The 68,760-nt window shown below is 59.1% G+C and overlaps 2 protein-coding genes across 4 annotated transcripts; one reads left to right on the top strand and one right to left on the bottom strand.

Annotated features, from left to right (window-relative positions):
- Window positions 1–44,559: 44,559 nt before the first annotated feature.
- On the bottom strand, window positions 44,560–62,715 carry COPZ1 (COPI coat complex subunit zeta 1). Of its 2 annotated transcripts, XM_038379351.2 has the most exons (9): window positions 62,562–62,711; window positions 52,753–52,821; window positions 51,906–51,987; window positions 51,042–51,133; window positions 50,191–50,246; window positions 47,608–47,685; window positions 46,756–46,807; window positions 46,108–46,146; window positions 44,560–44,707 (listed from the first exon to the last, which is right to left on the bottom strand). In XM_038379351.2, the coding sequence occupies exons 1-9, from the start codon at window positions 62,694–62,696 to the stop codon at window positions 44,660–44,662; spliced, it is 651 nt and encodes a 216-aa protein (XP_038235279.2). In that variant the 5' UTR covers window positions 62,697–62,711; the 3' UTR covers window positions 44,560–44,659. The 2 variants fall into 2 exon arrangements, with proteins under 2 accessions (XP_038235279.2, XP_043362689.1); XM_043506754.1 differs by lacking the exons at window positions 44,560–44,707; window positions 46,108–46,146 and adding an exon at window positions 46,344–46,664 and having other exon boundaries at window positions 46,717–46,807; window positions 62,562–62,715.
- A 1,672-nt stretch (window positions 62,716–64,387) lies between these two features.
- On the top strand, window positions 64,388–68,297 carry LOC119845890 (protein mono-ADP-ribosyltransferase TIPARP-like). 2 transcript variants are annotated; one of them, XM_038378830.2, is made up of 6 exons: window positions 64,388–64,675; window positions 65,414–65,769; window positions 66,010–66,181; window positions 66,822–67,009; window positions 67,100–67,360; window positions 67,789–68,297. In XM_038378830.2, exons 2-6 carry the CDS (start codon window positions 65,426–65,428, stop codon window positions 68,228–68,230), a joined length of 1,407 nt encoding a protein of 468 aa, XP_038234758.1. In that variant the 5' UTR covers window positions 64,388–64,675; window positions 65,414–65,425; the 3' UTR covers window positions 68,231–68,297. The 2 variants fall into 2 exon arrangements, with proteins under 2 accessions (XP_038234758.1, XP_038234757.1); XM_038378829.2 differs by having other exon boundaries at window positions 64,400–64,675; window positions 65,275–65,769.
- The last annotated feature ends 463 nt before the right edge of the window (window positions 68,298–68,760 follow it).

Here is a 68,760-nt window from a genome sequence, read left to right as displayed (position 1 = left end):
CACTAGGGGGCGCTGTGCTGCAGGGAGCAGCAGAGAGGGCTCAATAGAGGGTGCTCTCCCCCCATTCCCCCCACAGTCAGGGCTGACTCCCAGCCACGAAGAGTAGTTGGACTCGGATCCGATTCTGCAAACCACAAGATAGTGGGCCCGTCCGTGGGTCAGATCTGGGGCAGAGAGGAATGGGGTTAGGGAGGATATCAGGCTAGTTGGGCCCATGGATCTGATCTGGGGCAGATGAGAGTGGAAGGGTGATACTGGGCTGCATGGGCCCATGGGTCTGGTCTGGTACAGAGGGAAATGTTTGTAGGAAGTACTGGGCCACATTGGCCCATAGGTGTGATAGAGGGCAGAGGAAAGCGTGGGAGGGGGCTGTCACAGATCCTAGCAAGCTCCTCTTCCTGGCCACCTGCTAGGGCTCCTGTGAGGGGAACCCACCGCCCTCTGCTCCTGGAGCCCGAGCGGAGTCCAGCCGCTGCCCCAATCTTGGTGCCCCTGGGTGCACTGGCAGGGCACAGACTTTCCATCCAGCACCCGCCGCTGAGGCCTGGAACCCGCTGTCCCACAGCACTGGCCCCCCCATGCATAGACACACCCTTCTCGTACGCCTCCCACTGCTCCTGGTTACACCGGGACTTCGTCACCGGCAGGCAGGCAGCAGTGCCTGTGAAGTCGTCACCACCTCCTGCACACCCTGTTCAACCCACTAGCTTGGTGCCCTGCCCTCACCAGGCAGAGCCCAGATCACACCGGACAACGACCGTCCTGGATGCAACGTTCCTGGGGAATCGGCTATGCTCCCTGCTCCCCGCCTACCTGCCCCGGCAGCAGCCTCCCTCCTCTTACCCTCCAGAGCAAAATCCTGCTCCCCATCCCACTCTGATCCCTTTACATGCTCCTCCCGGGGTCACCTGCCTCTTTCATTCTGTCCTGGGGGATATCGGGCTGGATGGGGCAGAGGGGAGTGTGGGGAGGGGGTTCTGGACTAGATGGGCCCATGGGTCTGATCTGGGACAGTGGGAAATGGGAGGGGGGGTTCTGGGCTGGATGGACCCGTGGGTCTGATCTGGCATGAAGGGAGGAGGGTTCTGGGCTAGATGGGCCTGTGGTTTTGATCCAACCCCATAGTGGCTGGAGGGGCAGGGGGATTTTCCCTGCTGAATCTAGGGGGGACCCATGTCTCATCAGGGAAGAGGAGCAATATCTGGCCCTGGTGGTGTCCAGTCAGAGCTGCCCTCTGGTGACAGCGAGGGCACATGATTAGATCGATAGCCTTCCCCCTCACCCCATGCCCCCATCCAGTAGAGCCGGCTTGAGGGATGAAGCCTCCAGCCCCTTTCTCTGAAATCAGACCCTCTAGCAACGAAAGGCATAACAGGATCCAAGGGCTGGAAGCTAAAGTGAGACAAATTCCTCCCCCCCACACAAACACAAATGTCCTCAGATCACAGCCACGAGTATCCATCCCCCTCGCACCTTCCACCCCAAAGCATCATGCGGCTTCGCCCGTGATAGACCTGCAGCTGCCTCTGGGGTGGGACAGCACCACTGCACCACAGAGAGATGGGGAGGATCATGGGGGTCAGAGAGATGGGGAGGGGATCAGTGGTGGGGGCAGAGAAGGGGGGGTCAGATAAGGAGGAAAGAGGAGGGGGCCATAGGGAAAGGGAAGGTCAGAGATGGGGGCTGGAAGAGGCAGTGGTTTGGTAGGATTGTTATGGTGTTTGAACTCCAACACAGCAGTCCATTGTCCATTTGTCTGGCCGTGTTCTTCCACCCCCCACCCACGGGGACCCCAGCACCCCTGGCCAAGGCACCACCAGCACTTTGCCCCCCCAATCAGTGACCCCCATTATCTCTATTAACATAGAGGAAGAATGAGATTCTGGACTGCGGGGGAGCACAGAGGGAGAGGGGTAGGAGTGGGGGAGAGGGAGGGCATGTGTGGGAGGGGGATGCACGGGCTGGGGGCATTGAGCACGGAGCAGGCAGTGGGGAAGGAACCAGACCCACGGCAGAGTGTCCTCACAGCCTGCAAGTGCAGCGAATGCAAAGGGCTCCCTGTGTGCCCTCCCTAGGCTGTGATGATATCATCCTGTGTGACACCCCCCCCCAGCAGTGACGGCGCTCATGTGACACCCACCCCTGGCAGTGATGCTGTACCCAGGCTGGGCCCCCTCAGAGCCCATGCTCGCTGCAGACCCTTTGCCCGGGGGGGGGGGGGGGCAGAGGGGCTGTATGGGAGCAATGACATCCAGACACTGACGTCACCCCCCAGGGACAGGCCCAGGCCGGCGACAAGCTCCTGGCATCCCATTGGCTCTGACTCTCCATACAGCTGGGCCCCCCACCGCCTGGCTGGACCCTGCCGCGGCTTCCCTCCCTGCATGGTTCCCTGGGCGGCCTCTCCTCCTTCCCCAGCCACCCAGAGCTCGAGGAGTAGGACCCAGCAGCATGGCTCCCAGGGACGGTGTGGGCAGAGACCTCAACGCTGCCTTTATGGGGCCTGCGGGCCTGCATCACTCTCGAAGCCCATTGTGGGCAGGGCTGCAGGAGTGGCTGGGGCTGCATGTAAACAGGCTACGGCAGGGGGCCATCAAGGAATATTGGAGCCACTCCCCTCCCACGGCTTGAAAAAGGGCCCAGGAGTCCAGACTCCCAGCCCCTCCCGCCTACCCCTGCTCTAACCACTAGACCCCACTCCTCTCCCAGGACTGGGAAAAGAACCCAGGCGTCCTGATTCCCAGCTCCCCACCACTGCTCTAGACCCTTGTTATCTTCCTGACACAAACTTCACTCTTCCCCGAAGCCCTAACGAGTTTGCCAGTTCTCCACCATGCCCCCGCTTTGTTCCCCCCACAAAGTGTTAATTCTGTACCCCACAGGCAGAGAGTGATTTCCCATCACAATGGCTCTGGTGGGCACACAACCCCCGCACTGCCTGTCAGAGCAGGGCATGATGCCTATGTCTGCCAGCCTCCGCAACGGGATGGTTTAGTGCCAGCGCTGGGGCTTGTTTACTCCGGTGGCTGGTGAGAGCCTTATAAATAAGGCAGTTTATGGGGCTGCAGGAGAGCGCGGTGCCCCAGGACAGATTCTCCAATGGGCCATTTCCCACTGCCAGGCAGCCCCTTCACCAGTTTTATTACTTAATTAAAGGCTCCTCCATAAATCCTCCCCGCTGCCCCCCCAATCCAGCACCACTCTGAGAGCAAGTGTAGCCAGTCAGTGCCCTGTCTCTGCAGCCAAACCCCGGCTCCACACCCTGCGCCCAGCTTTAATTAAGGGCTTGATTCATTTTTGATGAGACCTTTTCTTCCCTGAAAAGCGTTTTCTTGTGGGGGCGGGATTTCTTTCTCTGTGGAAAAGGTCGAGCCCCAGCCGGGGTTCTCATTTGGCTTCTCTCTCTTTGTCGTTCCGGATCCTGGGATTTTTGATGGTGTTTCTTTATAAAGAAAAAGAACGAGAAAAAGAAAAAATGGGGGAGGTGGAATTTATCTCCCTTGGGAAGCAGAATGATCCCTGGGGGTTGTTAATTAACACACACACACACGCACGCATTATACATGAGTTTCATTCAGGCACATTCTTTTGCTGGCTCTGCAGGGATGGAGTGGGCCCCCCCAAACACTATCCCATCATGCCCCCCACCCCATCACACTCCACCCTGCCCACTGCTGCAATTCTGTTTGTTATCGGTTTGAAGTGGGGGGTTAAGTACCAGGATGGTGGCCCCTGGTCTCCCCAAAGGAGGTACAGTTGGGGCAAGAACTTCCCCACATGCACACACAGCTCCCCAAAAGCTAGCCTCACCCTGCCCTAGAGGGACAGGGCACATAGGTCTCTCTGGCCTGTCTGTGCTGCTGCTGTCCTGGTGACTTGGTTGTTGGGGGGGGGGCAGTTTTGTCCCACTAGAACAGAGACTCACCTAACTCGGCTCATGCCACCAGCAGGGGAGTCTGGTCACTGCCAAAGTGGGCCTAGCCAGGCGGGCAGAGCCAAAACGAACCTCTGAGTTTCGGTACCAAGGAGCCTGGGGCTGCTGGTCCTGGCCACCCCAGAGGGCCAAGATGATTGAGGAGCATAGTTTGCGCCGCAGGGAACCAGGTCACCAATAAACAGTCACACCAGAAGTGGCTGTGTCTCAAAGGTCGTCCCCCCGGTTGATTAGTGCCAGGTAATTCGCAGACAGAGAACAGGGCCTTTCCAGCTTAGGAACTATCTCACCCTATCTCAGTGCTGGGGGAGGGATCCCTGTATAAATAGCTACTGTGCCCCATCCCAGAGGCAGATGCATCTCAGTGCTGGGGAAGTGTGACAAAGTGGGAATTTTTTGTAATATTTTAGATGCCTATGCATGCCTCAGTTTCCCTTGGCATTTTGCATTGAAACCCGGGGAGGGGGGACCAAAGAGTTAACACTGGTTATGGAACACAGCAGGAGACAGCTTGGGGCGGGGGGGGGGGGCAGGGTGCCACCGGGCTGTCTGGGAGGAATGACCAGGATTGTTAAGGAACTGGTTGAAATTCACCCACATGGACAGCTGGTCCAGAGAGACACTAGGAAGCCCAGGGTCTCAAAATCAACAGCAGGAAACCCCGGCAGGCGAATACATGATCCGAGCTGGAGACCAGTGGGGAAAAGGGGATCAGGTGGCTGGAATAAGAGCTGCCCTTGGAGGGACGCCAGTTGGACGCTTACCTGGTGGAAAAAGAGACAGAGCAAGCGAGCTGGAGGTGGAGCCTGTCCCAGCCTGGCTGGCTCATGGCTGGCTTGGCCAGGATGGCCTACGGCTGAACTGCCTCTCTGCTAGCCAAGGACAGTCAGATTCAGTAGCCAGGGGACTATGGACTGTTACCTTGTCTGCCAGTGTCGCTGCCAATCCCCCCTGAAGGGGCCTGCGACAGCCTCCTGCAGGGGGCTGGCTGGGCTCAGCTGGGGTTGCTGCAGGGAGCCATGGGGAGATACAGGACAGGCTGGTCTCAAAGACCCAATCTGGGAGTCTTGGTGGCACTGCGTGAACCCGAGTCCAGCCCCAGATGGGGCTTTGGCCACGTGGCCCAGCTCTTCAGCATCAGCCAGGGGAGATCCAGATCCACCCCAGGATGGGGGGCAGTCTGAAGGCGGAAGCGACAGCATCTCCCACCTTCTCAGCCAGGGCAGCCCAGCGACTCACCTCCCCCTCTCTGGGGTTGGCGCGGCAGAGGCTCGGGCTGGGTGTGCAGGAGCAGAGGCAGGCGAGTGGGTTGCTGGGAGAGAGGGCAACGAGAGGTTCGCGAAAAGCAGGAATTGGACACGGAGCAGTGAGAGACGAGAGGGAGCAGGCAGCGGGGAGAGACCGCGAAGTGCCCACCCGCAGGGGGCAGAGATGCTAAATTGTTGGCCCCTTCCCAGGTGGGCAAGGTCTAGCTGCCTCCTTCACCACTTCCGAGGTTTGTGAGCTGAACCAAATCCCCCCTGCGGACTCGCTGCGTCTCACTCCCTTGCCGGGTCCCAGGGCTTTGAGGCCTAGGGCCAGGGGGGTGGGACTAAGCCTGGGAACTGGGAACCCTTCAAAAGAGCCTCGTTGCTCCAGCCTGGGCTGACGCCTGTGGCTGACAGGACAGGGTTTCGGGGTTTGCAACAGAACAAGAGCTGACGTCTGTTGAGGCTGACGCCCAGCCAGACGAGTGTCCCACGAGGTGGGGGGTAAAGGGGCCAGTGTCACTGTGACCTGATCGAGTGCCAGCAATTCTACGAGCCAGGTCCCCCGAGCCGGAACAGAGCTTAGCGGATCGAGAACCTCAGCAGCCACATAGCGCGGGCTGGCTGGCGGCTCAGTTTGTGGGTAGTGGGACCAGCTATGAAAAGCCACCCAAAGGTGACTGGCCTAAGCATGGGGCCTGGAAAGGGGAATTGGGAGAGGCCCCATAAATGGGGTGTGGGTAAACCCAAAGTAGGGGTGCTCAGCCTCCCAGGGTGAGTCATGTGACGGAGCTCCTGGCAGAAAGCTGGCACACGGCCAGTGCCTGGGGGGGCGCAGGGGGTGCTGGCAGATGGGCTTCCGTTCCAGGCTTCGGTGCACACGTCCAGCCGTATTCTCACGGGCTCAGATTCTTCTGTTGCCCAGTGGCAGCAGCAGGAGGTGGTCAATGGGGAGACATTCACGGGGTGGAGAGATTCTGGGACAGAGAAGGCCCTTGTCAAACCCTGTGTGGTGCAACCCCATCAAATGCTGAAAGGCTCCCTGTATAAACAGCCTCCCTGCCCCACCCCAGAGGTAGCCGCATCTCAGCATGGTGGGGAAGGAGTGATCCCTGTATAGCCATCCAATCAGAGGAAAAGGTCAATGCTGTGTGACTTTGGTATCCAGTCTCAGGATGCAGATAGTGCCCAGTGGATGCCCATCACCAGTGGTCTCTGGGCTGCAGCCTTGTTTCCTGTTGCTGCTCACAGGCCGAGCACACCAGGGCCTGACTCTCAGTAAGTGCTGCCCTGGGGTCCGACGGACTCCCTGACACTGGAAAATCCCTGCCCTGGTAGAGCCTGCTAGCTCTGATCTCAGCTGGAAGAGCAGGTGACGGGGGCTGTGGTCAAGGTGGCGGGTATGCAGGGCAGCCGGCCAGGAGCCAAGCAGGGATTTGGCTCCAGGAGCTGCTGGCCCTGTGCTCACCCCACTCTGCCCCATGGGCAGCCCCACGGCCACTCCACACCAGAGAACCGATCCCCACAGGGGAGAGATGCGTGGAGAGAATGGGGCAAGGGGCATGTGCACAAGTGGGCAGGGATGTCGAAGGGGACAAGAAGTATGAGCAGGCACCTTGAGATCTCAGTATGTAGAGTGACCACAGTCCTGAGCCACAGTCCTCTGCTAACCCTGCCTTGGGCTCTCCCCCTCCACCGGCTTTGCCCTGCCCTTCAGTCCTCACCCACAGTCCAAACCCATGCCGGTCCCGGTCCACCACAGGAGTGGGAGCTTCTATGGGCTCAGTCCAGAAATGCTGGCTCCAATGGAAAGTGTTTTTAGCCAACCACTCAGGCAGGGTTGGAGCAGGAGTTGGTAACCAGGAATCAGAGCCTGGGATCAGAGCTGCAGTCAGAGGCCAGATGCCGGAGCCAGAAATCAGAGCCCACGGACAGAGCCAAAGGTCCAATGCTTGAGCCAGGAATCAGAGCCAGAGGCCAGATGCTGGAGCCAGGAATTGGAGCTGAGGATCAGAGCTGGAGTTGGAGGGGCCAGATGCCGGAGCCAGGAATCAGGCCCGAGGGACAGAGCCAGAGGCCCGATGCCAGAGTCAGGAATCAGAGCCAGAGGCCAGATGCTGGAGGCAGGAATTTGAGCCCACGGGCAGAGCTGGAGTCAGAGGCCAGATGCCGGAGCCAGGAATCAGGGCCCAGGGACAGAGCCAGAGGCCTGATGCCAGAGTCAGGAATCAGAGCCAGAGGCCAGATGCCGAAGGCAGGAATTCAAGCCCGGGGCAGAGCTGGAGTCAGAGGCCAGATGCTGGAGCCAGTTTCCAGACCTGGGCCAGGTCACCTCAAGGGGGAGCTATCACAGGAGCAATCACAGCCGAGGGGAAATGCTTTTTGAGAAGCTACCAGTCAAGCTGTGGCTGGTGCAGGTGGGCTTATGGGCCGGTCTGTTGACTTGCCACCAGTCAGGCAGCCGCTCCAGGCCAGCTGTGCTCGGGAGTGCCCTGGAAATTGGCTCTGAGTCCGAACACCTGCTAGGAGAGGCAGCTGGGAGCTAAGCGGGACCTTGCTGCAGAGCCTGGCTGCTGGGAGGTCTGTGATTCACACAGTGGTAGGGTCTCAGGGGCGTTCCCTGCCCAGCTGTGGGCTGCGCTCGTCAGCTCAGTTCACCCCGCCAGGCTCTGCCCTCTCCAGCCAGGAAGTGCAGCCAACCCCATTGGACCTGGGGAATGGGAACAAGATGGCGCTGTTTGGGGCAGAGGCTGAACATTCCCAGTGCATGGGGGGCAGGGATGGGGAGGATAGGGAGGGAAAGAAATCTTTTAGCCTCATGCACCCTCCCTATAGGCTCTGGGGGGCAGAGAAGAGCCACAGTTCAGTGTGCCCCGATCTCCCCCTATGGGCCCCGGGGGGCAGAGCAGAGCTAGAGAAGATCCGCTCCCTACAGGCCCTGGGGAGCAAGTGGTGAAATGGGCTAGTTCTGTGCATTCCAATGGCAGAGCCCTGTGCAGTGAGGTGGCGCCTGGCTTGAGGCCCGGCTGATGAATGACCTGTGGGGAGGACTAGGGTGTGAGCGTATCATCACAGCCTGCCCAAGCGGGGCCAGGGAATCTGACATCCCCTGGTTTCAGTGCTTGGCACTGGAACCTTTGTGTTTATTTGCGGTTCCCACTCGGGGCACTGGCTGGCCCCGGGCATCGCCAACAAGCCACAGAACCTCTCGCCAGCTCATCAGGCGTTTAAATTGCTCCCCTCTGAACGGGCACTCAGTGGCTCTGATGCGAGATGGGTCCGGGGGGGTCTCAGCTCCGGCTTTCCCCTCACAAACTCACCCCACGCCCACGCTAAGGGGCCGACTCAGAAAGACCAAGGGCTGCCCGGGCCATGGAGCCCGAGGCGCCGCCAGGACCGTTAGGGGAGTTGCCCCATACTGGCAGGGCAGTGGTGGGGGGAAGCTGGCACAGGGCTCCAGAGCAGCCAGGGTAGCGCCCCCTAGTGCCTCTCACTAGCAGTGAATCTGCAGCTTCTTTTTAAAGTGAGGTTTGTGGGTTTGCAATGGTGCAACAGTTTGCCAGGGTGCAAATCAGCTCATTACAAATTTGCATAAAAGGTTACGCGAGAAGCTGCACGAACCTTGGCAGCTTTGTTACGGGCCAGAGACTGAGACTGGAGCCCCTGATGAGCTGGGTGCCGCACAGACTGAGAACAGGGCTCCATGGCCAGGTGCGGTGCAGACCCTGGTTGTCCAGGTAACGCATAGCCACGCAGTGCAAGACAGTCCCTGTCCCGAAGAGCTAGCACTCTGAACAGACAAGACAGGGAACACTAGGAGAAGGATTCGGCTAATTTTGTCCTACCTCCCTCAGTTGCCCTGCAGCCTAATGGCTACAGGCTTCTCCTTCATTTCCTGTCCTGACCTGCTGTATAGCTTTGCTGTGCACTGTTAAACAGCAGCTACACTCCACCCCAGAGGTGGCTGCATTACAGTGGGGATTTGTAGGGGAGCAAGTGGTCTCTTGCCCTTTTCTCCCTCCAGGAGGGCTCTGGGGTAGGATGACCAGATAGCAAGTGTAAAAAATCGGGACAGGGGTTGGGGGGTAATAGGTGCCATTATAAGAAAAAGCTCCATATATTGGAACTGTCCCTATAAAATCGGGGCATCTGGTCACCCTACTCTTGTGGGCTTATTTAATTCACTTTGGGGTCTGTGTCATGGGCAACAAAAATTGCACCAGTCTTTAAACTAAACATTTTCATGCTGAGTGCATGCATGTGCCAAGGCAGCATGGCCTAATGGACAGGGCACTGGGCTGGCACACAGGACACCTGGGTTCCATTGCTGGCTCTGCACTGCTTCACTTTGTGACCTTGGGTACTCTGTGCCTCAGTTTCCCCTCCCACCCTGTGCCTATTCCGACTGTAGTTCTCTGGGGCAGGGACTGTCCAGTGCAGCAGGGCCCAAGGAAAACAGGCAGACCGGCTCCCTGTAGAACCAAGGTCATGCTGGGCCCAGTCCGCCCTGCACCTGGCCTTCCCCCATAAATGGGGCCCTGGCGTCACCAACTGCCACTCCCCCTCCCCAAACCCTTCCAAACTGCCGGCACAGTGAGGCAGCAGGGAGCTGTTACTTTAGGCCTCCAGGGCCAGTCACACCAGTGGTGACCTCCCACGGAGCAGTGTCCAGGCAACGATGCGGTGACCACGGGACAGAGGCATGCATCTGCGGGGCCACGGATCTCGCAAGTGCCACGGGAACGTCAGCGATCGCACAACGACTGGCCTGGGGCCCCATCCCGCCAGGCCAAACCAGCGAGGGCGGCTGATTTATGGGAGACCTGGCGCAGTAATTTACTGGCAATGAACAACCATTGGGTAAGTGCCTGGCTGATGACCCAGATCACGTGGCCGGGTGGGTTGGCGTCACCCCACTTCCCGTTTCCCATCGGCTCAGAGGGCACAGCAGAGGGGTGGCACAAAGACAGGCCTGGTGCCTGGATGAGCCCCCAACACCCCACGCGCAGTCAGACCCAGTGTCACTGGCCCTTTAGGGATGGGGAGGGGCAGGCTCTACACCAGTCAGAAGCCACCGGGGCTCCCACCCCCAAGGGGACCCCGAAGCCCAGGCATTGCAGAGGGAGGAATCGAGGCACCAGGAGCCTACTCCATGGTGCGGGGATGGGGTTCGAGATGGATTTGGGGGGGCCGTGGAATACCCTGCAAGGAGACGTGGCACAGCCATGGGGGCCAGGGCGTGGGCTGCACCCCCAAAGCAGGTGGGTGCTAGTGCGCGGGGACGGGGGAGAGGAGCACAAAGGGGAGGGACTGAAAGTTTGGGAGAGTGGGGGCTGCTGGGGGGGCAGGCTGACTGTGTGGGTGGAGGGGCTGGCCGTGTGGGGGGCAGGCTGGTTGGCTGGCTATGGGGGGAAGCAGGCTGTGGGGGAGCAGGTTGGCTATGTGTCTGGGGGGGCAGGCTCTGTGTTATGAGGGCTGGCTGTGTGGGGGCAGGCTGGCTGTGTGTCAGGGGGAAGCAGGCTGAGGGGAAGCAAGTTGGCTGTGTGTCGGGGGGGCTGGCTGTGTGCTATGGGGGCTGGCTGTGTGTCGGGGGAAGCAGGCTGAGGGGAAGCAAGTTGGCTGTGGGGGGGCCAGCTGGCTGTGTCTGGGGGGGTCGTCAGGCCTCTTTCCCAGCTCCACCCACTCCCAGTGGCCCAGCCGGCTCTTGGTCTCCCAGGGCTGGTGGACAAATGGGGGGACCCTAAAGGTCAGTGAGGGGTGAGGACGCAGGAGACGAGGCAGAAGCAGAGTGCAACCAGGCCCACGTTCTGGGCCAGGGCTAGTTCCCCCCAGTGAAGCTGACTCTCCTGTGCGGCAGGCGTCCCAGCCTGGCCTCCCCATGCCCTGTGATGGGGCGATGGGCCGGGGCTGGGATAAGTTCGGGTCCTGGGTCCCCGTCTTCCCAGCCCCCAAGCAGGTGGGACCTCAGGCAGCCTCCCACATCAGCAGGGCGCTGCTGGGGAGACCCCGCACTGGGGGCCACAGGAGATGGGGTTGAGTTGCTCCTCCCCCTCCCGGCGGTAGGTGTCCAGCTGACGCCCCCCTGGCCCCGGCCCTGGGTGCCGCCACCCTGAGTCCTTGGGTGCTGCGACCCTGGGTTTGGCCTAATGGGGCAGCTGTGGGGGGAGGGGAGGCCCCAGCTCCTCCCCATGGTTCGGGGCAAGGGTCTTGGTCCTCCTTGGCCCAGCTCATCTCTCTCCCTGGATTCCCCTGAGCTCTGTCCCTCAGGCTCGCCTCCCCCCACCAACTCCCATCAAATCACCCAAACTCCCGCACCCATCAGCATGATGGGAAGGTATTGGGGGGAGGGGGCATTTTGGATCATGTGATACATGACTGGGGGAGGAGAATGCGGTCTAGGACGCCTGGGTTCTATCCCTCAACTCTAGGAGGGGAGTAGGGTCTAGTGGCTAGAGCATGGGGGGGTGGCTGAAAGCCAGGACTCCTGGGTTCTATCCCCAGCTCTGGTTGTGTAGTGGGGTCTAGTGGTTAGAGGATGGGGGGTTGGGAGTCAGGACTCCTGGGTTCTATTCCCATCTCAGGGTTTATTATTTTATTTATTTGTGCAAGGGTAGAAACTAGGCTCCCCGGATGCGCCCCCCAGTGCTGGGGCTGTAGAAACACAGACCCAAAAGGCAGCAGGCCCCATGAGAACAGGAAGGGCTGGGAGCCAGGATGCCTGGGTTCTGTTCCCAGCTGTGTCATTGACTTGCTGTATCCTGGAGCGAGCCCCTCCCTGCTCTGTGCCTCAGTTTCCTCTCTGTAAAGTAGAGCTCAGGGTGCTGCTGCCCCTTGGCTGGGGCTGTGCAGCTCATTGCATTCACCTGGGGAGCTCTTGGAGCATCTTGGTGGGTCTGAATGGGACAGTCAGGATCCCACCCCGGGGGAGCTGTGGTGGGCACGGAAGGGTGCTGGGGTTCCCCCCAGAGAGCATGGCCAGAACACCAGACCAGGCGGGGCAGCTCCCAGTGTCAGGGATGGGGGGTGCCGAGGGACCTGCTCCCAGCGTCTGTGGGGGAGGTGCGGAGGTCTGACCCAGGCATGCCACCCACAACCATCTCATTTAGCTGAGAGTCCCGTGAGCTGGTCCCCTGGCCGGGCATGACCCTGAGAGGCACCAAGTGCCCCCCCGCCCAGCCGTAAATCTGTCCTTGTTTATCAGCCTGGTCTGGGGTCAGAGTTCGCGCTGCAGAGCTGGGGGGGGGGCTGGCTCAAGTGGAGGGGCCCTGTCTGAGTGGCACAGACCCATCCCTTTGGGGTGCCCACACTAGGGTTGCCAATTTTGGGTGGGCGTATTCCTGGAGGTTTCATCACATGACATAATATTTAATTAATGATTACTCTTTTAATTCCTGGAGACTCCTGGACTATCTTGAAGGGCTGGCAACCCTAGCCCACCCCCAGCCCCCTACCCTGGTTGCAGTAGGGTCGCCCCTGGCTTCCCTGCGGCAGAACTCTTTGAAAGAGCCCTTGGATCTGGACTGAATGGCACCAGGTGCTGGAGGCTCTTCCCTGCCCCAGCTGGGTTTTTCCAGGGCTCCATTCCCCCGATCATGTCCCTGCCTCGCCTGCTGTCCAGAGGCCGTCCTGGATCATCATCATCATCATCAGAGGCCGTCCTCAGATCATCCCCCGCCAGCTCCCCAGACAGGCAGGGCCCCTAAGTTAACCCGCCCACCCCCACCCGCAGGGTCTGGGTGCAGCGGGCCACTGCCTGCCCCACTCCAGAGGTGGCTGCATTTCAGCACCCTCCCCGCTCAGGCCACAAGCAGGTTCGCCTGAAGGATCCTTCTGTCCTTGGAGTCTCTGGACCCAGCTGAAAAGGGGTGGGGGCCCCTGGAAAGAGGGGGGGCTAATGGGAGTGTTCAATGCCGGAGGAGACACTTCCTTCCCCCTGCCCCGAGGAGCCTCGCCCCAGCTCCGTTTGGGCCCAGGTGACAGAGGCCAGTTCGCCCCCACTTGGGCTGGGTTGGAGCTTGGCCGCTGCAGGGCTAAAAGCACCAGCTGGAGCTGGAGGAGGCACTCCCCTGGCAGGTAGCTATAGAAGGCTCTTACCCTGGGGTGAGAATGAGGCACATGGGGTGGCCAGGGCTCGTGCTGCACAGTGCGGGGCCCATGTGGATCTGGCGCTGTGGCTCCGCTCTCACTGGGGGAAGGATTCTGAGCAGTTTGGGTAACGGAACTGACCAGCCCCAAATGGACCCAGCCCTGAAGGTGGTCAAGCCCTTTGCCCCCCTCTCTCTGCATGCCCTGCTCCCAGCCCCATGGGGAAACTGGCACCCCAAACCCAATCCCTCCTCCCACAGCTTCCGGGGGGTCACATTCAGGTCAGGACCCTCAGCTCCTGCCCACCTTCACTGTTAGGTCTGAGCAGCCTGCCGTGGTGAGAGTGGAGCAGTAGGGGGGCTGGGAGTCAGGACTCCTGGGTTCTATCCTGGCTCTGGGAGGGGAGTGGGGGCTAGTGGTGAGAGCAGGGGAGGGGGACCAGGAGTCAGGATTCCTGGGTTCTATCCTGGCTCTGACCCGCTGTCTGCTCGGATTGGGTCTCCCTCAGGGGGGACCTGCACCCCTACTCCCCTCTAGCCCCAGGGTCCATTTCACTCCTACTCCATGCAGGGGGTGGGGCAACCACAGGGGGACGTGGTGCCGGAGGCCCCGATCCGGGTGAGGGCTCCTGCTGATCCACAGCAGAGGCAGCACCCCAGCCTGGCCTGGTCCAGGCGGCAGGTGGGGCCGTTGGGGGGGCTGATCACCGGGCAGGAGCTGGCAGGGCCGTAACAATGATGGATTCCCCGCGGCACTGCCCTCTGAGCTGAGCTGGCTCCGTTCCCCAAGACAGGCACTTAGCCGCACTGCCCATTAGCATCACTCCTCATCAGGGCAGCTCGTTAATCTTCTTACATCAGCACCTTCCTGGGGCAAGGGGGTCACCCCGAGCCACTCTTAAAGCGACCGCCCCCCCTCCCCTGTGCCGTGCCCAGCACTCGGCAACATGGCCCTGCCACTCCCCCCCCCCCCGCCTCCAGATTAACGGGGCCCTTCCCTCCTCCCCCCTAACTCCCCCTCCCGCCGTCCTGGACAGAAGGGTGCTGGGACTCGGCCTGGACAAAGCACAGGATCAGGGTGGAAAGCAGGGAGCGCCCTCTGTGCCCCCCACCACCACCCTGCCATCACAAAGCCCCGAAGCCCTGCTGATGGGCAGGAATCTCCAGCAGGAGGAGTTCAACCAGGAGAGAGGAGGGGGCCCCTGTCCTGGGGTGGGGGGTCCTATCGCCGTTAAAATTCCCAGCATGCCCCAGGGGCCCCATGCTGCTCCTGTGGGCCCATGTGGAACCACGAGCTTCAGCCCAGCGGGGCCCCAGCTCCCATGTGTCACGGCACCCCCAGGCTCTCTGGCACCGGGGTCAATCCCAGCCTGGAGCAGGAGGCCTGCAGCATGCGGGGAGTGGGGGGGGGCAGCTGGGCCCTCTCATGGCACGTTAGAGGTTTGGGCCAGTAGCCATGGCTGATCCCCCCCTGCCCCACCCAGAGGTGGCTGCATTGCAGCGCCTGCCCCATCCAGGCCTTGACTGCTGCGGCTCCAAGCTGCACTCAGCTCTGTGATGCATGTCGGCTGCTCTGGCCCGAGGGCTGGGACCCTGCCGGACCCCTGGGGCCCTGCCCCTTGGCAATCTTCTCTTCTGCAGCCACGCAGCCAAGTCTGCTGCCCCCCAGCTCTCCCCTCCACCCGTCTGCTGCCCTCTCTGTCCCCAGCTCCTGCCTCTGCCCATTCTGCTGCCCCTCCACCCCCCAGCTACCCCTCCACACGTCTGCTGCCCCTTCCGGCCCCCGCTCCCCCCAGCTGCATCTGCTCCCCTCTTCGCCCTTAGGTATCCCCCAGCTCTCTCTCTCTCCCTCCCACCCACTCCCCAGCCCCCTCTGGCTCTGTTTGTTCCTCCCCATCCCCAAACCCCCTGGCTGTGCCTGCTGCCCCCTCCATCCACCAGCTCTCCCCTCTGCCCCCAGATATCATTCCACACATCCTCTGCCCCCTCCATGCCCCAGTTCTTCCTCTGCCCTGTCTGTTGCACCCTCCGCCCCCCAACTCCTGTCCACCCATCCTCTGCCCCCTCCACTCCCCAGCTCCCCCCTCCGCCCTCTGCCTCCCAGCTCTGCCCCCCCAGCTCCTCCCTCTGCCTGCCTCTGCTCTCTTCATTCCCCCAGTCCCATCTGTGACTCGTCTGCTGCCCACTCTGCTCCCAGCTCCCCCAGCTGCATCTGCTCCCTCTTCACCCCTAGGTCTCTCCCACTCTGTCTTCCCCCTCCACCCCCAGCTCCCTTAGGCTCTGTTTGCTCCCCACTCTGCCCCCAGATCTCCCTGGCTGTGTCTGCTGCCCCCTCCATGCCCCAGCTACTTCCCAGCTGTGTTTGCTCCTCCTTCTGCCCCCAGCTCTCTCCCGCAGCAATGTCTGCTCCCCCCCCCCCACTCCCAAGCTTCTTCCCTGAGCTCCCTTCCCCCCAGGCAGGCCCCTGCTGCCCCAGCCCTGGCTCCCTGCCAGCCTCTGGTGAACTCATTTGCTCACTTTCCCTCTCTGCCGGACACCCCCCCCCCCCCCGCATCCCCACACGGAGCAGCCTGTTGGGTCCGAGTTGCTCCCACCCATAGGAAATGCTCCAGGCTCGGGGTGTGTCCCCTGTACATTCCCCCATTTCCTCTGCTCCCTCCCCTCTAGTCACCCCGCCAAACCTGCCTGGGCTGCCCTGACCACACTCAGGCCCCCTCAGCCTTGATTTGGCCGGCTAGGTTTCAGAGGTCTCCCCTTCCTGATCTCTGGGGTGCGACTGGCCCCAGGGGAGAGCTGAGCAGGCTCCATTCCCAAGGGTCAGCGCCGTTGGTGGGTCTGGGGGAAGAGGGTCTCTGGCAGCAGGACCTGCTCCGGGTGGGACCAGCTGTGCCAGCCATGGGAAGAGAAATCCAGCCCTGCCAGGTGGGACACAGAGCCGGAGCTGCAGGGGAATGGCGAGGGGGAGGCAGGGCATTTGTGTGTATGGTTACAAGTGCGGTGTGCAGTCGTGTGTGTGTGAGATGCTGGGGGGTTGCCGGGGGGCTCCTCTTCCCCAAGGTGCTGCCACGTGGGGCATGCAGAGGACCCCATGTCTCTTCATGTGCAGCCCAAGGTTCCCCCTCACATCTCTGGGGGAGGCGGTGGGGGGATTAGTGGAGCATGCCCGTGTGTCCTGGATGGGTTGGTGGGTTCCTGGGGAAAGCAACAGGAGGGATGTGGGGAGGGGAGTAGGAGGTACCTGCCCCCCTAGGCTATTAGCCCATCATGGGGCTTTGCCAACCACACAAATTCCGCCCCCACACACACCCCTGCTTCTTCCCTCTGCGACCCTGGGTCTGATCCCGGCCAGCTCAGGGGGAGGGAAGCACTGAGGGGGCCTGGCCTGGAACCAGCCATGTTTGGGGGAAACCGAGTTGCCTGCAGAAGTATGCACATGGGAGGGGTCGTGGGGGCCTCTGCTGGGGGGAGGGTGTCAGGACCCTTTTAATTTATGGCCCTTATTACAGGTTGGGAACTGGTGTTGCTGGCGCCGCCCGATGGGCGTTAATTATGGCAGGGACGCTCATAAATTTCACTTAGGGTTACGAGGGAGTGAACTTACTGGGCGAGAGAAGAGTTTATGAAAACATGACTTTGGGGGATGCTAGGAGGGGGGCCTGCAGGGGGGAGGAGAGCAGTGGGGGGGCAAGACACTGGCAAGGGGGATGTAAGGGCAGCCATGGGAGACGCTTCCCCCCATGGCACCAATGAATCCAGAACTGGCTCCGGGGGTGGAGGTGAATTCATCGGGGTAATTCCCATCAGGTGCTACGGAGGGGAGGGAATTGTTCCTTGTGGGGGGGGTCATTCCCAATGCATCCACCCCTGTCCTCACCTTCTGTGTCTCCGTGCCTGCGCTCCCAGTCCTGGATCTAACCCCAGCAGCGCTACGGGAGAGCATGGGTGGCTAACGGAGAGATGTCTGCTCATCTGCTCGGAGGGAACTGTTGTGGCAGTGGGGCCAGAGGGAAGGGGGGGGATTTTGGGAGGGCAGCTGGAGGTGAGCCAGGTCAGGGGGCTATGAGCAGGGGGGAGGAGCAGTGCGCAGGGGAAGGGGGACAGGAGGAGGGGAGCCCTAGAGCCGTTCCCCCAACCCTCAGCGGTGGATCTGCTCCCCGACCCACAAGCGATTCCCTTCACTCCCTAGTGCAGGGGTGGGCAAACAACAGCCCGCGGGCCGCATCCGGCCCACCAGCCATTTCAATCCGGCCCTTGAGCTCCTGCTGGGGAGCCAGGTAGGGGGCTGCTCTGCATGGCTCCCAGAAGCAGTGACATGTTCCTCCTCCAGCTCCTATGCGTAGGGGCTACCAGGGGGCTCCACTCCACATGCTGATCCACCCCAAGTGCCATCCCCACAACTCCCATTGGCCAGGAACCCATTGGCCCTGATCCCCCTCCCGCCCTCCAACCCCTCGTCCCAGCCCAGAACATCCTCCTACACCCAAGTCCCTCAGCCCCACCCGAGAGCCCACACCTTCTCCCACACCCCAACCCCAATTTCCTGAGCATTCATGGCCCACCATAAAATTTCTATACCCCTATGTGGCCCTCGGGCCAAAAAGTTTGCCCACCCCTGCCCTAGTGACTCCCCCTCCCCCAGACAAAGGGAAGGAAACATTTCCCAATACACAAACAAACCAGTTAAAATGAGAAAGGACTGGGGTAGCAGGGGGCTGCGGGTCAGGATTGAGGGGCACTGGCAGAGCTTGTGGGGGAGCCCAGTACTGGGATAGCAGGGGGCTGTGGGTCAGGATTGAGGGCACTGGCAGAGATGGGGGGGCAGCCAATGACTGTGATAGCAGTGGGCTTCAGGTCGGGAATGATGGGCACTGACAGTTAATTTGCCACCTCTGAAATTTCCGAGCCCTGTATTTGTTTGGGATTTTTAGCCTGTGGGGAAGCGGATGGCGTGGTCCCAACTGGTTTGCAGGTGACCCCACTTTCCAATGGCAAATCCCCAAATGCAGGTGTGTGGGGGAGCGGATGCGGGGCATACACACGAGGCTGCAAGAGACAGCAAAGCAGCCGGCACCATGCTAGGGGTGATGGGGGCTCTCCCTGGTCCCCAGGCGGGCTCAGATCACTCTCCCGGGCCCCATGCCCCAGAATACACCCCGGTCCCTGCCCTGATCTCACACACCAGGGCACAATGCGCTGAGGAGATGCTCAGGCCCAGGGGATCAAGTGGGGGAGGTTGGAGTTTAACTCTGCCCCTCCAGTGGCTGGCTCCTTCCACACCATCCACCTGGGCTGGGACCTGCACTTGCCCCAGAGCTGCAGGGGGAGAGTTATCAGGGGGGCCTGATTCCCCTCCCCCCGCCTAGGTGTGGGGTTTGCCCCCGAGCAGAGCAGGGCTGATAGTTGCTGGGCTGAGGAGGAACGGAGCCCAGGTGGGGGCACCAGTACCTCCCTCCCCTGCACCAGGCTCTCTTCTCTTCTACCCAGCCCCCTCCCTCTGGTCAGTCCTCACACACCTTGCAGAGAGATGTGACCCCCAGCATCCCCCCCACCCCGATTCTCTGGCCCAGCTGAGCCTGTGGGGCTCTGGGCAGCTATTGGCAGCTGACTGAGGCAGGAGGATTCAATCACAGCTGCTCGGAGTGGATGGCTGGAAAGTAGTGGGCAGGTGGGACATAGGGGCTCAGAACAGACCCACAGGGCCGCCCCAGACCCAACATGCCCCCTCCCCTCACTAGCTTGGTCCTGGGTCAGAGCCCCAGTACAATGGGCCAGAGTTCAGTCCCTAGTGGCACAGGGCTGTTGGGCCCTGGGCAGATCCTGGCCCAAAGGAGCAGCACCATGGGGGGCAGGAGGGAGCTCTGTCTTGGAGCTGCAGGCCGGGTCCATCTCTGCCCCACCTGGAGATGTCAGGCCAGCGCTCGGCAGGTGCGTGGGGTATTGCACCTCATTTCCACGCCCCCCAGTGCCAGCGCTCTTGCCCAGCCCCGCTGCTCCCGGAGAGGTGAGAGCTCCGAGCAGGGTTTGGTCCAACAGAGCTGGTCATCACAAGGCATATTCACCAACATGGCACTTCCTTCTTCCATGAAGATGTGCATTATTAGGAACGTCACGGTAGCACCAAGGGGGCCCTCTCGGGCCAGGGCACTGCATGGACACAGAGCTCAGCAGTCTGAACAGATGCACGATGTGAGGGGAAACTGAGGCACTGAGAGGGAAAGGAACTTAGCTAACGTTGCAACACAGGCAAGCTGGGAATGGAACCCAGGATCCTGACTGCAACCCAGTGCCCTCCCCACTGAGCCATGCTGCCCATGCACACAAATTATCTGTAGGGCAGTTCCTCCCTCCCCCCAAGTTCAGCCAGATGCTGCCCCCAGCCTTTCAACGTCACACCTGACAGCCCAATGCAGACCCAGACACAGACACCACCATCCCAACAGGGTGGGCCAGGAGCCCCTGGTCCCAGCACTTGGACGCTGGGGCATTGCTGAGCCAGGACTGACCAGCTCTTTGTCTTGCTGGGGCCACCACTTGGAGGAGATAAAGCCCCATGCACTGAGCCATGCCCAGACTAGGACATGGCCCCCGAAGATGCAGCTGGGGGGGCGTGTAAATCTGGAGTGACTCTGGATTTCCAAGTGACAGGACTGAGAGCAGGCTCTGGGCAGGGGAAGGCGCTGGACACACGCCATCCCTGATGCCTTCTTCCAGAGTGGGGTGGGGCTCAGGTGGGTCTGGGCAGAGCCATGTCTTTAAGTTCTGCTCCCAACCCCTCACCTGGCACATAAATCCCAGGACAGCCATGTAACCCAGAATGGACTCCACTGAGCCCAGGGGCCGGATCCTCGCCCCAGTCAGAGTCTGGTCAAAAGCCCAGTGAAATCAGTGGGAATCTCCCCATGGAGGTAGGTCTTACACCCAGCCAGGGTCCATCCGGAGTCACTGTACCCAGGTTCCTTCCACTGGGAGTCCAGGATCAGGTCTCTGGGCACCACAGGCCAGAGGTGGCAGCATGTAAGGACGTGGGAAACGCCAGGGGGCCTGATTCAGAGCGCCCGGCCATGGGGGGGTGAACCTGGAGTGACTCCAGGTTTACACTGGCACCATGACCCAGCTGGGACACACAGTTCAGCGAAACCCCTCCTGGCATCCATCCATCTCAGGGATAAAATCCCAGCCCCACCCTGCTCAGGCCAGGTAGAAGCTGAGATCCAGCCTCACCTGGCTGAACAGCCCCACCACACCCCAAGCCATTAGAATCCCCAAGTCGAACCCAGCCCGGGGCCCCCATCCTCGTAATGCAGCACCGGCCTGGCCTGTGCTTTCCCTACTGCATGAGCCAGAGCTGCAGCCATTTCTCCTTCTCACTGACCTGCAATGAGCGGAGGAAAAATCAATACCCATCCCAGTCCAGCTTTTATGAGGGGCTCTTACCGAGCAGCTGCTATTCATCTGGGAGCGAAACACTAACGAAATACACAGGCCACTTCGTGCCCTATCCTAGGGGGTCAATTTACTCCAGCAAAATTGATTGGACTTTCTGGGCCATTGTAGATTTGTTAGGGCTGCTGGTTCAGGTTCTTTCATTCTTTCTTTTGCTTTGTTTTCTGCAGCTGCAGTGGGTCTGGCCTGCTTGGACAATACTAGGGGCCTGGGTTAGAGCAAAGGCGGGGGGGGGGGCAAAGGTCAAGGTGTTCAGGGAGTGGGGTCCAGTGGTTAAGAGTGAGGGAGCCTGGATTCCCAGGGTCAATCCCCAGATCTGGGCAAGGAGGGGGTCTAGTGTTTAGAGCAGGGGCATGGGGGACAAGGGTGGCTGCGTGCTCTTCCCAAATGTGAAAGGGGAGTGGGATCTAATGACAGGATCCGGGGATTGGGAGCCAGGATCCTGGGTTCTCTACCCAGTTCTTCCTGGTTGGGAAGCTGCTGGCACAGCCACCTCGGGGGTCTGGTGGGATGCTCAGCTCCAGCTGGGTGTGCAGAGCAGCTGAGGCTGCTCCCAGCCAGTCCCCTGGCAGGGGCTCTGTTGAGTGACTTTTTGCTAGTCAGCAGCAGTAGGTTGTTATCCTATGTGTGGACCAGCTACTAGAGCAGAGACGCACCTGCTTGGGCCCCTGGCACCAGTCTGCTGCTCTGGGGGGTTCAAGGTCTGAGAGCCCCATGTGCTGGGAGCACCCCACACACCCACAGAAAGTGCCCCCCCACTCCATGAGTCTGGCCAGAGCAGGGGCTGGGGAGGGAGTCCAGGGGAGGGGGGGGGTGTCTATCCTTGTGATGTCATCCTGCCTCCACCAATGATATCACAGCACCAAGCCAATCAGCAGCTTCTAATCTTCATCAGGAGAGGTAGGAAACAGCTCTCCCCCATGTATGGTAGATTGGGGGACAGTGTGGGGAGCAAAATCCTGGCCCCTGAACATCCTGGGTGACTTGATGGTGGTGTGGAGGGATGGCAGGTGCTTGTGATAGCATGTGCGGAGGGGTGCTTGTGTGTGCACACTCATGCCCATAGGTACATGGGCATGGGTGCAGCTGTGTGCGCAGTGAGTGCAGCAAGTCCCGTGACCCGAGCGCTGGCTGTTCTAGCGTCATGGCGCCACCCAGCACGGGCGCTGACAAGAGGCGGAAGCGAATCCTCGGCTCCTTGCAGAGGAGTCAATTTCCCCAGATTTCAGAAGGGCAGCCGTGTTAGTCTGTGTCAGCAAAAACAACAAGGAGTCCTTGTGGCACCTTAGAGACTAACACATTTATTTGGGCGTAAGCTTTCATGGGCTTGAACCACTTCATCAGATGCATGGAGTGGAAAATACAGTAGGCAGAATATATATACACAGTACATGAAAAGATGGGAGTTTCCTTACTAAGTTGAGGGGTCAGTGCTAACAAGACAATTCAATTAAAGTGGAACTGGGCTATTCTCAACAGTAGAATACCAAGGGAGGAAAAATCACTTTGTAGTGGTAATGAGGCCAATGTAATCAGGGTGGCCCATTTCAAACAGTTGACAAGAAGGTGTGAGTATCAGCAGGGGGAATTAATTTTTGTAGTGACCATCCACTCACAGTCTTTATTCAGGCCTAATTTGATGGTGTACAGTTTGCAAATTAATTCCAGTTCTGCAGTTTCTTGTTGGAATCTGTTTTTGAAGTTTTTTTGTTGAAGAATTGCCACTTTTAAGTCTGTTATTGAGTGTCCAGGGAAATTGAAGTGTTCTCCGACTGATTTTTGAATATTATAATTCTTGACGTCTGATTTGTGTCCATTTATTCTTTGGTAGATGTGCAGGTGAATGAATCAGGGGATGGTGTGGCTGATGTGGTTAGGTCCTATGTTGGTGTCCCTTGAATAGATATGCGGACAGAGTTGGCCATGGAGTTGTTGCAGGGATTGATTCCTGGCTTAGTGTTTTCTAGTGTGGTGTGTAGTTGGTGGTGAGTATTTGCTTCAGGTTGGGGGGCTGTCTGTAAGCGAGGACTGGCCTGTCTCCCAAGGTCTGTGAGAGTGAGGGATCGTCCTTCTGGATAGGTTGTAGATCCTTGATGATGCGTGGGAGAGGTTTTAGTGGGGGACGGTAGGTGACAGCTAGTGGTGTTCTGTTATTTTCTTTGTTGGGCCTGTCCTGTAGTCGGTGACTTCTGGGCAGTCTTCTGGCTCGGTCAGTCTGTTTCTTCACTTCAGCAGCTGGGTGTTGTAGTTGTAAGAACGCTTGATAGAGACCCTGTAGGTGTTTGTCTGAGGGGCCTGCTCCGACACGGTCTGCTCAGCAGCACTGACAGCGCCCGGCACTAGCCCCCAGCCTACAATAACGCACCAGCACTAATGAGAGACCCTACAATAACACACCAGGGCTAAAGAGAGACCCTACAGTAACACACCAGCACTAATGAGAGACCCTATAGTAGCACACTAGCGGTAATGAGACACCCTACAGTAACGCACCAGTGCTAATGAGAGACCCTACAGTAACACACCAGTGCTAACGAGAGACAGTACAATAAGGTAGCAGCGCTAATGAGAGACCCTACAGTAACACCCCAGGGCTAAAGAGAGACCTACAATAACATACCAGTGCTAATGAGAGACCCTACAGTAACACCAGCACTAATGAGACACCCTACAGTAACAAACCAGCGGTAACGAGATACCCTACAATAATGCACCAGAGGTAATGAGAGACCCTACAGTAACACACCAGGGCTAACTAGAGACCCTACAATAACACACCAGCACTAACGAGAGACCCTACAATAACATACCAGCGCTAACAACCTTACCATAACACACCAGTGAGAGCCTTGCATAACACATTAGTCCTAACAAGAGACCCTACAATAACCCACCAGCGCTAACGAGAAGCCCTACGATTACATACCAGCGCTAACAAGACCTACAATAATACAGTGTGCGTGCCAGGTGAAGAAAGCAATGTGTCTCTAGTCTGCATTTGGAACCAGAGTTCCCAGGGGCTGAGGAAATAATTTTTAATTGTTGGGAACCCCTTCATCGTAGTAACCTCACAAACACATTCCCCTTCCTCCAATAATGGGATTCAGGATCACCCGATTGCCAGGCATGGGGGTGCCACTGGGTCCTGGCAGGTGTGTAAATGCCAGTTTTACACCCATAAACACCAGTTCAAAACCCGCTGGCAAAGGGGGACCCAGGCTGACCCCATCCCCTCTGGGGAAGTGACCCTAGAGCCCCAAATCCTGTGGAACCCCAAGTCGTGGGGTGGAACCAACTCCCTTTCACACATGCACATGCTCACTCTCCCCCTGCCCTCCCCAACCCAGCTCCCACCCATAAATTAGCAGCACAAAGTACATTCCTGGCAGAGCGACCCCCCGCCCGGCTCGGCGCAGTCGCTGGAGCCACATGGCAGGAGAGGGGCTGCTTTCCACTTGCGCTGGCACCCATAAATCTTCCCCTCTTTGTTTGCAGCCTGGCGCAATCTGTTTCCATTCGTTCTAACCTGCTAAATCCATCTCCCTGGACTGAAGGGAGCCGCCCCTGGCACGGGGGGGCAGACAGGCTCTCTGCCCTTCTCCTGGGGGGGATTCCAGGGCTCTGCACCCACCCCACTTCTCGGCTTTAATCCCAGCAGTCGGGGCCTGGGGGCCACAGAGCCATGGGTCACCCTACTCCGAGCACTCACTGGGGCTCAGCCCCATTGACAGCCATGGGGCGTGGATCTGTAGTTTCAGGTCCAAGGGGAGCCGGCTTATCAGAGGCCAGACTGGTGGCTGGACTGGCGGGGACTCTGACACCAGGGAGGGACTTTGGGCAGGGACTTCGCTGGTTTTGTCTGTTCCTGTGAATTAGGGTCCCCTTCAGGACCTGGAGTGGCCTAGCGGTTAGAGCGGGGTGGGGCAGCTGGAAGCCAGGACTTCTGGGTTCTATCCCCCCACTTTGGGAGGGAAGTAGGATTCAGTCACTGGTTAGAGTGGGGGGTAGCTGGGAGCCAGGACTCCTGGGTCATATCTGGCTGTAAGTGGCCAGGAGACCTTGTGGGAGTCGCTTTGCCCCAGTGCCCCACTGTAAAAGCCTGGGTGGACAAGGCAGAGGGTGGCCAGGGTAGCTCGTGCCCATATACTGGGGTGAGGGTCCCAGCGCAGAACCATAGATGCCACAGGGGAGGGAAGGGTCTAGATTAGGAGGACGAGTCTCCCCTGGAGACACTTAGTAACAGTCCAACCCACTTGGTGGTCAGGAGGGGGGACCCTGCCTCACCTCTGCTGGATTTCGGGGGGAGTCCTGGGGGCGGAGGGGAATTCCCCAGCGGGATTTCAGGAGAGCCCTGAGGGGAGGGGAGTTGCTTAGTGGACCCACACCAGTTCTGCCAGGATCTCTGACCCCCACCCCCGGCCACGCCTCCCTGTCTGTGACATCACAGCGGGTTGCTGTGGAGACAGCAGTGATGATGACACACCCAGGGCGATGACATCATCATGCGTGGGATAAGCCCCTGGGGTCTGTTGCTGGGGTGGCAGGGCTTGTCTCACCCACAGACCACATTGCCACAGCTGGGGCAGGGACGGGGGGAGGGGGGAGACTCCCTGCCCTCAGTCCAAATGCACCTGCGGGGGCAGCTCTCTGCCCCGATGAGGGCTTTACTGACGGGCCTGGGGCCTGGATCTGGGTACCGGCTGCAGTGGGGTGAGGGGGGGATCTCGTGGCATAGCTGGGGAGAGGCTGCAATTCTGGGTGGGGCGTCGCGCCTTCGAAGGGGGAGAGTGGGGCTATTGGTACCAGAGTCACGTCCGGCCCCAGCGAGAGGGAGAATGGGGAGGTGGGGGGCTGGAGGGGGCAGCCTTGGGACTCCAGGGAGAAATTCCAGCTTTCCAGCTGCGACCTGACACCCTGGCTGCGGCCTATCAGGAGCAGGGTCGTAAATTACCCCCAGCCGCGATGCCCGGCCAATGGTGGGGTGCCCATAAATCACCCTGTCGGGGCCCAGCCAATGGGGCGCGCCCCTAAATCAGTGCTGACGGCCCCGCTAGCCAATGGCGAGTGGGCGGCTGTAAATCTGCGGGGGGAATCGATTTGTGCTGAGGCCCCCGGTGCAGGAGCTGATGCAGCCTGGAAAGGGGGGGCTGGGGGAGGGGGAGATCAAAGGGGGGGACTGGTGGCAAGGGGAAGGGAGGACAAGGGGAAGGGGGGCTTGGTAACATGTTCCACCCCACCCCCCGCACACACACTCTGAGGGAGCTGCCGGGATGCAGAGATGCTGAGGCAGGAGATTTCCCCCATCTCCCCCCAGCCCCTTCCCTACCCCCATTTGTCCCCCCAGCCCTTCCCTGCCCTCATCTCCCAACCCTTCCCTGCCCCATCCTCCGCAGCCCTTCCCTACCCCCATTTCCCCAGCCCCTTCCCTGCCCTTCTTAGCTCTCATCTCCTCCCAACTCCTATCTCCCAGGCCAGTCCCCGAAAACAGGGGAAGATGAGGCTGAACGGCAGACAAAGGGCTGGGGGCAGCAGGACTGGGGAGGAGCTGGGGGGGCAGAGAAGGGGCTGGGGGGATGTGAACGGGGGAGATGGGGGGCAGAGAAGGGGCTGGGGAAATGTGAACAGGGGGAGATGGGGGCAGAGATGGGGCTGGGGGGATGGGAATGGGGGGAGATGGGGGACAGACAAGGGGCTGTGGGGCAGATGAAGTGGGAAATTCTCCATTTCTGCCTCATTTCCAAACTGCTTCTGGCTGTTCCGCTGATACTTGGGGCTGGTTGGGGGACAGGGGGGGGGGGGGGGGGGAAGAAGGGCAGCTTCTCAGACCCCCCCAGTCACACCCTGAACCCATCCCTGGGAGTTCAGTGCTCTGTAAGGCCCACACCTCCCTTCTCCCCCAAGCCCCAGGCCTGACAGCACCAGGCAGAATTCACCCCCTCTCTCAGGGTCACCCCCAGTGGGCTTGCCCCTCCTCTCCTGTGTCAGTTCCCCTGAGCACAGTGACTCCCCCCTCGTGTGTCAGTTCCCCTGGGTGCGGTGACACCTCCCTCGTGTGTCAGTTCCCCTGGGTGCGGTGAGTGACCCCCCCCCGCCCTCCTGTGTCAGTTCCCTGGGCCCGGTTAGTGACTCCCCGGCCTCCTGTGTGTCAGTTCCCCTGGGTACGGTGACACCCCCCCTCGTGTGTCAGTTCCCCTGCTCGTGACCCCCCCGCCAGGCCGATCTGGGGCCAGGAGTGTTTCACTTGCACTTTGCACTGAACGGCACACACATTGGCCAGCCCTGCACCCCAGTGAACGGAGCTGGGCTCCCATGGGGGGCTGTGTCCCCTGCTCCCGCTGAGGCTGTGTGGGGAGACAGAGGAGGAGGAACCTGACGCTAAAGTGGGGGTTGCTTTGGGCTCCATTAAACTCAATGCAATGTCCCTCAGCACATGGGACGCTTCACTGCCCCCTCCCCCTGCCCATGAGGGCTGAGCCAGCAGTGGTGGGGGCCTCTGGCCTGCCTGGGGTCCAGCGTTCCAGCCTCCTCATGCGTCTCGGGGCCTGGCGCTTCCCCCCGGCTCCTGCCTGGGGCTGTTGGCAGGATCCCCGACGCTGAATCACCCCCTACTCCCAGCACCCAGCTCTCCATGCCCACAGCTCAGCCCCCTGCTCGCATGGGCCAGGCCCCAGGGCCTTTCCTGCTCTGAAGGGCTGGCCCCACAGTTGCACACCCCAGCCCTTGTGCTGTGAAGTCACAGGCCAGCTGTCTAGGAGAGCGCAAAGCCCTCTCCTGCATCCTCACGGTGGGAATGAGCTGGGGTCCCCAGCAAACCTTGTGTAGGGAGTGAAGCATACGGACTGGCTCCACCCCTCCAGTCCCAAATGACGAACCCCACACCTCAGCTCGGGGGAATCTGCAGCTGGGCTCTGACAAAAGGCAAAGGCCAAGTGGTGAAAGGGCACAGGGACACCTTCAAAAGAGGGCACCTGGTCTGGTTTCACATCTTAGACGACAGAAGGTTCACTAAACTGGATCAGCCTTGGGACAGACCCCGCACGGGACAGAACTCTCAACCGGATCATCCTGGGGATGAACCCCGCACAGGACGGGGCTCTGAACCGGATTGGCCCGGGGTCGGTTCCTGCATGGGACAGGGCTCTGAACCAGATCGGCCTGAGGATGGACCCGCACGGGACGGGGCTCTGAACCAGATCAACCCGGGACGGACCCCGCACGGGACAGGGCTCTGAACCGTTTCGGCCCGGGACGGCCCCTGCACGGGATGGGGCTCTGAACCGGATTGGCCCAGGGTCGGTTCCTGCATGGGACGGGGCTCTGAACCAGATCGGCCCGGGGTCGGTTCCTGCCCGGGATGGGGCTCTGAACCAGATCGGCCTGGGGATGGACCTTGCACGGGACGAGGCTCTGAACTGGATTTGCCCGCGGTTGGTTCCTGCACAGGGCGGGGCTCTGAACCAGATTGGTCCGGGGACGGACCCCACACGGGACGGGGCTCTGAACCGGATCGGCCTGGGGTCGGTTCCTGCACAGGACGCCACACACCCATCCCATCCCTGCTGTGTCCAGCTCGGGGGTGGTGTCAGGGGAGATGGGCCGGGACCCAGCCAGCAGGGGGTGCTGCAGGCAGTGTGGTGAATCCCAGGCTGGTTGTGCAGCCCCTGACCCACCATGACCCAGGTGTGAGGCCAGGACAAGGTGCTGGCTGGGCGTGGGGGCTACTGTCGCACCCTGGTGCTGGGTCTCCCGGCTCACCCAGGGGCGCGGGGCTCGGCCTTTGGCCCTTTTTTCAGCAGGACAGATTGTCCGAGTGATTCAGCCTCTGAACTTCACAACTGGGCCCTGAGCCCTGGAGCCAACACCCCATGGGCAAATGCAGAGCTAGGGCCTCTCTCTCCTGCTCCAGCGCCATTCATGACAGCCCTGACAAGCTCCAGTCCCTCCTCCAATGACTCACCAGGAGAAAGCGACTCTCCCACAGCACAGCAGCTAGAGGGCACCAGGGCACTTGTCAGTGACTCCCCTTCGCTCCTTCACCTGGGGAGGGGAAAAGCGAACCTGGCCCTCCGACAGCCCAGGAGAGCGCTAATCCCCTGCACTAAAGGGACCAGGCTTGTCTGACCCAAAGGGGATGTGTTCCAGTTCGCTGAGATTTTTTTTTAATAGGGTCGACTGAAAACAAAAAAGCCTCCTGGATTCTTTGGGGCTGCCAGCAGGACCTGCACCCTGTCCTTCCCCAGCTCCGCTGCTGAGCCCCACATCACACTGGGCTGCACACCCTGGGCTGCTTGTGTGCTCCTCCACCCAGGGCAGCGTGGGTGCAGCCGGGAACAGGTTCAGCCAGGAGATTTAGTACCACAGCGACTTTATTCCGAGTTACTGATCTGTGCAACCAGCGCAAGTGCTGTGACGCCCCTCCCCTGCTCTGAGTCCCCCTCCAGGAGTCAGCAGGTGTCAGTCTGCTCAGGGTCCCTCCATGGGAGCATGCTCTGAAATGCTGCCAGTTCCACCCGCAGGCAGAACTGCAGGGTCTCAATGCATGGATGAGAGATGGTATTTGGAGGAGGGGACTTAGGTTTATTAGGAACTGGGGAACCTCTTGGGAAAGGAGGAGCCTGTACAGGGAGGACGGGCTCCACCTAAACCAAAACAGAACCAGGTGCTGGCATGGAAAACTAAAAAGGTCGTAGAGGAGTTTTTAAAGGAAGGGCTGAGGGAAAGCTGCCCGTTTGGGAGGAGCACATGATTCAGACAGAGACAGCCCTCAAGGGAGGATTTATTAACAGGGATTCTCTAGATCCTAGTAAAGAGGAGAGATGTTGGTAAAGTACAGGTTGGAACTGAAGAGAAAACAGTCAAATGAAAAAGAGTCCCATTCAGTTTACATCACATAATGGCAGACAGCTAAATAGCGACACCTTTTATAAGTGCTTTTATACAATGCTAGAAGTCTGAATACTAAAATGGGTGAACTTCAGTGCTTGGTATTAAATGAGGATAATGGTATAAAGAAACATCATAGAAGCCTTGGTGGAAGGATGATAATCAATGGGACACGGTAACATCAGGGTACAAAATACGTAGGAATGACAGAGTAGATAGTGCTGGTGGGGGAGTGGCACCATATGTGTAAGAAAGCATAGAGTCAAATAGCTTAAAAATCTTAAACGAATCAAACAGTGCGCATAGACTCTCTATGGAGAGAAATTCCAGGTTAAATAGTAAGAGTGCAGCAGTGGGGATATACTACCGATACCAACCATTGACAGGATGATAATCGTGACTGTGAAATGCTCCGGGAGATTAGAGAAGCTATAAAAATTGAAAATTCAATAATTGGGAATCAACTATTCCCATCCCGACTGGGTACAGATCACCTCATGACGGGATGCAGAGATACAATTTCTAGATACCCGGTTTCAGAGTAGCAGCCGTGTTAGTCTGTATTCGCAAAAATAAAAGGAGTACTTGTGGCAACTTAGAGACTAACAAATTTATTAGAGCATAAGCTTTCTTGAGCTACAGCTCACTTCATAAATTTGTTAGTCTCTAAGGTGCCACAAGTACTCCTTTTCTTTTTCTAGATACCATTAGTGATGGCTTCTTGGAGCAGCTAGTCCTGGAACCCACAAGGGAAGAGGCAATTCTTGATTTAGTCCTAAGTGGAGCACAGGAATCTAGTCCAAGAGGTGAATATGACTGAAGCACTCAGTAATAGTGGTCATAATATAATTCAATTTAACATCTGGCGGAGGGGGTTGGAATACCAAAGAACTCCACCACGGAAGAGTTTAACTTCAGAAAGAGGAACTACCCATAAACGAGGAGGCTAGTTAAATGTAAATTGAAAGCTACAGTTACAAAAGTGAAATGCCTACAAGCTACATGGAAACCTTTTGGAAACACGGTAATAGGGGCTCAAATTCAATGTATACTTCAAATTAAAAACAGTAAGAGGACCAAAAAGTGTCACTGTGACTAAACAGCAGAGTAAAAGAAGTAATTAGAGGCCAAAAAGGCACCCTTTAAAAATTGGAAGTCAGAGGCTACTGAGGGCAATAGAAAGAAGCATAAACTGTGCAAGCCAAGTGTAAAAGTATAATTAGGGAGGCCAAAAAAAGAATCGGAAGAGCAACTAACAAAAGACAAAAACTAACAGCAATTTTTTTTAAAGTACATCAGAAGCAGGAAGCCTCCAAGCAATCAGTGGGGCCCCTGGGTGGTAGAGATGCTAAAGGATCACTAAAGGGAGATAAGGCCATTGCAGAAAAGCTAAATGCGGAGGATGTGAGGGAGATTCTCACACCTGATTCCACTCTTTTAAGTGGCAGATCTGAGGACCAATCCCAGACTGAGTTATCAGTAGAGGAGGTTTGGGAACAAACTGATAAATTAGCAGTAATAAGGCACCAGGACCAGCTGTATTTCACCCAAGAGTTCTGAAGGAACTCAGGTATGGCATTGCAGAGCTACCAACTTTACTGTGTAACCTCTGCTGAGATAAGCCTCTGACCCAGCTGACTGGAGGGTAGCTAATGTAACACCGATTTTTTAGAAGGGCTTCAGAGACAATTCTGGCAGTTATAGGCCAGTAGACCGAACGGCGGGTTATCAGGCCCATTGGTTGAAACTATAGTTAAAAACAGATTTATCAGACACATAGATGAACATGATTGTTGGGGAAGAATCAATGTGGCTTTTGTAAAGGGAAATCATGCCTCACCAATCTATTAGAATTCTTTGAGGGGGTGTGACGTTCTTGACATAATTTGGGACCGTATAGATCATTGTTGCAACCAAGGTTCCGTAGTGGCATCAAATCTTGTATAAAGGGGGTCAAATAAGGTGTCTAAGACATGGTTATGGTTGGCTGGTTATGATTATGCTGTCTATATGTGTGTATCATTCTTGTAGTTAAAGTTATGAAATTGGCTCTATACTGTCTGTATTTCAAACTTATGCTATGCTTCTGGGTGACACCCCAGACAAGTTGGTGTCAGCTCTGCCTAGCCTGCTTGATGGCCCATTAAGGACCATCAGCTGGACAACTGACCCATTGAGAGAAGGCAGATATGCCTAGTGACTCTGCAAAGTATGCAGGGACTTGCCCATGTGACTCCAAACTCCATTTTGCTGTAATTTTCCACAGTAAGAACAAAGAGGTGTTCTTACACCTGGAAAAGACTATAAACGGCTGATTCCTCATTTCCATCTTGTCTTCAATCCTGCTTCTTACTTCTGGAGGAACTTGTCTACATTGAAGCTTTGAACCAAGGACTGAAAGACCCATCCCAGCTGTGGATGGACTCCAGAGACTTGATTTGAACCTGCAGTTATTCTATCACTGCTACAAGCCTGAACCAAGAACTTTGCCATTACTGTATGTAATTGATTCCATTTAACCAATTCTAGCTCTCATCTATATCTTTTTCCTTTTATGAATAACCTTTTTAGATTTCAAATGATTGACAACAGTGTGATTTGTGGGTAAGATCTGATTTGTATATGACCTTGGTCTGGGGCTTGGTCCTTTGGGATCCAGAGAACCTTTTTTCTTTTACTGGGGTATTGGTTTTCATAACCATCTGTCCCCATAATGAGTGGCACTGGTGGTGATTCTGGGAAACTGGAGTGTCTAAGGGAATTGCTTGTGTGACTTGTGGTTAGCCAGTGGGGTAAAACTGAAGTCTTCTCTGTTGGCTGGTTTGGTTTGCTTTGGTGTGCATAGAAACCCCAGCCTTGGGCTGTAGCTGCCCTGCTTTAAGCAGTTTGTCCTGAATTGGCACTCTCAGTTGGGTCCTACCAGAACCAGCCTCGTTACAGGGGGTCAACAAGCATGTGCACAAGGGTGATCCAGTGGATATAGTGTATTTGAACCTTTGGAAAGCCTTTGACAAGGTCCCTCACCAAAGGCTCTTAAGCAAAGTAAGGAGTCATGGATAAGAGGGAAGGTCCTCTCATGGATCAGTAAAAAGACAGGAAACAAAGGGTAGGAATAAATGGTCAGTTTTCAGAATGGAGAAAGGTAAATAGCAGTGTCCCCCAAGGATCTGTACTGGGACCAGTGCTGTTCAACAAACTAATAAATGATCTGGAAAAAGGGGTAACCAGTGAGATGGCAAAATTTGCAGATGATACAAAATCACTCAAAAGAGTTAAGTCCAAAGCAGACTGCAAAGGGCTACAAAGGGATCTCACAAAACTGGGTGACTGGGCAATAAAATAGCAAATGAAATTCCATGTTGATAAATACACATTGGAAAACATAATCCCAACTATACATAGAAAACGATGGGGTCTACATTAGCTGTTACCACTCGAGAAAGATCTTGGAGTCACTGTGGATAGTTCTCTGAAAACACCACTCAATGTGCAGCAGCAGTTAAAGAAGCAAACAAAAGGTTTGGAATCATTAGGAAAGGGATAGATAATGAGACTGTAAATATCATGTTGCCTCTAGATAAATCCATGGTACCCCCACACGTTGAATACTGCGTGCAGTTCTGGTCATCCCATTTCAAAAAAGCTATATTAGAATTGGAAAAGGTACAAAAATGTGAGGGGTACGGAACAGATTCCAGATGAGGAGAGTATAAGACTGGGACTGTTCAGCTTGGAAAAGAGATGACTACGGGGGATAGGACAGAGGTCTATAAAATCACGACTGGGGTGGAGAAATGGAATAAGGAAGTGTTATTTATCCTCTCATAACACAAGAAACGGGTCAGCCAATGAAATTAACAGACAGCAGATTTAAAACAAACAAAAGGGAGTTTTCTTCACACAACACCATCAACTTGTGGAACTCCTTGCCAGGGGATGTTGTGAAGGCCAAAAGTCTAAGTGGGTTCAAAAAAGAACTAGATAAGTTCCTGGAGGATAGGTCCATCAGTGGCTATTAGCCAGGATGGTCAGGGATGCAACCCTGTGCTCTAGGTGTCCCTAAAGCTCTGACAGCCAGAAGCTGAGACTGGACGACAGGGGATGGATCACTCGATATATTGCCCTGTTCCCTTCTTTCCTTCTGAAGCACCTAGCAGCAGTCACTGTCAGAAGACAGGATACTGGGCTAGCCGGTCTGACCCAATGTAGCCATTCTTATGTGGTACTTGTCAGCACTGGGCACAGAGCAGCACGCCCTGCAGTGGGGTCTCTCCTCTGGGCCACATGCTGAGCTGGCAAACCGCAACCCCTGCCCCTATGGGCTGGCCCCACCTGAGCACAGGTCCCATTGCCCCCGGGTTGGGCCAGTGGGTGAGAGTCCTTTGGGATTGAAGGCCCCAGAAGGGAACCGGGATTGTTCTTCAACTGGGGTCAACCCCGTTCCTGGGCAGGGCCCTGGGCAGGGAGCAGGATCATCAGCCGCCCCCAGCCAGGTCAGGGCTGGGCTCTGCATCTGAGCAAAAGGGGCCTCGCAGCTGGGCTCGCTCAGCCCACTGTCATGGGGACCCACCAGCAACCCCAGAGGGTGAGATGGGGACTCACCATCCATCCTGGAGGGGGAGGGGGACTTGCATGGATCCCGAGGTGTGGGGGACTTACTGCTGTCCCCACTGGAAGATGCTGGGCCCTGAGACATCCACACCAGGAAATGCCCCAACATCTGGCTTCTGTCACCCTGTCACCCTACTCCGGGATCGAGGATGGTTTGGGCCAGGGTGGTGGGAGGGGCTGCCATGCTCGCTTTACCCAGGGGAGCTTGGAAATGCAGCTCCTTGTCCCTCCTGGAGTCCCCCTCCGTCCCCCAAGGACTTGGCTCCTGGTGCCCTCACCAACTGAGAGCAGCCTCCTCCCAGGCACTGCCCAGACCCAGCAGGATACACGGGCTGGCCCGGGAGAGCTGGTGAAAAGAGGCTTTTCTCAACCTCATTTCCCAGATGGGGAAACTGAGGCACAGAGCACTGGCAGTGGCTGGTACTGTGGCAGGGGGTCAAAGGTGCTGGATTTAGGCTCGTATCCCCTGAAGGCTGTCGGTTCATATCCCAGGACTGCCTGGTCTCAATAATCCCCAACCTGGGGTGGAATCCCCAGCCCTGGCATGTCGGACCTGCAGCCGGGACGTTTCTCTAAAAGCCCTGCTGTAGCTTGGGTGGGGCTGGCCAGCCAGAGGAGATGGTCACAGGGCTCCGGTCTGGCCAGGAAATCCCTAGGGCAGAGGCAGGACTTGGCCCCTGCTCTCCATCACAGGTCACAGGCCCTGGCCCTAAAGCCAAGCATGCCTGGATTCAGGGCAAAGGCCAGGCAGAAGAAGTCTGTGGTCCTGTGCCCCGGCTCCCGCCTCCCCACTCTGAGGCCCAGGGGCGAGAGCTGGGCCTGCATGGCCTGTTGGGGAAGGGTGGGCACGGTGCCACTGTGCCCCTGGCCCTGCAGGGATGGGCAGATCTTCACCCCGGGAGGAGGGACGGGGCAGCAGACAGGGTCGTCATCCCCGATGGCCCCTGCCAGCTCTGGGGCAGAGCTGAGAGTCTATAACCAGGCTGTGTTTGTGTATATCCCTTACGCATGGTGTGCAGGTGTGTGGTGTGTTGTATATCATAAGAATGGCCATATTGGGTCAGACTAAAGTATCTAGCCCAGTATCCTGTCCTCCGACAGTTCCAGTGCCAGGCGCCCCAGAGGGAATGAACAGAACAGATAATCATCACATGATCCATCCCATCGCCATTCCCAGCTTCTGGCAAACAAAGGCTAAGGACACCATCCCTGCCCATCCTGGCTAATAGTCATTGATGGACTTGTCCTCCATGAATTGATCTAGTTCTTTTGAACCTTGTTACAGTCTTGGCCTTCACAACATCCTCTGGCAAGGAGTTCCACAGGCTGACTGTGCGGTGAGTGGAAAAAAATACTTCCTTTTGTTTGTTTTAAACCTGCTGCTTATTCATTTCATTTGGCGACCCCTAGTTCTTATGTTATGAGAAGGAGTAAATAACACTTCCTTATTGACATTCTCCACCCAGTCATGATTTTATAGACCTCTATCATATCCCCCTTAGTCATCTCTTTTCCAAGCTGAAAAGTCCCAGTCTTGGAAACTGTTCCATACCCCTATCAGGAGGGCTGTATCTGTGTGTGCTCAGTGGGTGTGTATGGGGGGTGGGGGGCAGGGCCCCACATCTCCAGGGGTTCATTACTGTGACCTTTCTCCTGACACCTGGGAGTTCCCTATTTCTCCTACCCCCAACCCGAGCTTGGCCACCCCGCAGCTCCCTCACCTCTGCAGTGAGTGGGGCTGAGGTGAGAAGCCTCCTGAGGCTTTTCCCAATGAGGGTCCCCCGTGATGTGTCCAGCCAGCGAGGCCCCTCAGCGACATGCAGCTAGCGAGGACCCATGGCCAGCGAGGACCCCTTAAACCAAGGCTTCATCTGGGACCCAACACAGACGAGGCTGCAGGCCAAGCTGAAGGCAGCATTTGCAGAGACACTAGCAGCCACCCTGGCATCTCCTGGGGCCATCCTGGCGCTGGCCCTGACTCTGACCCGAGTCTCCAGCCGCTCCTGCCAACAGCCACTTGAGGCCCCCTGTCTTTGGGCCCTGCTGCAGCTGGTGCCGCGTTCCCCAGTTCGGCTGCCTCGGTTTCCCCAGGGCTGAGTGCTGTCTGATCTTCGGCTCAGCCACTGCCTGTGCAGGGCCCCCAGCCATCAGTGTTGAGCCCATCCAGCCCTTGTTAACTTTGCAATTGGGCCGGCCCAGTTGGTGGTGCAGTGATACCCCACCACTCTCCACCCCACTTCTTTGGGAGCGATCGGCCTTGTGACACCCAGCCCATTGGGCCAGGGAAACTGACAGCAGTATGGGGGCTGGCAGCACACAGGCAGCAGTATGAGGGGCTGGGGAAACTGAGTCAGGAACATTGTTCAGCAAAACCTTTCAGAAATCCCTGATTTCTCCACAGCCTGGCTTTCAGCTCCAAACTACCTCCACGCGCCCCCTCCCGCCACCTTTATTCCAGGGAAGACAGGAAAGGCTGGGAGGTGGCTGGCACCTGCAGGTGCCAGCAGCTGTTCTCTTGTGGCAGGAAGTTCCACAGGGCACAACTGCACCTGGGAGTTATTGGGGGCTTCAAGGAGGAAGCACTGGGGGGAGCAGGCCCAGAGTAGGATCCCAAGAATGCAGAGGGGGTTGGGGGGCTGCCCGTCACAGAGCCCAGCATCATTCTGGGTCATGGGTGGGGGGCAGCTGCTAGGCTCAGCCCTGCTCCTTGGGCCACTTGAGATCTGGAGAGCAGGGGGCTCTGGGGGAGGGGGGGGTCCTGGTCGCTGGGGAAGGGGGCAGCTGGGGTCCCCTTCGCTCCCAATGCCAGGATCTTGGGCGGGGGCAAGTGGCCCCAGGCTGGGAGCCTGGGCTTGGGGGAGAGCGGGAGGCTGTTCTGGCTTGTCTGGGGGTGAGGGAGCGCTCGGTTCTGGGGGAGCTGACCTGGGGGGACAGGACAGAGGTAGCCGGGGGGAGGGCAGCCACACGGGTCACTGCTAAGGAGGGGCTGGGTGATGGAAGGAGGCATGAGGAGGGAGGTGCAGGGGGACCCCAAAACTGAACTTTGTTCCTGTGTTTCATTGCTTCTCTCCCTGTTTGGCCAGGTTGGATCTGGGAGATCCAGCCCCCCCACGACCGCCCCCCTTCAGTCCTGGAGTCCCCCCCCCGACCCGACCACCTGTCTGCGCGCCCCCCACCCCACATACCACCGCTGCCCCTCCCCGCGGCGCCGCACTTTGGATCCCCGCGAGGTTTCACGCGGGAGCCCCAGCGACCGGGCGGGGGGCGCCGGCAGAGGCTGCCGGACTAGACGGGGCGGCTTGTTTTGGCAGCGCCGGGGGCCACCTGGTGGCAAGAAAGGGCGTTGTAGACCCCAACTAGCGGCCCGAAGCCGGGATCCTGCCTGGAGAGGGAGCCCCATAGACTGTGCCAGGCCTCCCCAGAACCCGGTGGGGCTGGACACCTGACACCCCAGGGGGCTGCGTCTCCCCCACTCACTAGGGGCCCCGTGACCCTGGAATTATGGGGCTGCTGACACCCCTCACCACCAGCCCCCTCCCAAAAAGAAAAGGAGGACTTGTGGCACCTTAGAGACTAACAAATTTATCTGAGCATAAGCTTTCGTCAGCTACAGCTCACTTCACGCCCACGCACCCCAGTTCTCCCCCTTGAACCTCCATCGGGGGCCCCTCAGTGCCCCCGCACTGCCCCAGCCACCCACGCATGGGGGCAGAATGGCCTGGGGCTGCTTCAGCACTATACTGGGAGCAGTGCAGAGAGCACATGGGGGGGTGATTTGGGGTGCAGCAGGGGTGGGGTTCTGAGGTACAGTGGGTGGGTACATTAGCCCAAAGCTGGGATACCAGGGGGCTGCAGGTCAGGACTGAGGGGCACCAGCAGAGCTAGGGCAGACCCTGGTGGAGGGGGGCTATGTATCTGCACAGGCTGGGATCTGGGGAGCCAGCTCTGCAGGGGTGGGGGTCAGTGGAGGGTGGGTGGAGGCAGCACTGGTGCTGAGCAGGGGCTGGGGAGGGAAGGGTCCAGGCTTGTCCTGGGGAGGGAGGGGGGAGAGCTGGGGTCTATGTGGAACTCACCACTACCCCCTGCTGTAGGCAATGGGGGGGGTTCCTGGCTCTGTCCTTAGCCCCCACCCCCAGGGCCCTACTCCATGCTGGGCTCAGTCACTGGCTGGGGCTGGGGGGGGACATCTCTACAAGGGGCCTCCCTGTGCCTGTCTCCCATCCAGCCCGCTGTCTCCAGGTCACTCCCAGAGCCACGGGCCAGTCCCCTGGTTCCCTCCTGCTCACTTATAGAGCCAGGGGCCCATCCAGCCTGGTACCCCCTGACCACATACAGAGCCCGGGCCCATCCAGCCCGGTACCCCCTCCACAACACACTCCTGGGTTCCATCCCTGCCTCTGGGTGGGGAGTGGGGTGTAGCGGTTGGAGGAGGGGGGGCTGAGAGCAGGACTCCTGGGTTTTTCCCTGATTCTGGCTGTGGGCGAGTCTCTCCCGCTCCCTGCACAAGGGTATTTAATCACTTTCCCCTGGGGACCCCGTGCTGAGTCCACACCAGCTCCAGCGTCCGGAGAGCAGCTCCTGCAGGAGCCTGACCCCAGCCCCTGCCCTGCCTGGACCCCCACATCCCAGGCTAGCTCCGCAGCCTGACCCAACCTCCCAGGGAGGGTGGGGACACACTCCCCAGCCCTAATGATCTGAGATGGGGGCTGGCCTGTTATAAAGCTGGGTGTATGGGGAGGCCAGGGGGTGCTGGGTGCAGGATGCAGGGCCTTGCTAAGGGGCCCCTGATGGGCCCCCTGTGCTCCCTTCACAGACCCCAGACCCCACCACCTCCCCCAGCCCTCCCTGGTGCATTCTGAGCCTGCCCCTCACTGTAACGTGGGCTGCTGGGGTCTGTGAAGGGAGCACAGAGGGCCCATCAGGGGCCCCCTAGCAAGGCCCTGCACCTAGCACCCCCTGTGGCAGCACAAGGGAAGAATGACCCCCCTTTAAGATCTGGACTCAGCTCCCACCCCCTGCCCCAGGCAGGAGAGCTGCCCCACCCCAAACAGCCAGGGTATCATTGGGGGTTCAGCCATCCACCCCAGCCAGCTGCTGCTGAGGGCCATGAGGCCGTTCCCAGTGGGGAGCCCCCAGTCCATGGGGCAGGGGGACAGCCAGAGTCTCAGAGGCTTTTCCTGGAGCTCCTGCCTCCAGCCAGTGCCCCTAGCCTGCCCCCTCCCACAACAGCCATTGCCCCACCCAGGGGGTGACTGGCTCCTCTGCTGCTCCTGGGGCCACGGGAGATTCCCCTGCACCACCCTGGAGTCAGTTACAGCTCAGCACCAATGGCGAGGGCCCCCTGTGTTAACAGCCACCATGCCCCACCCCAGAGGTAGCTGCAGAAGGGCTCCAGGTGGAGCCCCACGGGTAACACTGCCTTTGCCCCCCAGCCCTCAGGCTCTGGTCAGAATGAGATCGGAGTGCGGTAGGGGAGGGGGCAGCCCCAGAGGGTTAGGGACAGGGAGGGGCCTGAAATGGCCCCCTCCCTGGGAGTGACAAATGGGATCTGAAGCCCACCCGGATGGGGCCCAGGCAAGCCCTGGAGAGTGGAGCAGCGGCTGGGGGGCAGGGATCTGAGTTTGAGCCCCCCATAGTTCCCCCCACTCCCATTGGCTTGCCCTTCCCCAATCCCCATGTGTGATTCACACTGTTTCACTCTGACTGGTGTAAATGAGGGGGGCGTTAGGCCAGAGGCATAGAGCTCCATGTGCTAGAGGTGGGAGTGGTACAGCCCGGCTCGGTGCCTCTGGTGTTGTCATGGGACACGACCCGGGGGGGGCTGAAGTGATGGGGGCATGTCCCCTTCTCCTTCTTTGCTCCCTCATCCCCCACCATATGGGGCGGGGCAGGCTGGGCTGTGGGTCCCGCCATCCTCAGTCCGAGCGCAAGGGAAGACCTGAGGCCCGGGGAGCAGTGTGGGACCCAGCTGGGAGAACCAGGGGGAAGGTAGCCTGCAGGTAACACTGCTGGGATAGTGCCAGGTCTCAGCGCTGCCCCCATGCACTCCAGGGCCTTTAGTCACTGTCAGGGCGGGCTCTGGGTGGTAAATCTCACCCCAAAACAGCCCCTCCCTGCAACCCAGACCCTCAGTACTGCACTGGGGCATTGGGACCAGCACTGACTGCCAGGGGAGAGCACCCCCTACTGACCCCCACCCTGCTCCCTGCAGCACAGTGCCCCCTAGTGCCATCCAGGGGCATTGGGACCAGCATTGACTGCGAGGGGAGAGCACCCCTACCAAGCCCCCCCTCTTCCTGCAGCCCACTCAGTTAAGTACCAGCGCAGCTCTGCTGAGCTGCCAAGCCCTTTGGAGCCCTCAGGCCTAGCTCCATGGGGCCAGGCTTCAGGGCTGGCACTCAGCACTAGCAGGAGCTCACCCCATCCTCCAGGCTGGTAGCACCAGCCCAGCCTGGCACCACCTGCCCCACTTGGCTAAGCCGGGCTTTGGCTCTGGTGCTGTCTCCTTGGCCTGGAGCCAATCACCCTGGCTCCTGATCCCCTCAGGCCACTGATCCACTGGCGGGGCTGTGCACTAAGGGAGTGCAGGGGCGGGGGGGGGAGGCGCAGCACACTCGTGTGACCGCAAGGGTCCCTCGCAAAGAGGAGCGGGGTCCGCCTTCCCCCTCCACAGGCCAGGCCTGCAGTGGCAGCAGACAGGGCGCAGGTGGCGCTGTTGGCCAACACATGGCAACATTATCCCCATAGCCCGAGGAACACCCTGGAGATATGGCAGACCTCCATGGGGCTCAGGGACCCCCTGCACCCTCCCCCCCCATCCTTGTGAGCACGGCTCTCACATGCGGGCAGCTCTGGGCATGGGGAGTGAGTCAGAGCCACTGTGCCACACCATGCTAGGCATCTCCTGCCCCCACTGCCTCTCCCACATGGGAAAGAAAGACCCTTGCATTCATCTCCCTTCCCATGGGCAACAGCCTTTATCCAGTAGGGCCAGGGCCAGGTTCAGGGTAGGAGCAAAACCCTGGAGGCCCTGGGCCATAGCTGCTCCCCGCCCATGGGCAATGGGGTGGTGTGGGGGAAATACTGTACACTTCCCAAGGGCTGCCCCACAAGGGCCCCCCCCACACATAGGCAGTGCTCCAGGCCTGAGGGAGGGGATGGCAGGGGGAGGTGGGGGGAAGCTAGCCCTGAGGGTACCCCAGCTTGGGGGGGAGCAAGGCCATGGGTCCCCAGAGCCGGTGCCACAGCTGCTCACCCAGATCCCTGCCCAGAGCTGACGGAGTGGTGTGTGTGTGTGTCATTATTACAGCTGTAGCCACTTCCCAGGGGACAGTCAGCCACAGCCCAGAGCAGGGGGCTGGAATCCCGCCCCCAGCCCTGGAAGGATTCCATGTTCTGTTCAATCCCTCTACAGCAGCTGGCACTACCCGCTGTCAGAAGCCAGGGTACCGAGCTAGACGGACTTATGGCCTGACCCAGTCAGGCTGTAGGAATCCCAGAGCAGCCACTGCCTCCATGCCACATGCCAAGAGCTGGGGGGCAAAGACAGATGGGGAGGTCTGTGCATACTGGGGCTGGCACAGTGGATCCCAAAAGGGGACACGAATGCCAGAGCATGGCATGCTTGTAGATGGGGGGGGGCTGGTGCACCTGGGAAGGGGAGGTGAACACCAGGGCTAACACCCCCCATGTTCGTGGCGATGGCAAAGGCAAGGAAAGGGGGACTTGTTGGGACACAAAGGCGAGAGGAGGTGGCCCCCTCAAGGCAGCATGAGCCATCTCAGCCCCTGCCCAGCAAGGGACCAGTCACCTACACAAGGCACCTTGGCACATGGCTGCCAACCTGCAAAGACACCAGCCCACCCCTGGCACGCTCAACTGCAGAGACCCGCCACCTGCTCCCGGTGAGGGGAGCTGTATTGCGGGAGAATTTTCGCTGGTAAGGGAATACCCCCACCCCCACTACAGATGATACCTGGGAAAGACAGAAGGGACCCTGGGGAGCAGATCCCCCCTCCCACCAGAGGAGCATTTTGGTGCAGAGGTGAGGACTGTGGGAGGCAGGTGGGGTGGAGGGGATCCGGCTCAGCTGCCTTTGAGTGAGCCGCTGGCTGCAGCGACAAGCGAGTGCCCCCCTTAGCCAGACCTTCCCTAGGGAAGAAACCCTCTGGGAGGCCAGACAGGACATGCCAGAGGGAGGCTCCCCACAGCCATGCTGAGATCCAGGGAGCAGGGTCCCTCCCATGGCTGGGGAGGTATCTCCATCATTCGCCCCCACAGAGCAGCGTTCCCTCCAGGGGAGCACCAGCACCGATTGAGCCCCGAATCCCTGCCCTGTACCAGGCCCAAAGCCCACAGCTTTGCCCAGCACCTGCCACCCTGCCCACCAGGCCTCTCTGCCTGGGCCGTGCTGGGCCTGGAGAGCCCGGAGCATCAGGGGAGATTTATGAGCAGTTGAAGGGGAGCAGCCGCTCACACTGCGCATAGCTCCCTGCCATAAATCAGCCGTGGCTGGAGGATGAGACTCCCGGGCTCCTGCAGAAGGATCTGCAGGCGCAGATCCAGGGGGCTGCTGGAGAGGAGGGCGCCCACCTCTGGGTACAGACCCCCGGGACAGCTGGAATGATCCTGAGCCCTGGGCACATCCCTGGGGCAGCTACAGCAACTCAGGGTCCGGCTTGGGAAAACTGGCACAGACACCAACAGGCCTGGAGTCAGAGCCAGGGAGGTCAGTGACCCCGCCCGGGGTGGGAGGACGCAGCGCAGCCGGGGCCCAACAGGAGCCGCAAGCTGCGATCGGAGCTGGAGCTAGTGGCACAAAGGGGCCTCAGGCCTCTCCCCACAGCTGGGGAGCAGCACTGAGCACCCTGCTGATCTCACTGCTCAGAGGGAAGAGGATCCAGGGCAGCAGAAGGATGCTTTAGGCCTGCCCCCCGCAGGAGTCCAGGGGGGTCACAGCAGGGTCTGCACCCACCTGCCGCACAGCTCCAAGAGCCTCTCCTCAAAACTGGTTTGGGGGCAGAGATTACCCATGGGGCCTCTCCCAGGGATGGGGGGAGTGAGCAGCGTGCCACCGAGCCGGAAGGGCCCAGCCCAGCAGGGATGGTAAGGCCAATAGGGACAGGGCAGGGGAGCTCCGCAGGGGTTCTGTCAGCCATTGACCCCAACTGTAAACCCTGCATGTGATGGAAACCACTTCAAGCCGGGGGGGCAGCTGCACCCCTCGTTCCAGCACCGATGGAGCTGTGACCTGGCCCTGCAGGGATCCAGCTGTTGGCAGGGGCCAGGATCAGTGCAGTCAACTCTGTCCAGCTGCCTGCTCCCTGCGCTGGGGCCTGACACAGACCCTCTGAAGCACCCACTCCGCAGACCCATCTCCAGTGGGAGAGTGCCCTGGGCTCCAACTGAACCCTGGGCAATTGGGGGATGCCCCCCCACCAAGATCAAGCCCATGGCACCCAGAGAGCCAAGGGCAACCAGCAGGAGGGGCAGCAGCCTTCCGGTCCCGTTAGGTGCTAGTGGATCCCCCCCTGCCCCCATCACTGAGCATGATGGGGAACCCAGCCCCCGCAAGTGCGATGGGGAACACTACCCCGCCGCCCTCATGAGCGCAATGGTACAGCAGGGCGCTGAGCACTCTGGAAGCTGGCTATAAGTGGCTTTGCCCCTGGCACTGTACTGGCTCCATGGCAGAGCTGGGCCAGGAGTGCCAGTGACGCTGGCCCCTCATTGCAGGGCAGGAGACCCTAGAGCTGCCAAGCTGGGTCCCCAGAAAACGCAGCTAACAGCAAAGGCACCTGGGTAGCGTGTGGAGGAGATGCCCCTCCCATGCTGGATCCTCGCCTATCCCCTGGCCTGGGAGCTGCTGGGCTCTAGAGCCCACCCCACGCTGGCTGCACCCAAGTGGCAGCCCCCGGGAGGACATGAGCCCAGGAGACCTCCCATCAGCAGCTCCTGCCCAGGAAGGGCCTCGGTAGGTGGATTGTAACTGGCTACTGCTGTGGCAGTGAGTGCACAGGGTCCCACTCCCTGGAGGGAACAGCCAATGGAGATGGAGGAAGCAGGGTGATGTGAGGACGCCCCGCCCTCACCACATCCCAAAGAGGGCACTAGGCCAGGACACACAGCCGCCACAGGGGCAGCAATGAGGCAGGGTCCAGGGTGTCATCCCATCCCATCCTGGGCTTGGTTTCAGTAGCAACGAGTCTGGGGGACGACCCCCTGCGAGCCCTGGGATGGGGCAAATGGCTGGGCTGGGCAGCAGCCACCTCCACTGACCCTGAAGCAAGATTCCCCGTTGTTCAAGGGCTAGGGAAGCAGCGGCTGCCCAGAGGGTCAGAAAAAGCCAGACACCAGATCCAGCAAAATCCTCCAGCGTGTTAGGGCGCCAGGCAGTGCGTCATACAGGACAAGGGGGGGGACACAGTAGAGATGGGGGCAGCGGTGGGATCCGTGCCCTATCGCAGCAGAGACCACTTGATCTGTTCTTTGGCCGACTGCAGCACCTGGAAAGCAGACAGTGGGCGGCTCAGCTGGAGGGGTGGCAGATCCTCTCCTCCCGTGACCTGCCAGCCTTGTACCATCCCCCTCCCCTCCCCTGCAGAGCTCACCAGCCCCACTGCTAGAGCCAACCCCCTTCGCCATGGTGACCACTGGCTTCAACAGCCCGGCAGGGGAGCATGAGAGACCCCACAGCCCTCTGGTTAAGAGCAGGGGCTGATGCCAAGATCCACAGCCCCAGCTGACTGCTGTCCCTCTGACCCCAGAGGGAGCTGCGTGTGGGGCAAGTGCTGCCTGCATATCAGGCTCTTTCAGGAGCCCTGGGCTTGTCTTGGCTGGGCTTGGCTGTAGCCTTGGCTACAGGGGCCTTGTCTGGGCGCCGCTCCCCAGGGGGCGGCGTGGCTGTGGTGGAAGGGTCCGTGGGCCGGCAGGACAAAGGTTTGCCAGGCTGGATCCAGCAGGAGAGACTGGCCGGAGAACAGCTGGGTCAAGGGACGCCCTCTATTGCTACCAACCCGACCTGCAGCCATGGGCACCAGCTGGCACCAGGTGAGTAGGATCTGCCCCTGCCATCCTGCGAGGCTCCATGAGTTTCTGGAGTTACAGGCTGTTCCCCATGACTGGGCCAGGCATTGCCTCACAACGGGGCAAAGGGAACCGGATCCAGGGTTAAGATCTGTCTTGTGGCTCGGCCCAGCTTGAACTGGGATAGGCCCCTGACAGGGCATAGGCAGGGCACTCTGTCCAGCTGGGCAAGCTGCCGTCTAGGGCTCTGGCCAATGAGCAGCTGGCCTGTCTGGAGGCAGAGCAGCCCTGGACAGGAGAGCGCCGGGGCAGCCCCCACCTAAGGCTGTATTGCACAGTGTATCTAAGGGCCTTGCCTCAGAGCACCCAGCCCAGCAGGAGCTGGGTTACCGTGGGGCCCACAGTATTTCTTAGGCCCTTACTCTAAGTTAGTGCCACCCTTTGTGTGCCTCGCTGGCTGTGGGCTCCCCAGGGCAGAGGCTGTGCCCACCACTGGGTCTCGTGTAGCACGGAGCATGCTGGGGGCGGTTTACAATTGCTGCATGTTGCAATCCAACTCCATGCTTCTAGGCATTAGCTGGGAAGTGATCAGGAGGGCACCCCCCCATGAACTGCATTGCCACTAGGGGGCACTGGAGTCTGCAGGGAAATCAGGACCAGGCCCCTGTGGGGAGGATCCCAACTAGTCTGCCCTGGGGAATCCCATGCTAAGTTTGGGCTGGGCCTGACTGGGGGACGGGGAGGTCTGGGCTGGAGATGGCGAGATCTGGGGATGGGACAGGAAGTTGCAGAGCCCTGGAGCCGACTGGGGACAGGCCTGCCCGGGCTGGAGGAGTGATGCCGGTGCGTAGGAAGGGTGGGGAGAGGGACAGGGACATACCTGAGAAACTGTCTGCTCTGTCAGGGGGACATCTTCACCCTGCAAAAGACACGTCATGGAGCAGCACTTCCAGCCCCCCAGTGCCACAGAAGGTGCTGCCCTGAACCCCACCTCCCCCGTGCTGCAGGGGGCACCGCCCTCACCCCCACCCCAGTGCTGCAGGGGACACAGTTCCCCCCTTCCTCCAAATGCAGGGGGCTGGGCAGGTGGCCAGGCCCTTCCCCACTGCTCTCAGGGAGTCAGGCCCCAGCTCAGCCCCAGTGTGGTTCACAGCCACCCCTGCCCCCGGGAGCTGGAAAGCAGGAGCTGGCCCTGGGGGCTGCCTCTGGGAAGGGCAGGAGTGCTGCAGGGGGTACATTGTGTCCTGAGGAATCGTGCCTCCTCTCCCCCCACCCACCCTGTAGGGCAAAGCCATTCCGGGGGGAGCAGGCTCCTGCCCTGGGTGCCCAACAGGAGGCAGAATGGGCAGTTGGCATGGTGATGGGCAAGTCAATAAGGAGAAGCCTACTGGGACAGAAGCTGGGCTCTGCTCCCCAGGGGGAGGGGCTCTCAGAGTGTGGGGGGGAGACAGCAGGATGCTGCTGACCAGGGGGAGGGGCTCTCAGAGCGGGGAGAGGGCGGGGCTGCTCCGGGGAGGCACTCACTTACCCGCACAGCCACTCGGTGCACCACCTGCTGGGGGTCGCTCTCCAGGATCACGCTGCGAGAGGAGCACACAGCCCGTTAACCCTGTGCCGAGTGAGAGAAGCCCTGCGCCGCACAAGGGGCGCCACACCAATGGCCTAGCCCAGGGGAGGTAGGGGGGCTTCTAGCCACCTGGGCTCCAATGCAATTCGGAGCAGCGCCTAGGGCTTGGGACAAACCCCCATCCCCAATGGCCGGACTGTGAGAATCTGGGCGACTCTGAACAGCTTGGGACTGCCCAGGGAGCTGGGTGGCCAGAGGAGGGATGGGGGGAACCGAGCTCCGGGGGGGGGGGGGGGAAGGGAGCTTGCAGAGGGTCAGGATGGCCAGTGCAGGGAGGGGGGAGAGACATGCAGAGGGTCAGCCTGGCCAGCTGAGGACAGTGTATCTAGGCAGCCAGGCCCTTCGGAAGAATTTAAACCTCCCTCAATTCAGAGAAATGTCACCTTCCCAGGGCTGGGCATTTACAGCGGGCACTTTCTGGGAACACGCTGTAACCAGTGTGTACATGTACACGCCCACGCCGAAACACTCACAATCAGCTGGACATACATGATGACAATAGCCAGCTGGAATTGGGGGGGCTGGCGAACAGGGTGTTCCAGCCCTCCCCAGGGAGTACTTGCCAGCTGCCAGTGCTGACGCGCGCGCACCACCACCCCTCAAGCTGGGCAGGATGCCCCAGCACTCAGGCCCTGCACACAAAAGCCTGGTAAGATGGGCCCAGGACAAGCTGGGTGGAGGAAGTTGCAGCGTTGGGCCCCTTGGGGGGAGCGGGAGCCGGAACCTCATTTCTGTAGGGGTGCTGGTGCTCACCCTCCATCCACAATCTCATCCACTGCCAGGAAGAGCCCCTCCATGTTCTCCAGCAGGGCACGCTTCTCCACGTTCTTCCTGCCGAGACCCGCGCCCTGTCAGGGAGAGCCCGGGCACCAGCCGCAGCCCACAAATCATGCTGCAAGGCAGCTCAGGCTGCCACCAGAAGGGTATCAGGCCCCCTGCCTGGCGAGGGAACTTCAGAGCTTCTTGGCGAGGGGCTGCCTGGCTCAGATACGTCCAGTATGGGGTGGGGGGAGGAGACTCAGGTCTGGCCCACTCGCTCCCTGGGGGCTGCCAAGTTATACAGACTAGGGACTGGATGGGCGATGGCTCCAGGGGCTGGGCCCCAGTGTGCTGGAGGGGGAGGGGGGCTGACAGTATCTCAGACCTCCGTTATGAGTGTAATTAATATCTCACTGAAAGATGACAGGGCCAGAAAGAGTTAATTAACTCACAGACTAACCTGACCCATGGCTTTAGAGATTGGTTAGGAAGAGACGGAAATGAACAGAGCTTTGAAATGCAGCCTGCATTGTTAGAGTAGAAGGGTAGATGTTAGCTCAGATCTTGTGATGTAGGCAAACAAGTCTTGTCTATTGCTATAGTTTTGATTCAAAGATCAAAAAAGGATCATCATAATTTAGGAAGACACTTTAGTGAAATAGTTATTGTCCAAGTGATTCTTGAAGGTTGTGGTAACCTGTAGCTGAACTGTTTAATGGATAAATTACCCTGTACTAACTGCCATGATGTGTATGAGAAGGAAAGTTGAGCCTATTGTCTTCTCAGGCCAAAAGGCTGCTGGAAATGTATAAAACCTTGGGACAGGATCCTTCTTCATCTCAGATCTGCTTTGGGTTTCAAGAGGGGGAAACCATAAGGATTGAGATCCCCAGTCACTGACTGGAGTCACCCTGAATATGGACATTGGACTATAACCTATGGACTATTTCTAAAAAGACTTTTGGCAACTACAAGCTCATCTCTGCTCTGTATCTGAACCACAGGAATTGAATTCAAGTCTGTATGTATACTGATCTTTTAACCAACACTCTCTTCTTTTTTTTAATAAATTTTAGCTTAGATAACAAGAATTGACTATAAGTGTGTATTTTGGGTAAGATCTAAGTTATAATTGGACCTGGGTGTGTGGCTGGTCCTTTGGGATTGGAAGAACCTTTTCTTTTATATGATGAAACAAGATTTTCAGAATTTATCATCATATGTTTGAGTTGTGTGTCTGCATGGAGGCCTGAGGCTGGGGACTTTAAGGGAACTGCATTAGTTGGACTGCTGAGTAACCAGGGAGCTAATACAGAAGTTGTTTTGGGCTGTCTTGGCAAATCTAAGAATTGGAATATCCACCAGCTTTTGGGGTTTGTCTGCCCCATTTTGTTTGCAGTTCACCCTAATTGAGTAACCTCAGATGGCTCCCACAGGCAGCATTGTTACACCCCCGTCCCGAGCACATGGTTCCTCAGCCCCACTGGAATTCAGGGATGCGACTTCTGCCAGCAAAGGATCTGACCCACTAGGCCCCTCCCCTGCTCTGATCCAAACCCAAGGAGGAAAGGTGACCCCTCAGCGTTCGTGCAGAGTTTGGAGTGCGAACCCTGGACACAATCGAGTTCAAGCCGCCCAGAGCGAGACCCAACCAAAGTGCTGACCCAGTCTGGTGGGCAGTGGTTGGCCAATAGTGCCTGGTGCTCTGGACTCTGCCCTAGATCAGCCAACCCCCTTGCTGCCCGGTGACTGCACCGGCCCCCCATCTCCAGGCTAGGGCGACAGGATTCTGATCTCATCTGTCCAATTCTCAGTGGGGCTGGTGATCCTGCAAGGAACCGGGGCACTGAGAGTTGGGGCCAGGGAACTGAGTCGCAGAGCTGGGGCCCTGCTTGTTCATTCCCCTGCTAGGCTCCCTTGGCTGGGGATGGCTCCACTGCCCCGGAAAGATCCCCCTCATGGAGCAAGCAGGACACAGGGCTGTGCTGGCTCGGAGGGGCACAGCGGGGAGTGGGCCTCTATCCTGGGGTGCTGAGCAGCCATCAGCAGGAATGAGGGGTGCTGGCAGGATCACACCGCCGGCCGTCTGCAGCTGGTCTGATGCCCAACAGGAGACATCGTCCATAGCCCGTTCCTCAGAAATCCAGTTGGTACAAATCAGCCCCTCCACTGGTGTCACTGGAGCCTTGCTGATTTACACCTGGCCCAGGCCTGGCCCGAGGAGACTGGGGACCCCCCATTCCAGGCCTTTCCAGGTCACCTCATCCTGGCTCAGGTCTTACCCTGCAGGCCATCACTATGGCATCTGGGCACATGCCATGTCTAATCAGCAGCAACAGGAGGCCCCTAGTGGCCCAGTCTGAGCAGCGGTGGCCTCGATGCCGGTGCCCCACTCACTGTGAGCTCTGGGGAGGCTCCCAGCAGTGTGCTGAGCCCCGACTTCCCGCGCCAGAGCCCCAGATGGTCCTAGACTGCCCAGACTGACCCTTCAGCCCCCCGTCTCCCTCTTCTGGGGGAACTTGAGCAGCAGGAGAGCCCTCCCCACACCCTGCCCTGCCGCCCCTCACGGGGTCTTACCTCAACATCTGGCTGAGCGAGTCGAAGAGGCAGTTCAACACAGCCATGAGCATCAGCTGGAAGAGGAGACGACACAGGTCAGGGAGACCAGGCCCTGCCCCAAGTGCCCCCAGCTGACACAACGTGGCACCCAGGGGGTCAAGCCCGCTGCTGACACCCAAGCAGGTCCCCGGGCATAAGGCACTGGGGAGGGGCCATCTGCTCGCAGGGGGCTGCCCCTGGCAGGAGAGGTGGAAAGGCGACGGGGCAGAGCATCATCACTGCTCTGATGGGGGGCAGGGGCAGACTTTAGGGCCTGATTTGCAAGCCCAGCGCCCGCAGCCCCCACTGGGAACAATAGGGGGTGGAGGATGGTGGGGGATTCCCCACGGCTGCCCATGGGGTGTCTCCATCGCTCTCCATGGAGCTGATTGGCATGGAGCCCTTTTGCCGATCTGGCGCTCAGTGTGGCTCACTCCAGGGCCCACTGCCCTGCCCCACCCCCCTCACAGCATGCCCAGGGTCAGCTCCCTGTGTGGCGACCGGAAGCTGCCCCCCCGGCACTACAAGAACTCTGCCGTAACCAGGCCACTCATGCCCGAGGGCACGGGGCAGGCAGCGGCACACCAGCTGGGAAAGCAAGGGGGGGTTGCAGGCGATGCTCCAAGCCGCAGGAGCCAGCTGCGATGCCCCGTCCCTCAGCAAGGGCCAGGTTTCTCTAGGTGGGCACCTGCCTCCAGTTCTGTACCCACAATCCCCTGTAGGCATAGAAATCCTGCCCCTCAGCACTCGCGCTGGCTGGGCTGCCCTGACGCGAGGCTCTAACTCCACCCTGAGTGTCCCCAGGCCCAGGGGCCCTTGCAGGAACAAACCTCGTTCTCATAGGAGCTGCCGATGACGTAGAAGTACAGGTCGATGCTGCTCTTGTAGACCACAGTCAGCCCCTCCAGGAGGGCGATCTCGCCTGGGGGCGGGGACAGGTCCACACGTGAGGGACAGGCCGGCTCGTGGGAAAAGAGGCTTCGCTAGGGTTGGCTCACCAGTGCCTGCCTGCTGGTGAGGCAGGGAGGGGAAGCCGGCGTTCATGGGATGGCCCCAGTCTCGGTTTTAGGTGGGCATCCCAAGACCACCCTGGTTCAGAGCATCATCGGCAGGGAGGGCATGGGGGTATTCCCCATAGATTCCACCGAGGCTGGCTGCTGACTGAATTGCATGGCCCTGCCCTAATAGAGGTGCCCATGGTGCCCCTGGGACCCAGAGCATGGCATCTGACCTTCCCCCACGTTGTGCCCCTGGGGCCCAGAGCACAGCGTCTGACCCAGCCCCCCATGGCGCCCCTGGGACCCAGAGCGCGGCATCTGACCCTCCCCCGACATGATGCCCCTGGGACCCAGAGCGCAGCATCTGACCCTCCCCCAACAAGGCACCTCTGGGACCCAGAGCACGGCATCCAACTTCCCACCCTGCACATGGCACCCCTGGGACCCAGAGCATAGTGTTCGACTTCCCCCCTGCACATAGCACTCTGGGGACCCAGAGCACAGGGTCTGACCCTCCCCCCACATGATGCCCCTGGGACCCAGACGTGGCATCTCCCCGCGCCCATCCCACTGCAGTTAGTGGAGCTGCAGGGCCCAGGAATCGGGCAGGCAGGGAGATCACAGGCAGTGTTGGTGGGCAGCATCCCTTCCCCCCGGTGTCCCGTGGTCCCCGTCCTGCCAGGCCAGGGCACGTACTGTCCGTCCGGTGGGTCTTGTTGAAGATGTTCTTCTCAAAGGCTTTCTGCTCCTTGGCGGTGGGGTACGTGTCATCATAGTACTGCCGGGAGAGAGACGGGCGTTACTCCTGGCCCCGGCACAGCTCACCCGGCGCCTGTGCAACACCAGCCGGGCCCAGAGACCAGGCCAGTCCAGATGGGCAAAGCCTGCAGCCTGGCACCGGGAAGGGGACGCCAAGCCCTCACACCACACCTCGGGGCTGGATCCTGGGCGCCCAGACACCCACGGCAGCCAGAGAGCACCGGGCAGTGCAGGACCCGGAGGGGAAGAAGCAGGGTTTGTTTTCCTGCACACGTCCTTGAAATTGTGGGACCGGGGGTGGGTACAGGTTAGGATTGAGGGGCATTGGCAGAGCTGGGGCGAGCCCGGGGCTGTGGGTCGGGACTGAGGGGCACTGGCAGGACGGGGGGGGGCATTTGATTTGCCCTGTGTCTGGTTCCAGAGTTGCTCCCCTCAATCCCTATGTTCCCATTCCTGGAGTTCACTCACAAACGAGAATCTCAGGGCCCTGCCTGCCCTAGGGTAAGGTTGTGGGATTCAGCGTGCAGCATCTGACCCCCCACCAATGGTTTCCCTGGAATTGAGAGCGCGGCATCTGACATCGCCCCGCATAGTGTCCCTGGGACCCAAAGTGTGGCATCTGATGCCCCCCGCCCGTGGCACCCCTGGGACCCAAAGCATGGCATCTGGCCTCCCCCATGGCGCCCTGGGACCCAAAGCGCAGCCCCTGTCCCCATCCCTGCCCATCCCACAGTGCCCCGGGACCCAGAGCATGCCCCACGGCACGCTGCCTGTGGGCACTCACCTTGGCAAAGAGGCGGTCGCCATCGTTATCCAGGATAAGGACGGCTTTCACCGTGTACAGGGACGGCTCCTGCAGAGAGACAGGCCTAGTCACTGCCCAGAGCTGCCACGGCCCCGAGCCGCTCCAGCCCACCCTCCCCACCCACAGGGAGCTCAGCCCGCCAGGGTAGCATGTGGGGCAGCTGCAGCCCAGAACTGCCTGCGCTGGAAGCCCAGAGGGCACAGGGGGGTGGGTACATGGCCCCAGGATTAGGCCCACACATGCTCCCTGTGTGGGGCTGGGGGAGGAGACGGCTCGAGGGACCGCCCTGTGGCATGGATCTCGGCACAGCTCGTGGGGACAGCTCCGATTCCGCCCCAGATCAGCAGGGCTGGAAAATCAGCCCCACCCTGACGGCTGTTCTCAAGCTGGTGCCCAGCAGACGTGCACATCGCCCCCAGATGGGTACTCAACACTGGGCTGGACTTACCTCCCCGAGACGGCACCAGCTGTGGGCTCTGCTGGGGGGAGGACGCCCCTGCCCAGCAGACAGAGATACTGCTGCCCTGGCACCTCTCCCCAGGGGCTTGCAGACCAGAGGGCCATCCCCAGCTGGCGTCGGGGTGCTCTGTAACCAGTCCAACTCTGTCACTGTTGCTCCGGGTCCAGCTGCCCCTGCCTCCCACACCCTCTCTGCGCCCAGCACATGTGCCCGCTTGCCCCATGGACAGGGGCACCAAAGGGCCCCGCTGAGAAGCATCAGAATGAGTATGGAATCAGGGGGGAGCCTGGCCCCCACCCCACAGGCTCCAGCTGTGATCAGGTCCCACATTACTATACAAACCCCAACGGCCCACAGCATGACCTAGACTAACGGCAGGGTGTCTGCAGAGCAGGGGGGAGGGAACGTTCGGGGGGGCACTCCCCCCATCCTTGGGTGCCAGCATCCATCCGTCCCACCCCAGACTTGACCCCTCTTGGCTGCCCCTGCCCTGGGGTGCCGTCACCCCCTACTCAGGATCCTCCAGGGCCAGACCCCTCCACATGCTGGTGCAGCCCCCCCCATTGCCCCAGGTGCGAGCAAGGCCGCCCCATGGCCCCAGCCCAAGCTGCAGCCAGGCCCAGTGCCCCATGCCCGGTAACACAGGCCTGCAGGCCCGAGCACCCCAAGCCAGCTCACTGCCCCACCTCGCTGCAGCCACCCCAGCCCTGTGCTCTCCCTGTCCTCAGCCAGCAGAGGGAGCTCCAGGCCCACAGCAGCTGCAGACACGGCTCACCAAGGACACCCAGCTGGTGCTTTGGTGGGCGTATAAATAACAGGCTGCTATCGGGCGAGCTGGCTTCCTGCTGCCACCCCCTGCTCTGCACAAGGCAGCTCTAGCAACCGCGTTTATCACTCCCCACCCCGGCCAGCCGCTTCCCCCGGGGCCCTGCAGCATGGAGCAGAGGCAATGGCAGCTCTGACAGCTTCAAAGATAAGGAAAGGAGCGGGGACTAATGGTTAGAGCAGAGGTGGGTTGGGAGCCAGGACTCCTGGGTTGTAGCCCCTAGTTCTGGGAAGGGAGGGGTGTCTAGTGGTCAGAGCAAAGGATTGGGGGGGCAGGACTCCTGGTTTTATTCCCAGCTTGCCCCTGCTTTGCTGCTCAGCGTCAGATGATGCAGATTAGAGGTGTTATTTGCACTGGGAACGGAGTAAGTCGGGGGCCGTTTCCCCTCTGCGCAAGGACATGGGACAGACGAGGGGCTCAAGCACTAAGAGGCCATGAATGCGGAAGGCACAAGGGGGGCAGCAGCTGGCAGTACAGGGCTGGAGGGGACAATGGGGGATCTGTGCCCCCTGAGGGCTGGCTGCCAGCACAGGGCTGGGGGGGATCAATGGGGGCTCTGGCTCCTCGGGGGCTGGGGCAATGGGGGCTCTGGGCTCCTCGGGGACCGGCTGATAGCGTGGGGCCGGGGCAATGGGGGCTCTGGCTCCTCGGGGGCCGCTGGCTGTCACCCAGACTGACGAGAGCCCCTCATCGCCACCAGGATCCACCCTGGTCCCAGCCATTGGCCGGGCAGAAAAGCAGCCAGCCCCAGGCCCAGCGGCCCCAGCAGGGCTCATCGCGACACCCTGGGGCCCTAGCAGCCCCTGAGAGCCTGCGCAGGTCCCACTGAGACGAGGCCTCGGCCCCAGGCTCTAAGGACTGATAGGTCCCACCTAGCCCCAGGCCTATCCCACAGAGCCCCCTGAGCGAAGGGCCATGAGGGAGCTGACTCTCTAAGAGGGCAGAGTGGGCCAATCCCCAGCCCCTCTGCCCAGCCAGCACCACCCAGGCGCTCGGCCCTTCATGGGCTCTCTGCCGATGCTCGGCCCAGCCCCAGCTCATTCCCCATGCGGCTGCCAGGAGGGGGCAAGTGGTGCCCACCCTGGCTATGGGGGCGGCACAGCCCTTCCCTTTGCCTCCTCCCAGCCCGCAGGTCACGGGGCCACAGTCCAATACATGCCAGGCCCCCCAGCCACCAGGCTGTTTGTTACAGCTCCCATCTACCCTCGTGAGGCACGGCCCTGTGCTGGTGACCCACAGTGGCTCCTCCCCACCCCACGTGGCCTTTGCCCCGTGCAGACCCAGCTCATGGCAACTCTCCATCCACCTAGGCTGGCACCATCACCGCAGTGCCCGGCCTGCTGAGCCCTGAATGCTGACAGGATCCTGCCCATGCAGCACAGCACCCCGGCACCCAGCAGATGGGGGGGATCATTCACTCAGACACCCACAGACGCACGCGGGAGGTGGCACACCCCAAGCATCGTCGCCCCTAGTCTCCAGGCCACGCTCAGAGCTGGGCACACACACAGCTGGATTCCCACCCGGATTTACACTGGGACACCACCGTGCGACGGGGGGACTGGCTCAGTGGGGGGAGGGGGCGCAAGATGGGGCAGTTTAGCTCCTGGAATGGGGCTTGCTTATCTACAGAGGCTCAGAAAGGTAAGCAGCATTAGTGGGGCTGTTAGGGGCTCAGGCTGGCAGCGCTGGGGCAGGATTGAAGGGATTCAGCCCATCAGGGGTCCGGCCGTTTCCGTGCTTCCAGCCCCGTGGCTCGGGAGACCCTCAGAGTAAAAGGAATGGGGTTTGCACAGATCAAGGCCCATGTCACATGGAGATTGCTCCCTGCACCCCACCGCCAGGCCTCAGGGCACAGTCGGGCCTCCTGAAAGGCTCCCGAGTTGACAGCGGTGAAGGGGCTGGGAGCCAGGAGAGCCTGCTGTTGATGCATCAGGTAGTCTAAGCAGTCAGCTTAGCGTGTGCGGCAGAGCCCCACACAGCCCAAGACCCACAGCTCAGGGCTGCAGACCACGGAAAAGGGGTGGAGGTACTTGGGTGGTGCAGCAGAGACCTGGGGGACCCCAAGTGAGACAGATGCTAAAAAGCTCTCGAGACAAAGTTCTGTGATGCACTGACCTCCACATAGCCACAGTCGGAGTGTATAACAGAACTTCACCTCAAACGCTGCGGGCTCTGCGTGCGGCACCCCCACCCCGTCCCGGGCCCCCCGTTACTGCCTGGCTTCCACTGGGTACAGCATGGGACTGCCCCACTTCTGAGACGCCAGAGCCCCACTGGCTGCCTGGCACCAGCCCAAGGGACTCCTCTCCATAGCTGCTCATCCTTGTGTCTCCCAGGGGATGGGGGAGAGGACAGGAACTGCTAGGTGGCCAAGTTCCCCAGCTGACTCCACAGCCCTAGGGAGCCTGGCTTCACAGGACAGGACTTCCCCAGAAGCCAAGCATGGCTTAGCCTGCAGGGAACGTGCTCGAGTCTGCAGCCCTTTGTCTCCAGAAGGGCCCTGTCAGAAAGCTGGGCTGATCCCCATCCCCAGTCCAGGAGACTGAGACAGTGGAGCTGAACCTGCCAAGAGCTACCAGGCTATTCGGGGGTCTCCATTTGTGGGACACCCTAAGGGGCCTGATTGGTGGGTGCGCAACCTAAGGGCCCGATTGTTAGAGGTGCCAAGCACTGGCTGCCCCCATGGGCATCATTGCAAGTGACCAGTGAGTCTGAGAATCAGGCCAAAAACTCTTTAGGGCTTGTCAATATGGGGAGTTAATTTAGATTAATTCCATGTGTGGATGCTCTTACTCCGGTATAAGAGTGCCTTATTCTGAATTAGCTTAATCCACTTTCAAAGTGGATTAAGGGTTAAACTAATATTAACCTACTACCTGACACATGGAGTTAATCTGGAATAATCATCTTTACATTCACACCCTGCTTTATTCTGCATTAACTCTCAAAGTACCCCAGCCATTAACTGCATCCCGCATTGGTGCGACTGTCCCGAGATTCCCCTTCAACGTGGGGGCTCAGCCATGTTCTTCTGGGGGCAGCTGGGTGGACAGCCCTGGAGAGCTGCATTTCCCTCACTGCACTACCCCCACATATACCTCACCCTGACCAGGACCAAACCCTCTCTGGAGATGACAAGGAGACCTGTCTTCATTCGCTCCTTGACCGACTGAGAGGGCAGGTGTACATGAGCCAAAGGAACCAGCTTGAAAAACCACAAGCCTCTTTTGCATCCAGCTAGTAATTTACAATAGCTGCTGCCCTGCGCTGGATTAGAACTGGCAGCCTAGAGCTGAAACTGCTGAGTCTTCCCAGCCCAGTCCCTGCTCCATCCATCCCCCCTCAGAGGGGGGATGAGAAGCAAGCCTGGCAAAGAGAACGCAAGAGAAGCCCTGGAGGATTTACACTTCTCTAGAGCCATGCTGCACTGCAGAGCAAAGCAAATAAATACACATTTAAATCTATAACGAGCGTTTCTGGAGGGCAGAGGGCCTGGAGACCGAGAAGCTGCCTGAATTTCTCTCTAGAGGTTTTTAGTTTGAGCCTCAAGCAACCAACCATTAAAACGAGACATTAAGAGTTACAGGTTTCAGAGTAGCAGCCGTGTTAGTCTGTATTCGCAAAAAGAAAAGGAGTACTTGTGGCACCTTAGAGACTAACAAATTTATTAGAGCATAAGCTTTCGTGAGCTACAGCTCACTTCATCGGATGCATCCGATGAAGTGAGCTGTAGCTCACGAAAGCTTATGCTCTAATAAATTTGTTAGTCTCTAAGGTGCCACAAGTACTCCTTTTCTTATTAAGAGTTACGGCACAGTTTATTCTGATCATTTAGTTTGGACTTTTCATAAATTAGACTTCAATCAATTCAAGTAGGTGCTCAACAGCCCAGATGGTCAGCGCGGTATCGGCAGCTACAGCGTAAACCTTTGATGGCTGCCAGGACCCTAACCAGGGTATAGCGCCAGAAAAGAGATGCCAGAAGCCAAGAAATACAGGTGGGGCTTTATATTATTATTTGCAAAGGCGACTGGAGAACCTGCCTGCAGACAAAGGAGAGGGGCAGGGAGCTGCGGCTGCAACACAGAAGGGCACTTTAGAACGGGTATTGTCAGGCATCAGTGGATCTCCAAAAGCTTTACAAAGGAGGTTGGCATATTATTTTACAGATGGAAAAACGAGGCACGGGGCAGGGAAGTATCTTGCCCAGAGAACCCAGGGCAGGCAAGCATCTCAGCTCCAAGGCAGGGCAGCATGCCGCAAGTGAACCCAGGAGTCCTGACACTCAGCTCAATGCTCTATCCACCCACAGGGAAGCATGCCGCAAGTAGCTGGGCTTTTCGGGTCACCCAGCTGGATACTTGGCTTGGAAGAAAATCGTACACACAAAACGACTTCACTCTTTCAGAAACAACTCCCTCTGGACAGCTGGGCTCTGGTGCACAATATATTAAGAGCCTAAAGCCCAGGATCTTTCTGCACTGAGATAAAACAGGTGCATGTCCCTGGCTGTCAGAACTGCTGCTGGCCAAGACAGACAAAGCCACCAGAGGTTTTTACTCCCCTAGATTCATTTCCCCCTCGGCTATCATTCCTTAGCACAGGGCAAATGAGAGAGTCTAGCCCCGTCACCCCCCAGGCTGAGCTGCCCCATCTGAATGGGCTCTGACCTAGATCAGGATTCCTCTGGCCCCAGTACTGCAGGATCGGAGCAATCTGTCTCGCGAGTGACCCCTGAGGAGGCTGGGAAAGGGGATCTCCACTGCACACACGGGAACTTGAGGCAGGGGGCAGACTAAGTGACTGGTCTCCAGAGTCCAAGTCCAGAGCCTTAGCCCGCCCTTCCTGTGCTTCAGAGCCAGCTGCAACATCAGCCTGGCCTCCGCTAGAGCCAATCCCCTAGGACGGACAGATGGGCAGGCAATGCTTTGGAATGGTCGGGGGCAGCATAAAGAGGGCGGAATGCAGTGGGGCCGAGGGGTAGCCCCACCACCCAGCTGAAGGGGCAGGAGGAGGGTGACTGGAGCACTGAGTGTGCTGGACATCCTGGGATCCCAGCAGCTCCCAGGCAGCCATGCCAGGCCTGGGCAAGCTAGAACAGCCTGTGGGCTGCTCTCCTTTGTGCAGGGAACCACGCGGGAGCCGACCACGATGAGGGAGACACAACGGTGACTTCCAGGCTGCCGTTCTCCTCCCCACCCTGGGTTCCAACTCTGGAAACATGCAGCAGAGACTCAGGCCTGGGTGCCACACACAAAAATGCCTTGGCTGGTTGGCAAGTGCCACAAGAACTAGCTGGAGCTGACCAGGCTCTCAGAGGGAGAAGAACCAGTCCAGTCCAAACCAGTTTGGCACCAGCTTGGATCCACCAGTTCAACCAGCCCTCTCCCCGCTGGCCCTTCTGAAACCTCAGAATCCAGCGTGGCCAGAGTGCTAGCATGTGGGGAGCAAGCCCACCCCAGTCTCAGAGCCAGGCAGCCTGGCTAGAGGGACAATCTGGGCTTAAACCGCTTCTGTTTTGCGGTGCAGTAGCCTCCACAGCCAAGGATTGGAGAGAACACCGGGGGCAGGCCACTGGCCCAAGGGGCCCTCTGCTCTTCCTGGGCAGCTGCCTATGTCCCAATGGCCATGCCCGACTCTCTCCCAGCTCATTCACACCATCAGAACCGATCAGTTCCTATTCCCCCGAGACAGGGCTACACCCACGCTGGGAACGCCCAGGACAAAGACTGCTCCTGCCCCAGCTCTCCAGGGCATTTCTAGCCCTGGCAGCTGCGAAGATGGCAGACATCGAAATCACACCTTCCTGATTGCAACCATGAGCCCTATACCAGGTGGACAGCCCCTCCCACCTGTGCAGAGTCAAAGGCGCTTCTGGGTGCAGGAGACACAGCTTTCCTCCCCTCCCAAGAACTGTGCTTTGCTCCGACCTCTCCCTCCAACACCCAAATCTCCTGGGGCCAATGCAGGAACATTCCCTGCAGTCAAGGCCCTGAGTACTGGGAGAAGCAGAGGGGCTAAGCTGGGCCTAAGGCCTGCAGCAAAGAGTCCAGATTTCTGAGGAGGCAAAGGGGAAGTGTCACTGCAGCTCCGGGTGCTTTTGAGGTGGTGGTGGGGGATTTTATTAAATCAGAAACTAAGCCAACCACCCCATTCAGCACAGTGATCCCTGGTTTATTTATTACACTGGGATCATTTCAACGGCCCTACACTGCTGCATTTTCAGAACGCTGTGGGATTTTGCTCCAACCACACAGAAGAATGTCACAGAAGTCATCGGTGCCAGAAGTTTGGACGGGAGAGGAGGAATTTTGCCTTTGAATTTTGCACCATTTAAACTGTCAGAGTCAACATGGTGCACCAAACAGGGGCTGGTTTGCCCCTGTCTGACCTAGCATCCTAGGGCCTCGACAGACTCAGGCCTAAGTTATTCCGTTTTTCCATGTTCTCCCCTGAATGCGAGGTTTTGAGATACTTGTCTCAGAGCAAGCTGCGATGCTGCAGCTGGTTTTTGAGGAGGGGCCCTGCCCTCCCTCTCACCCACAACTGTCCTGTGTTACAGAGTAGCACCCTAGACCCCACATGACTGTCACAGCTGGTATCTCAGGAGCCAGCCCCCAGGGTTAATGGCCTGTCCAGATCATACATATCCTCCCCCACAAAAGCTGGAATCCCTCCCCCCGTCCAGACAGAAGGGGAACTCCCACCCAGAGCAGGAGGTAATCAACCCCCACACAGCAAGTGTTACCCAGCATACACCCCTGCTATCCCCACATCAAGGGGTGATACAAGTCAGCCCCCCTCCTCCCCCCGTGCCAGGTGCACCAGGCCTGGGGCAACCTCTCCCCTGCCAGAGCCTTACACAGCCCAATCCCAGCCTGAAAGGGACTTGGCAGGGGGTACCCAATGGCGGTGCCCATTCTCCCCCTACCATCCCCAATGGCAGTGCCCATTCCTCCCCTTCCCCAAATAGCAGTACCCACTCCTAGATTCCAAGGACAGAAGGGACCACTGTGATCATCTCATCTGACCTCCTGTACAACACTGGCCATAGAACTTCCTCAAATAATTCCTAGAGCAGATCTTCCAGAAAAACATCCAATCTTGACTTAAAAATTATCAGTGATGAAGAATCCACCATGACCTTTGGTAAGTTTTGCCAGTGGTTAATTACCCACACTGATAAATATTTATGCCCTATTTCCAGTCTGAATTTGTCTAACTTCAACTTCCAGCCATTGGACCGTGTTATACTTTTCCCTGCTAGACCGAAAACCCCATTATTAATTATTTGTACCCTGTGTAGATATTTATAGACTGCAATCAATTCACCACGTAACCGTCTCTTTCTTAAGCTAAATAGATTGAGCTCCTTGGGTCTACCTCTACAAGGCAGGTTTTCTAATTCTTTAATCATTCTCATAACTCTTCTCCGAGCTCTCTGTCAATTTATCAACATACTTCTTGAGCTGTGGGCACAGAACTGGACACAGGATTCCAGCAATGGTCACACGAGTGCCAAATACAGAGGTAAAATAACCTCACTGCTTCGACTCAAGATTTCCCTATTTATGTATCCCAGGGTTGCCTGAGCCATTGGGGCCACAGCATAGCATTGGGGGCTCACATTCAGCTAATTATCCACCATCACCGCCAAATCTTTTTCAGTCACTGCTTCCCAGGATAGTCCCCCATCCCACAAGTATGGCCTACAGTTTTTGTTCCCAGATGTATACCTTTACAGTCAGCTGTATTAAAATGCATACTGTTTGCATGCACCCAGTTTACCAAGCAATCCAGATCACTTTGAATTAATGACCTGTCCTCTTCATTATTTACCACTTCCCCAGTCTCTGCATCATCTGCAAACTTCATTAAGTGATGATTTTATGTTTTCTTTCAGAACACTGATAAAGATGTTAATTAGCACAGGGCCAAGAACCGACATAGGACGACCCCACTGGAAACACACCCACTTGATGACAATTCCTCCTTTACCGTCACATTTTGCGACCTATCAGTTAGCCAGTTTTTAATCCATTTGGCATGTGCCATGTTAATTTTATATCATTCTAGTTTTTTAATCAAAATGTCTTGTGGTACCAAGTCAAACATCTTACAGAAGTCTAAATATATTACATCACCACTCTTACCTTTCTCCCCAATACCCCCAAAGGCGGGGCTCATCCTGCCCCCACTTCTCCCAATGCAGAGCCCATTCCTCCCCCCACCCCAACAGCAGCGCCCAACCCCCATCCCACCCACTGTGGGTGCCCATCTTCCCCCCTGGCAGTTCCCAACACCACCCTGTCCCCCAACAATGGAGCCCATCCTCCCCAATAGCAGTGCCCAACCCCCCATCCCCCAACAGCGGAGTTCATTCCCCATCCTCGGCCTCCCTCAACAGCAAAACCCACCCCCCACCCTGGCGCTGCCCACCCCCCTTCTCCCCCTCAGGGTTCAGCCTCCCCCAGCCGGCCGGCCGGAGCCCGCTCCTACCAGGATCAGCGCCTCCATCTTGCCCTCAACGATGCTGCCGACGTGGAGCAAGAGCGGCAGGGGCCGCGCGCCGTTGGTTGGTCGCCTGCCAATCGGAGCTCTAGGCCCCGCCCCTTCCCCATTCTGGCCGTTCATTGGCTAACCTGTTTCTCACATCCAGCCAACCAGAAATTCGATTCCAATGACTGGGCGTGGCCAGGAGAGCCCCGCCCCTCACCCTTCGTAGCTAGTGGTCGATAATTCGAAGGCGCCCCTCTCGGTCACTTGCTAAGTCCCCCCCTCCCGGGGGGGAGGGCGGGATAGTTCCCATGACGACCAGTGAAGCGGTGACGTAATGCATCTCTCCAGCCCTGTGCTGTGGCTGGCAGGATCACGTCACATGACCGGAAGGAGTCGTTATCCCCTCTGTGTGGGCCCCCCCCGGCGTGGGGTCATGACCCTAACCTCTCTGGGGTCATGACCTTCAGGGTGGGGGGACGGCCATACTGGCTCCCATGGGGCTTCCTTGGTGGGCAGGGCCTGCAAACTCACCCCCCCCCCGTCCATGCAGGCTACCAGCTTCTGGGTGGGACATGCCCTCATCCAGCCCCCTGCAGTGACCTCCACACGTCACTTCCCCACCCCGTGCCTCAGTTTCCCTGTTTGCGCAATGGGGTGATGGGACCGACCCCTGGTAATACGTATTGTGATCTGCCGAGCAGGGCAGTGGGTAACACCTCTTCCTCCTACGCCCTCGCTTCACGCCCCTTACACGGCCTTAAATCTAGGGTGACCATATTTTCCCAATGGGAAAATGAGACACAGTGCAGGGCTGGCCCAAGCCCCCCTGCCTGGCCCCTGCACAAGGCTGGGGTCACTGCTCACCCAACCCCGGCCTCCCCACTTGCTCAAGCCCTGCCCCCCTGCCTCCCATGTGGGGCCAGCATTACCACTTCCCTCCCCCCCACATGTTCCTCCACACCACACCACACTTTTTTAACAAAAGTCAGTATTTATCCCATTTGCTTTTGCCAACTGATTAAGATGCCAAGAAAAAATGGGACAAATGCCCACTTTTGCCAAAAAACTTGGGACGGCCAGGACAGGGCTTAAAAAAGGGACTGTCCAGGTCAAGACGGGATGTATGGTCTGCTTAAATCTGACAGTGAGTGTGTGTAAAATCCTAGGGTGTGAGGTCTAGTGGGTTAGAGTGGGGCAGGAAATCAGGATTCTTGGGTTCAGTTACCTACTTTACAGCTGACTCACTAGGTGTTCATCAGTTCATATGCAGAAAGGGTTCCACTCCCAGTGCTGCCCCCCAACCTGCTGTGGATAGGGTTGCAAGCAGTCCAGTTTTCCATCAGAACACCTAGGTGAAAAGAGACCCTGGTGGCTCTTGTCGGCATTGCTGACGGGGCTGTAAAAGTCTGGTTAGCGGCACAGCCGGAGCCTGAACTCCCACCGCCCCCCACACTCCAAACCACTCAGCCCCAGTCTGGAGCCCCCTTCTGCATCCCAAGCCCCTAATCCCTGGCCCCACCCCAGAGCCCACACTCCAAGCAGGAGCCCTCAACCCCCATGTGCCCCAATCCCCTGCTCCATCCTAGATCCCTCCTGCATCCTGAATCCCTCATTTCTAGCCCCACCTGGAGCCCCAGCCCAGAGCCCCCTCCCACACCCCAAACTCCTCATTCCCAGCCTCACCCCAGACTGAGCGAGCGAGCCCGCCCAAGCCCTCACCCACCTCCCACACCCAAATCCCCTGCTCCAACCTGGTGAAAGTGAGTAAGGATAGGGGAGAGCAAGCAAGCAATGGAGGGAGGGGGGGATAAAGTAATCAGGGGCGGGGCCTTGGAGAAGAGGCGGGGCAGGCGTGGTGTTCGGTTTTGTGTGATTAGAAAGTTGACAACCCTAGTGGTGCGGCTTTGGGCCAGGCCCTGAGCTACTTCTCTCCCTGAAATCCAGAGGCAGGGAGAGGCTTAGAACAGGAGCTAGGGGGAAGCCCCAAACCCCCCTTTTCTGTGCATGCAGATGGCATGCTGACGGTTTGGTGGGAGAGAGCCCTGTGACTCAGCAGGGCCAGCAAAGCAAAAGCAAAAGTAAGAGTCTGCAACTACAACACTCCAGCAGAGGAGGTGAGAGGTGGGGCTGGGGGATCAACGCACCCCAAGGGGGGGGAGGAGGAGATGTTCTGTTTGCCCCTGGGACCCAGGCCCATCCCCCCCCCCCGGGTCAATGCCATGAGGCTGCTGGGAAGGATGGGGCGCTCTGTCTCCCTTAGGAGCCTGACAACTGGGCAGTGCTGCCTCTGTGGCTGTGTACCCCCTGGCCCCCCCTCTATGGGCCCAGTTGGGATCTGCAGGGGCTCCCTAGGTCTCTGGGGGACTCGGCTTCGTGGGAGGGGCTGCTGATTGTAGACTTGGGGTAGTTCTCCAATATAATAAGGGGAAATTGGTGGGACTGCAGCAGGCCAAGGAATTGAGGCCAGTCGAGTGGGCTGGGGGTCCTCTCCCAGCTCTGCCACCGACCTGCTGGGCATGTCCCTGCATTGGCCCAGAGCCTCAGTTTCCCCACCTGTAGACTGGGGGTGACACTCCTATACACGCATCCCGATGCTGGGGTGCTCTAGAGCTGGGGCAAGTGGTTGCCAACACTGACCCCCCCTGCCCCGCCTGAGGCGATTCTCTGATTCCGGGGGCAGCATCCCCTTTAAAATCCTTGCTCTTCCTTCCAGCACCAGTGCCCCTCCAACCAATGGCACCCAGATGCTCCCCAGTATCCCAAATCCCAGGCTCAGTCTGCCCCCAGCCCTGGCCTGGCTTCCCATCAGGTCCCATCTCTGCCCTGACTTCCGCCCCCCCACGCTGCCTTAGGGACTGATCAAGATGGCAGAGAAGCCCAAGCGCCCGCATCTGGGATTGGCCCAGTACCCCCTGCTGCTCACACTGGAGCCCGAGGGGCACGGCCTGGGCGGGCAGGTCCTGGAGTTGGCTGGTCCAGAGGAGGTCCACGTCCACCAGAAAGACGGCATCCTGATCTGCGACAGCTTCCTGCTGGGGCAGTGTCTGGAGTGGGAGCGCTGCCTGCGCCATCACACCCCCAACCCCTTCCACTGGCAGATGCGGCGCCAGGCAGACGGGGTGTGGCTGAGCGTTGGCACGTCAGCCCAGCAGCACCTGGAGAACCTCTACTGCAGCACCAGGCACCACAGCGTGGAGCTCGTGGACAAGTATGTGGCTGATTGGACGTGGCCCAGCAGGGGGTGCCGTGGGGAGCGGGTGGGAGCACTGGCTGTGGGGGGAGCTCCTGGGTGCTCCAGTCCCAGCCCCTCCCACCAGGATAGCATTGGCTGAGGATGGAGGGAGAGAGGGAGGCATCACCCAGCTACTCACTGCCAGCATGGGGGGGGGGGGGGCGTTGCCTGTGGCTCCTGCCCCTTGGTGACTTCTCTGCTGCCCCCCCCTTCCAGGGCCGGCTCATCCTGGACCCTCAACCTGAACTCCATGGACCTGAAGCCCAGCCAGCTTTATGACCGCGTCCGGCGCCTCTCCAACAGCGGTGACCCCAGCCGCAGCCCCTACTTCCCCGTTGAGTGGCAGGTGTACTGGGAGGAGTGGGGCGAGTGGCTCGTGTATGAGGAGGTGAGGGAAGGGGGGGTGATCCCAGGAGAGGAGCGGGTGTGGGGGATGCAGGGGGAAAGAAATGGAAGGCCAGGCCTGAGTGGTCCGGGGTGAAGAGCAGTGTGGCTGGGGGGACCTGGGGTGCCTGAGGAGGGGCAGGGGTTGCTGGGAGAGAGGCTGCATGGCTGGGGGGGTGACATAGCTGAAGAGGGGAAGGGGTGGCCAGGGGAGCAGCATGGCTGGGAAAGGGGAGGGGCTGTGTGGCTGGAGGTGTGGCCGGGGGGGGGCTGTGTGGCTGGGGTAGCTGAGGAGGGTTGTGACACTGCATGGCTGGGAGGGGGTGCCTGGCTGGGGAAGGGGCTGTGTGGCTGGGGTAGCTGAGGAGGGGGAGGGATGGCCAGGGGAGCAGCGTGGCTGGGAAGGGGGAGGGGCTGTGTGGCTGGAGGTGTGGCCGGGCTGGGTGGGGCTGTGTAGGTGGGGGAGGGGCTGTGTGGCTGGGGTAGCTGAGGAGGGTTGTGGCACTGCATGGTTGGGGGAGTGGCATGGTTTGGGGAGGGGCGTAGCTAAGGAAGGTGGTGGTGCTGCATGGCTGGGGAGCATCGTGGCCAGGAGTGGGTACGTGGCTGACGGGTGTCCCATGATGGCATCTCTCTGTGCCCAGCCGGTGCGGTGGGAGCTGCTGGCAGCCTTCGAGAAGGGCATGTGGAACCATGCCTTTGAGCTGCGTGGCCGGCTGTACAATGTGGACCTGAAGAAACTGACCCAGCACAATGTGCGTACAGGCTTCACCCGGCGCATCCTGCACCGCCCAATCTTCCGTCCACCCTGGCGCCTGGCGCCCCACCTGCGGTGAGTGCTCTGGCCAGGTGCCATCCCTGCCCCTGGGCACCGAAGAGGCTCCCACCACTAGCTGTGCCCTTGTGTGTCTTCTCTTGGCAGGACAGGCCCAGGCGCCACCCTCTTTTCCCCCAGCGCCATCCCTGGGGAGGACCCCCAGAGCACCTACTGGGGCCCATACCCTGCGTCCTGGGTTCCCAAGGCCCCAGTGGGCACCATGTATACACTGGCAGAAGTGGCACCAGCAGAGAGGGCCTATGAGACCACATGCACGCTCTTCCACAAAACTCTGGCAGAGGACAAGGTGATGGTGCTGGCCGTTTACCGGGTCCGGAACGACTACCTATGGCAGAAATACTGTGGGTAAGGAGGGCAGACATGGGGCTGGGCTGGGCATGGGGGGCTGCTAGTGGGTTCTGGGCTTTCCCTTGGTGCCCTTGTATCTGGCTGCTGCCACAGGGCTGGGATGGCTGCTGGAATTGTAGCGCTAGTGCCCTCATCTTGGGGCATGGTTCCCCTGGGCTGGGAATGGGAATAGCCCAGAGGCTGGTGTTTTGTGGTCTTGGTCCCCATGCTCTGGGTCATGGATGCGGCTGGGCTGGAGCCACGAACCCACCCAGGGCACCCTGCCCGTCCCTAGCCAGCTGGCGATCCCGGTTTCTTACTGGGGTGACTCCTGGCTGCTCTTGGTGCCTGACCCATCATACCCAAGCCTGGGGCAATGCACCAAGGAAGCGGGTGGGTGGGGCTCCAGCTTGTCAGTGACCCCCCCAATCTGTCCCCCCCTCCAGCCAGAAGAAGTTCATGGCCCAGACCCGTCCCTGTGTGTCACGGCACTGCATGGAGAGACACCTCTTCCATGGCACCATAGCCAGCAAAGTGCAGCCCATCTGTGAGATGAACTTTGACCCCCGGGTGTCAGGGGAAAACGGTGAGGCTTACGGGCAGGGCAGCTACTTCGCCACCGACGCCTCCTACTCCCACACTTATGCCAAGCTGGGCAAGGCCAGCCTGTGCCACATGTTCCTGGCCAAGGTGCTGGTGGGGCGCTCGGTGCAGGGCAAGCCCAGGTTCCGGCGCCCCCCACCAGCACACGATGGCCGCCTCTACGACTCCTGCACGGACTGCACTAAGAAGCCACAGATCTTCGTCATCTTTGACAGCTGCCAGTGCTACCCCTACTTCCTGATCCGCTACAAGCTGCTCTCCGAGCCCGTGGCCGTGGACTCGTGATGGGGAGCACTGGGGGTCAGAGGTCAGCTTGACAACTTTGTACTTCAAAAATAAGGGATGGTTTTCTGAGCCCCACCCCTCCTTCTGAGATGATTATTATGATTATTATTATTATTTATTATTGTTAACAATACTAAGAAGAACTCACCTACATTCACCAGGGAGATTTCTGCTGCTTTTAGCAGCACTCTGCGACTCCCAGTCTTGATGTACAGAGATGAAAAAAAATAAGGGATGGCCCTTGTAATAAGGGACTGTCAGCAACCCTAGTCAAAGGTGAATAGGGCAGCTTCCTCCCAGGGAGTGGGAGTGTGTGGAAGAGCCTGAGGCCCGTCCCCCCACTTCCCCCCGGCACTGACTGGAATAGAGCTTGGTGCTGCCACCCTGGGCCCTGTTGCCCCAGGTTGGAGGGAGGAGTCGGGCCATGCGGGGTCAATCGCATGATCCTCAGCTGGGCAATTGGCGCCATGGGCCTGACACGGACCTGTCATCAGATCCTGCTGCCCAGAATGGCTCGGCCTGCTCCCCCG

Source organism: Dermochelys coriacea, chromosome 20 (assembly GCF_009764565.3).
Source record: "Dermochelys coriacea isolate rDerCor1 chromosome 20, rDerCor1.pri.v4, whole genome shotgun sequence".
NCBI classification, from domain to species: Eukaryota; Metazoa; Chordata; order Testudines; family Dermochelyidae; genus Dermochelys; species Dermochelys coriacea.
Note: the sequence above shows the minus strand (reverse complement) of the source record. Positions and strands in the feature narration are given on the sequence as shown.

Excerpts from the sequence above, each read along its gene's own strand:
- COPZ1 (XM_043506754.1), bottom strand. The coding sequence starts at position 62,696 with ATGAACGGCCAGAATGGGGAAGGGGCGGGGCCTAGAGCTCCGATTGGC. Across the intron at positions 51,988-52,752 it reads GCGACCGCCTCTTTGCCAAG|TACTATGATGACACGTACCC; the intron begins GTGAGTGCCCAC and ends CTCTCCCGGCAG. Across the intron at positions 46,665-46,716 it reads GAGCAGCCCCGCCCTCTCCC|CACTCTGAGAGCCCCTCCCC; the intron begins CGCTCTGAGAGC and ends GTCTCCCCCCCA.
- LOC119845890 (XM_038378830.2), top strand. The coding sequence starts at position 65,426 with ATGGCAGAGAAGCCCAAGCGCCCGCATCTGGGATTGGCCCAGTACCCC. Across the intron at positions 65,770-66,009 it reads AGCGTGGAGCTCGTGGACAA|GGCCGGCTCATCCTGGACCC; the intron begins GTATGTGGCTGA and ends CCCCCCTTCCAG. Across the intron at positions 66,182-66,821 it reads AGTGGCTCGTGTATGAGGAG|CCGGTGCGGTGGGAGCTGCT; the intron begins GTGAGGGAAGGG and ends CTCTGTGCCCAG.